This window comes from Lagenorhynchus albirostris, chromosome X (genome assembly GCF_949774975.1).
Source record: "Lagenorhynchus albirostris chromosome X, mLagAlb1.1, whole genome shotgun sequence".
NCBI classification, from domain to species: domain Eukaryota; kingdom Metazoa; phylum Chordata; class Mammalia; order Artiodactyla; family Delphinidae; genus Lagenorhynchus; species Lagenorhynchus albirostris.
In genome coordinates, this window is record NC_083116.1 from 41,379,241 (window position 1) to 41,451,329 (window position 72,089).

The window sequence follows — 72,089 nt, forward strand, 5'->3', positions numbered from 1 at the left end:
TAGGAATGCAAGAGATTTCTGAGCATTAATTTTGTATCCTGCAACTTTACCGAATTCATTAATTATCTCTAGTAGTTTTCGGATAGCATCTTTAGGATTCTCTATGTATAGTATCATGTCATCTGCAAACAGTCACAGTTTTACTTCTTCTTTTCCAATTTGGATTCCTTTTATTTCTTTTTGTTCTCTAATTGCTGTGGCTAAAACTTCCAAAACTATGTTGAATAATAGTAGTGTGATGGGGCAACCTTGTCTTGTTCCTGATCTTAGTGGAAATGGTTTCAGTTTTTCACCACTGAGGACGCATAACGTGCTTTGAGGGCACTAGGAAGGTCAGTTCTCCCTCCTTCTAGGGAAAAAAAATAGATTCCCCCTATTTGCTTGATTTATTAACAGAATTTCCAGCTGTTTTGCTACCTCTAAGCAGTTCCTTCTAAAATGTGTGTCATTTCAGAAAGAGTAGCATGTTAAGCTGTCACCAGCCAAGAAATTGTAAGCTTACTGAAGGGAAGGGGAAATGAAAAGGGAAAAGTTAGCTTCTCACCTTTGGATGCCAGCAATCAGGGCAGACCCTAGCTAGAGGGCTTGTGGACAGGAGGGCACCAGCAGAGGCTTTGGGCATGGCATGGAATGAGGATAGGGTTTCCATCATCAGTTTGCCACCTTCTCCAACAGTCTGCTACCAGGTAGAAGAGCTTTGGCCTTTTCTATTTCTCCTAAAAAGAATCTTATTCTTTCCTTCCTCATGTCAGTTGTATGCTGATGGAACAATCTGATCAGTACTTGACAAGACAATATTAGATCAAACAGTAATTAGTCTTGTTCAGATGATTAAACATGAACTAGAATTAGATGAGGACAATGAAGATGTCCTGATAGAGGACAGCAACCCAGGCCCTTCACCATCTCTGGAACCCAAATTTTCTCCAACTTCACAAGTTTGCAAGTCTGTAAATTAAACCCAACAACCTTACTGAGTAACTACTAGGTAACAAGCTATGTTCTAGGTGCTAGAAGGGAAAATCAAGCAGCAAAAGCCTAAGCTCTGCCTTCAAGTAGCTTGTGATAGAGGTGAGATATTATATATCTTTGTACCAAACATTGGAGACTTGTTTTAATGCACACGTTGAGCAAGGGTAAGATCCAGGGAGAACATCCTAGGATGCTAAGGTGATCCAAAACCATGGAGGTGCCAAGTCCCAAGATTTAAGCTGCTGGGAGGAAGTAGAGCAGGGAATGGAATCCTCATAACATGGCAGTCAGAAGCCTGAAAATGGAAACAGATTCCAGGTGAAGGGAAGCCTGAAAGATGGGGAGATAGTAGCTAGAAACCTAGAGCTGGGGAAGGAGCTGGTTCAAACAGAGAATGTCAGACATGGCGACAGGAACCTAAAAGTCAAGGCAGGTCAAACCAGGAAGTTATGCGATGGCCTGTCAGACAGGGCAAAGGCCCAGTAGCAGACAGAGGAATACCAAAGGAAGTCAAAAACTATGTCAAGGTGACTGTCAAAAGTTACACAAGGGACTAAGGAACAAAGGAACAATTTTGGTTGCTTAGCTGCTTTTCAATTTGCTTGATTTTCTATTCCCCAGAGAGCCATTAAGCAGGGCTTCTCCACATTGGCTGACCATTAGAATCAGCTTGTACGAAAGCCCAAGGTCTACCATGGACCAACTGAATCCGAATCTCTAGGATGCAGCCCAGGCAACAGTATTTTTAAAAGTTACCCAGATGATTACAATGATTAGTGAGGGTGGAACACCACTGCTTTAAAGTGCTGGACAGCTTTAAGAGATTACCATAGGGTTACGTTAGTCAGGAAGGCTTCTGAGAGGATGGGAATGTTGATCAGTATCTTAAAGGGTAAGTGTATTAGTCAGAGTTCTCCAGAAAAACAGAACCAACAGGCGGATAGATAATTTTTAAAGGAAATTTATTATAAGGAATTGGCTCATGCAGTTACTGAGGCTGAGAAGTTCCACAATATGGGGTCTAAAAGCTGGAGACACAGGAAAGCTGGTGGTATAATTCAGTTCAAGTCCAAAGGCCTGGGAACCCAGGAAGCCAGTGGTTTCAGTCCTGGTATGAGGACCAGAGAAGATGAGATGAGATATCAAGCAGTGAGGCAGGAAGCAAAAAGGGGCAAATTCCTCCTCCTACCCTTTGTTCAATTCAGGCTTTCAACAGATTGGATGAAGCCCGCCCACAGTAGGGAGGACAGTCTACTGAGTCCACCAATTCAAATACTAATCTCATCCAGGAACACCCTCAGAGACACACCCAGAATCATGTTTAATCTGGGCACCCCACAGCCAGTCAAGTTGACATGTAAAATTAACCATCACAATAAGCAATATTTAGGCTAGATGGAAGGAAGTGGGTCTTCCATAGTGGAGGAACAAGGAACGTGAAGGCAACGAAATATATGATGGAGAAGGAACTGTCTGATATGATCCAACTGCAGTGGAGGGAGAGCCACTGCAAGTCTACAGAAATAGGCCAAGGAGAAGAGAAGGAACCTGGTGGGGGACCCTGAAATTTGGATCAACCAAGTTGATCTTTTGCACCATATCAGAGGTAGTTCAAATAAGGAATCTATATTCTTGAAGGTTGTTCCCTTCTCTGTCTTTGCCCCCCCCCCCACCAACTTTCTATTAAAAGTTCCTTTTGAAAAAGTCCAAACTGGTTTCTTATTAACTAAGGTAAAAGGCATTTTCTCCCAATTGGGGAAGATAGATAAGTAATGCTGATACTCTGCTCTCATAGTGCATAGGCCATGGCCTTCCTCAGAGATCAGTAAATGATAGGTTTCTTGGTCAACACTGGCCAGATGGGCCACATCCTACATATCTGCTGAGACCTCCCTGCTCAACTGCTAGATAAACATTGATCCCAAACTGATGATTGAAGACTCGTGGCACAAAGCGCCCCCCAACTTTCTCCCAGTGTGACTCTCTGAGCAGCTGGTCTATTTCTTGGCACAGAGAAAATAAAAACCACTGGATACAAACTCCCCCAACTCCCTAGGCACCTCCCTACATACTTTTCTATATCTGTACCCATGCCTACTTTCTTGTCTCTTATGGTGAGGAAAGGTCCTCCTCCTAACTCAGGCCAAACCTCCAGCTGGGTTCTGAATCCCATCCTCTGTCTCCCTCGGAATTATGCTCCAATGATTAGCCTTTATCTCTCCCATATCTTTAACATTTGTTTGGCTCATTCCCCTCCACAAATAAAAATTGAAAACTCTCACTCATCTTAAATAAGCAAATTCCTACCTCCCTTGATACTCTAACCCTTCTTGACACTATCCATCATCTCACCTGACCATGCTTCTAAAGCAAGTAATCTACATTTGATATCTCTACATCTCACCACCAACTCTCTCTCCAACCTATAACCTGGCTTTCACTTTCACTGATCTACTGAAATTGTTCTCACTGAAGTCACCAATGTCCTCCTTGTTTCTCAAATACATGGACCCTTTTCAGTTCTTATCTTCTCCTCCCAGCAACATGTGATGCTTGACAGCTCCCTCCATCCTTATTTTTCCTCTTCCTTTGGCTTCTATGATGCCACAGTCTCCTGGTTTTCTTCCTACTTCTCTGCTCTTTTTCAGTCTTCCTACTGTATACCCCATCAGCTCTGAGTCATCAGTTTTTAATTCTTAGAGCATCCCCCTTTCGCATATATCCATTTGGCAAACTCCTTTAAATTCTAAAGGTTTATTTCAAATACTTCTTCCTGCCCTCATGGATCTTACAGTCATGTGAGGGAGATAGACATCAAACAACTAAATAGATAAACGAAATAATTTCAAAAGTGATGAGTGACATGAAGAAAATAAAATATGGTGATGAGAAAGAGTAACTGATCATATGGTAGCTAGAGTAGACCTCTCTGAAGAGGTAGAATGTGAGCTGACACCTAAATGACTTGAAGGAGCCAGACATGAAAAGATCTAAGGGAAGAACATTACAAGAGAAAACATTTCTGTTTATCAAAAATAGCCAGTGAGGGGCTTCCCTGGTGGCGCAGATGGTTGAGAGTCCGCCTGCCGATGCAGGGGATACGGGTTCGTGCCCCGGTCCGGGAAGATCCCACATGCCACGGAGAAGCTGGGCCCGTGAGCCATGGCCGCTGAGCCTGCGCGTCCGGAGCCTGTGCTCCGCAACGGGAGAGGCCACAACAGTGAGAGGCCCGCGTACCAGAGGAAAAAAAAAAGATTAAAAAAAAATAGCCAGTGAGGACAGAATAAAATAAGCAAGGTGGATAGTATTGAGCATAGGCCAAATCTTGGAGGGTCCTTTAGTAAAAGTAAAGAGTTACTTTATTTATTAGTAAGATTTTTACATTTATTTATTATAAAAACTAAAAAAATATTTATTTTTGGCAAAATATTGGAGTTTTTTTCTATATGTGGCAAAAAGCCACTAGAAGAGGGACCAAAATATGGTTTACATTTTTAAAAGATCACTCCAGAGGATGAATTGTAAGAGACAAGGGTGGAAGCAGGGAGACCAGTTAGGAAGTTATTGCAGTGGTCCTGGTGAGAGATGATGGAGGGATGGGCTAGGTTAATGGCAGTCAAGGTGGAAAAGTGATAGAAGTTATGACATATATTGAAAGTATACAAGACTGTAAGGTTTTGGAGGGTGAGAGAGAGAAATCAAAGATGATGAGTTTTCTGGCTTGAGCAACTAGGTGGATTGTGGTGCCTTTTACTAAGATGGAGACTACAGGGGAAGGAATAAATTTGTGATGAGAGAGTGGGAATCGAGGCATTTACACCTCTCTAGATACTCTAGACAAATTATTTTAGACTTTGGAATTCCAGTCTATATCACATTTTCAGCCAAGCTTCTCTTCTACATTCTGCGTCAAAACCCATTTGTCTTCAGCACACTATCTGCAGGTCTTCTAAATGCTCCAGAAATGGCTTCTTTGATGCTACTTCAGTCACCACTAAGATAAAGTGATTTTACTTCTCTCCACTACTGAATCTTGTGCCCCCTAGATGCACCTTAAAACCATGAAGGTCAGAAAAGATTCTATGGCAACAGTCTTCAAGAACCTTTTCAAACTAGATTGGTTATTCACCTGAATGCCTCTGTAATTCCCAGTCATTCATGGCACTGTTTATCCATTTTCTAGGCCCCTGCTCAACTGCCAAAATTGTTAGTCTGGTGGTCTACAAATTTCAGGTTTACAGAGTACAGGTCTGTCTGGACTCCTGGCCCCTAAGGCCAAAGAACCTATCTAATAACTTGTGAACTAGAAAGGGTATGGTGCAAAAACTTCCATCTACATCCATATCCTTTTTAATGAAGGCTTTCCACTGCAAAAGAAAAAAAAAAAAACACTGTATTTGATCCCCCTTCCAAAGCTTTCCTGGATGAAGGAGATGCTGTCCAGGCTTCAAAAGAACTTCTATCTACCTTAAAAGAGCAGCAATGCCTCCTGAGCAAGTAGCTAACAGGGAGATAACAGACACAATGATAATAACCACATGGACGAGTACAGACTATGTGCCAGATACTGTGTGATGTGCTTAAAATTCTTTATAGCCTCAGAAAACCCCTATGGGATGGGTGTTATTCTCATTTTGGCATTGAGGAAACTGAGAGGTTTTACAAAATTAAAGTGACTTAGCCAAGGTCACATAGCTAGTAGGACCAGAACCCAGATCTATTGATTCCAAAACCCATGCCTGTAACTACTATATTATGTATAAGTAGCTATTAGTGGAAATAGCTATCATTTCGTGAGCACATACTTGTGCCAGTCATCATGTTCTAAGTACTTGACATGCATTATCTCACTTAATACTCACAACAAACATATGAGATAGGGACATACCACTTTTAACCTGTTCTTCAAATAGTCCAGAACTCTTTAAGATTTGAAAAAACTTACCTAGCCTTCCAGTCATCAGACTCCCCACAAAAAGTGGCGCTTGATTAAGAACTTTCATTGACTCAATTCACCTCCCTAGGGAAAACTTTTCCTGTTGCACCTGGCCTCAGTCCAACTCCTGGCTACAAGTTACAGCCCCTGCCCTTGCCACTTCCCCAACTCCTCACTCAAATTTCTTACCTTCCAGGCTCCACAGCCCCTGCTCTATTGAGCCCACCTGCATATCTGACCAAGAATATCTGTTGGCACAGACTCACATGCCCTAGACCAAAAGGGAGCATTCTCTAGACCCTCACCCTGGAGGCTATTTAAATTTAAATTAATTAAAACTAAATAAAAATTTAAATATAGTTCCTCAGTCACACACTCTTAATTACTAATAGTCACTAAAATATGGTAACAAGGGTCTGAATTGGAAGGAGGTGAGTATAAGAGCTACTGAGAAAGGAAGAAGATTCTAGAAGACTGGACGACTGACTACTTAGGTCACAAGGGAGAAGAGGGAGAGAGAGATGAGAAGGAAAAAGAGGATGAGGAGAAAAGAAGAGGAGGAAGAAGAGAAAGGGAGGAGGGGAAGGAGAGAAAAGGGAGGAGGAGGGAGAGGAAGGGGAGGAGGAGAAGAAACAACAACCATAACCATGATGACAACAATGATGACCAACCTAAGCTCCTTAGGAAACAGCCATAGAGAGGGGTTAAGGAGAAACATTCTTGTAAATAAAAAGGAGGTGGAAGAATAAAAGAAGTAAGAAGAAAACCAGGCCAGTGTGATGCCACAGAAGTCAAGGAAGGGGACTGTTTCAAGAAAGGCAAAGAGGAGAGTGCGAACAGTGCCAAATGCTATGGAAAAATCTAGTTGGATGAGAATTGAGCGAAAGCCATTGGAATGGAAACAGGGTAATATATAGAAGAGGCATTTTAGTTGAGTACTCATCCATAATTCTTTCAATAAATGTTTGCTGATGGCCTACCAGGGACCAGGCACTGTGCGAGGTCCTAGGTAATACATTTATGAATAGAATTATATACTTATTCTCTTCATACCACTTACAGTCTGGTGGGGGAGATAGACAATAAACAAGCAAATAAATGTATAGCAAATCCAATTATTATAAAAAACAAACAGTATGCAGGGGTAGTGAATAATGGAGGGAACCCACTAAATAGTGTGCTCAAAGAAGGCCTCTCTGGGTTGTTGAGTAGCATTAAGTGAAGAAGTCAGATTAAAGAGTGAAAGAGTGAGTGTGTTGTAGGGCAACGAGGCAGACAGTATGATTGCTATGTTCAGAAGTTGGCAATGAAAAGAAGCAAAGAGATAAAATAGTATCTATGAATGATTGAGGGACTTTTATTTCACCCTAGAGAAGTATGAGTAGAAGATAATGAAGAGAGAAAGACTGATTATATTAGAGAAAGAGCAGAAATTGATGGAGTGTAGCCCCACATTTGAAAGGAAAAGGAAAATTTTAATCTCAGGTGGACGGGCTAGCCTCACTTCTTTCACTGAGATAGGAGGGGAAGTTGACAGGAAACTGAAGATACAGAGAAATTCTGAGTAGGTGGAGAAAGTACTGTATAAAAAATGATATGGAGGGCTTCCCTGGTGGCGCAGTGGTTGAGAGTCCGCCTGCTGATGCAGGGGACACAGGTTCGCACCCCAATCCGGGAAGATCCCACATGCTGCGGAGCGGCTAGGCCCATGAGCCATGGCCACTGAGCCTGCGCATCCGGAGCCTGTGCTTCGCAATGGGAGAGGCCACAACAGTGAGAGGCCCGCGTACTGCAAAAGAAAAAAAAAAAGATATGGAAATCAAGAAATATCTAGTGTTCCACAATCCATGGCCTTCATCTTCTCATGAGGTACCATGCAAGATCATCTACTGAGAGTGTATGAGAGTAGGATTGAGAGTTTGTATACAGAAAATATCTGGAACATCCATTGTGGTGAATATGATAGGATGTCAACAAAGATGAATAGAATAATCGCTGATGGAGCAGTAATGGTAGAGAGTAGGTAAGATATGAAGGTAGAAAACCAGATAGCATTATTCTGTAGGCCACCTAGTCAACAAATGTCCATGCCTTTCTTCCACAACTATTAGCGTTCAGACGCTGAGAAAGCAGGTGACAGGGATAACCCAAGGTGGAGACAGGCTTGGTGAGCATGTGGCAAAGTCAAAGAGTGTCGAATTCAAGGATATGAGGGCAACCATCAGTGTCATGGCTCGCTGTGGGGTCTCTGGGGAGCAGGAAGGTAAGGACAGGCAGGAATAACATTGTGAATTAGGAAGGGTTAAGGTATCTAGAGTTGCGATATGAGGGGAAGAAAGCAGATTCAGTGTGAATAAGGGAGCAGAGAGTTAAAGGATCACAGGTTATGGAGAGAGAGGGGTAGCTCTGAATTTGAAATCACAGAGATGAAATAATTTGAAGTTCAGAAACGTCCAAGGTGTGGCTGTGGTTGGCTGAAGTGGAGTAGAGAGGAATTGTATAGTTTGTGAGAAAAGTCAAGGTGTTGTACTGACCACCTGTCCCGATGACAGGAAATCAGATTGTTGGGAAACCTGTGAGGCAGGTTTAGAAGTCAAAGAACATATGAAAGAAAGTCAGAGATGAGTAGACACAAAACATAGAAAAAGCTTCTCATGGAGCATCTATTCCTGTAGTTCCCAAATATCACCATATCACTTATCCTTCCAAGCCCAAAGTGTATTTCTCACATAATAGATGAGGAAACTGAGGTCTAGAGAGTTTAAATAGCATTTCAAGTTCACAGAGCAAAATCTGTGTCAGAGATTGGAATCTGTCACTAAAATATGGAGCTTCATGTACTTTCCAAGTCAGTAGGTGCCTTTACCTTCCATTATACTTTTTGCCTACAAAGACCCTGGCCCCTGAGTTCTACCTATCCATTTCTGCCTCTGCTTTGCTGGAAAGGAGGTAAATATGAGTGATTACATTTCAGCATGGGTGTATGGACTATTTTCTTCTTGTTTTCAAGGACATTCTGTGGCAACTGTTCCTAGAAAGATAATAGAGGAGAGACACAACTTCTTACTTATTACTGTATTAAGCACAAATGTCATGAGAAAGAGCAAGTTTACTGGGATTTCTTAGGCTTCTTTAAAGCATTGAAAACATGCTGATACCTCCATACATTTCATATTTTATCTAGTACTTTGTATAAATACAGGTATCACCAACACAAAGGAGAGATAATATGTAATTGAAAGCAAAGGGAAGAAACTGGCAGTAATTTTAGATTTTTTTTTGATGTGGACCATTTTTAAAGTCTTTATTGAATTTGTTACAATATTGCTTCTGTCCTATGCCCTGGGCTTTTTGGCCCCGACCAGGGATCGAACCCAAACCCCCTGCATTGGAAGGCAAAGTCCCAACCACTGGACCGCCAGGGAAGTCCCAACTGACAGCAATTTTATAAGCGATAACAAGATCTGTGAAAGGAACATCCTCTACAAGTTGACACAGCCAAAGGATAACACAAGCACAGCCTCAAAACACATCATTCCATCTGTCTGGTAGCAACACTGCTGTGGAAAGAAGAGTTTCTAAATGCCACCCAAATTATCTCTGACTTATTTTTCTTGACAGACACCAAAGCTGACTATGGGACAGCCCATCCCCCCCCCCAAAAAAAGGCAGTCATTTCTGCAACAGAAATCCTGGAGGCCTCCTAAATTCCTGTTCCTTACTTGTCTGTTTGAAAATTGGCTCAAGAAGTTTAAAAGAGCTACTTAGTTCAATCAAGTTGGTTGTTTGATGTGATGATATAAGATCAAAGTTGCCCAAATACCTTTCAACTAATGACTTGGATCATGATGGTAATGATAATAATGATGCTATCACTGCTGCTGTTGCTGATGATCACTAACAGGCAGTGGGTGTGTACTATGTGCCGGGCACTGGCCTAAGCATTTTACCTAAATATATTCAACTGCCTAATTGACATCACTACTTATATGTCTCTTAGGTACCTAAAGTTTACCATGTCTAAAATAGGACTTTTAAAGACAGAAAAGATTTCATGGAGCTTATAATCTAATAGGGGGAGACAAGTTATAAATAAACAAATAAATATGTAGTATCAAGCAGTGATGACCATTACAAAGAAAATAAATGATACTGATGGATAATGAATAAGGATGAAAAAGTAGGTGTAGCCACCTTAGATAGGATGGCTAAGACCTTTGAGAAGAGATGACCTTTAAACTTGAGACTTGAATAATGAGAATGAGCCAGCCATGAGGAAACCTGAGAGAAAGTATTTCAGGCAGAGGGAATGAAATTGAACAGACCCAATTACAGGAAGGAGCTTGATGTGCTTAAGGAAAAGAAAGAGGCCAGTGTGGCTGGAGCTGAGTTAGTAATGGGGGTCAGGGGTGGAGATGTAGTACAAGGTGAGATGAGAGAGGTAGGCAGGGACTAGATTATGCAGGGTCTGATAGGCCATGGTGAGAAGTTTGGGGTTTATTCTAAGTACAATAGGAAGTTACTGGATTTTAACGGGGTTGGGGGGAGTGGGTTATGATCTGATTTCAAGCCTATCGTATAGACAGAAAGAGGGCCAGAATGGAAGTATGGATGCCAAATAGTAAGCTATTGCAGTAGTCAAGGTTGAAGATGACAATGACTTGGAAGAGGGTGTTAAAATGCTAAAAGTTGTAAGAGGTGTTCAGATTCTGGATATATTTTTGAGGTAAAAGAGACAGAACTTAGTGGTTGACCAGATGTGAGAGGTGAGAGAGAAGAAAGTGTAAAAATGTTTCCCCATTTCTGGCTTAACTAATTGAGTAAGTGGTATTGCAAGTATCAAAGATGGAAAGATTTGGGCAAAGTACAGGTTTGAAGGTGGCATAGAAGCAATCAAGAATTCCGTTTGGAGTCAGCTAAGTTTGAGAAACTAGTGAAACATCCAAGTAGAGATGTCAAGTAGGCAAGCAAAATATATGAATCAGAAACAATCATATAGAAGAAGAAAGGTATACAAATAAACTAGTGTCAATTACATTTTCCCCCCAATAATTATACAAATAATTATTGTTTGTCACCCCTGCTAAAATGTAAGCTCTATGAGGGCAGCAATATTGTCTGTCTTATTCTCCTTGCATTTCCAGTACCAAACACAATTCCTGGGAAATAGTAGATACCCAATAAATATTTGTGGAAGGAAGGAAAAGATGCAACGAATTTCGTTCTCTGATTAGGTCAGATTTTAAATGGAAAGGCATTGAATAGCCATTCTCTGCTCTTCCGCCAGAAGGAGAACTACTGACCTGGTTGGTCTGATATAAGGACATTTTGCGGGGAGGGGTGGTGTACATTTTGAAGAGGTAGAGATTTCAAAGAGGCCAAAGACTGATTAAAGTCTCTCCCTCTTCTTCCCACGCAGCAGGAATAAGGACCGCAGATAGCTTCCATATGGCTTCCATAAAGGCCACAGTTAGTTTCCATATGGGAAAAGGCCAGCTGTCTGCTTTCCTTGAACTAACCTTCCCAAATAGAGAATCGTACTTCAGTCGAGCAAATACAAGTACTTATGCTCCTTTGCTAGACTCTCCAATTTGCATGCATTATTTCGGGGATCAATAAACAATAGCACTTAGGTCAAAGTTGGTCCCCACCTGTTTTTCTTAGCCTGAGAGCTAAGAATGGTTTTTATATTTTCAAATGATTGAAAAGATAAAAAGAAGAATATTTCACAGAACATGAAAATTATATGAAATTAAAATTTCAGTGCCCATCAGTAAAATTTTATTAGAACACATCCATGCTCATTCATTTACATATTGTCTATGGCTGCTTCAGTACTACAATAGCAGAATTGCATAGTTAACAGAGACCATATGGCCTACAAAGCTGAAAATATTTACCACTTGGCCCTTTATAGAAAAAGTTTGTAGACTCCTGCATTATTTCATTTCATGCTCACCACAAAAATATATATATTACTTGGATGATATATTCATTCCCATTTTACAGAAGATAAAGCTAAGGCTTATAACAGCCAGTAAGTAGTAGAACCTGGATTCAATCTCAACACAATAACAAAAATTTAATAGTGATATTTAATAATTTCAACTACCATTAACTGAGTGCTCACCAAATGCCAGAATCAGTACATAGGAGTTTCCAAGATTTAATCCTTTAATCATGTAATCTTCACCACAATTCTATATGAAAGATACTACTATTATGATCTCCATTTCATGGATGAGGAAACTGAGACTCAGAGAGGATAAGTGACTTGGCCAAAGTCTCATTTTAAGAGAACTAGGATTCACAGCCAGCTCTTAAGAAGCTGAATGTTAGGGACCATCTAACCAGAAAACAAGAAGTTTACTGTAGGCACCTGTCAAGTCAGAGCTGATAAGGAAAGGCATTGGAGACCCTCTCTCTGTTCTTCCTCATGCTGCAGGGCTGGTGTTCAGGTTTGAGCATATTGAGTGACTATCTAAATGGAGACGTTGGAAGTTTGCATCTGGAGTTCAGGTGAGTGGCCTAAACAGAAGAGATTGAATTTGGGAGTCATAAGAGTGGATTAGCTCAGCCACAGAGAGTATGCAGAGTGAAAAGAGAAAAGGATCAAGTATGGGAACTTGAAGAAACATCAATATTAAGAGAGAGACTTAGAGAAATGAGTCGCTGGAGAGAGGTGAGGGAAGTCAAGAGAGAATGACTCACAGAAGTCAAGGAAGGATAAATTCTCCAGAAAGGAGTGATCCACAGGGACAAACACTGCAAGGGAGTTCAAGGCTATACAAGCACAGACAAATGTCCATCTAATTTAGCAACATGGAGTTCATCAGTAACCTTAGTAAAGTGCCAACACACTAAAGTGATGGGAATGAAAAGACACTGCAGTGAGTTGAGGAGGTGAAAGGGAGATGAGGAAGCAAAAGAGGAATGTAGACAATTCCTTCAAGAAACATGGCTATGTAAAGGAGAATAAGGCATTAGCCAATAGTGGACCCCAGGTCAATAATTTTTTTTTTAATGGGAGAGATGTGAACATGTTTATATGCAAGAAGGTAACAGACCATAGCAAGGAAAAGATAATTCTAAATTTCATACAATTCTAAATCAATAAATCTAAATTTGACTGAAAACTAATTCCACACCTCTCCTGTAGTATAAATTGCACAGCATTGTGACTATTACTTTCCTCGATGTGCTGAGGTCTTTCTCACTTGCAGTCACAACTATTCCAGGTGACTATGGTTTCTGGAAGCCTGATCGCCACATAAATGTAGTGTTGCCCACTTGCCTTGAGGTCAGTCTTCTGTCACCTGCAGCATCCAAAAAAAGCATGAAACCTGAGGGATTTTGGTTTCTTTTCTTTTTTCTTTTTTCAAAACCACATCTATTGCAGAAAACAGTTGCTGAAGAGTGGGTGATGATAAAAATAGCCGGAAAACTCCAATACTAAGATTATATGCATTGCAAAGTATAAAAGAAAGGTTCCCTGCTTAGTAATGACTTTAAAAATAAAGTCAGTGATATGAAAACTTAGAAGCAATAGAGAAGGAACAAGGAAAAAAGACAGAAAAAAAGACCAAAGTTACAAAGAAGAAAAGAAAAAAGGAGAAGGAAAAAGTGAGTCAAAGATGGGCAGTGTACCTATGCAGCAAGAGCAGTGCAGAGCAGGGATGGGTGCTGCATGCAGCAGTGATACTAACAGACGCTCATGTACCTGCCTCCTGTGCACATGTGCAAGAGTTTCTGTAAAGTACTGTATTTCCCAAATTGCTGGATCAAAGGGTATGCAGAAGCTTAACTTCAACTTAGTTTCAAAAGTGGTGATTCCAAAAACATATCTATAGTGACAAAATGTAGATCAGTGACTGCCAAGGACCAAGGGTTGGGAGTAGCGATCAACTGCAAAGAGGTAGTGATTACATAGCTGTATACATTTGTCAAAATTCACTAACCTATATGCTTTAAAGAGGTGCATTTTATTCTATGTATGCTATACTTCAATAAAATTGGTCTCATTTTCTACACACCCTTTTTTTTTAAGTTCTTCACTTTTCAGTTTTTTAGAAATTTTTACTGGAGTATAGTTGATTCACAATGTTGTGTTACTTTCAGGTGTACAGCAAAGTGAATCAGCCATACACACACACACACACACACACACACACACACACACACACACACACACATATATATATATATATCCATTCCCCTCACATTCCCTTCCCATAGAACTTATTATAGAATACTGAGTAGAGTTCCCTGTGCTATACAGTAGTACAGTAGGTCCTTGTTAGTTATCTATTTTATATATAGTAGTGAATATATGCTAATCCCAATCTCCTAATTTATCACTTCCCCCCATGTTTCCCCTTTGGTAACCATAATTTGATTTTGAGATCCATTTCTGTTTTGTAAATAGGTTCATTTGTACCATATTTTTATTAGATTCCACATATAAGTGATATCATATGATATTTGTCTCTCTATCTGACTAATTTCACTTAGTATGATAAATCTCTAGGCCCATCCATGTTGCTGCAAATGGCATTATTTCATTCTTTTTAATGGCTGAGTAATATTCCATTGCATATATGTACCACATTTTCTTTATCCATTCATCTGTCAATGGACATTTAGGTTGCTTCCATGTCTTTGGCTATTGTAAATAGTGCTACAATGAACATTGGGGTGCATGTCTCTTTTAGAATAATGGTTTTCACCAGATATATGCCTAGGACTGAGATTGCTAGATCATATGGTAACTCTATATTTAGTTTTTTAAGAAACCTCTAACCCAAAATCTATGGGATGCAGCAAAACCAGTTCTAAGAGGGAAGTTTATAGCAATACAATCCTACCTTCAGAAATAGGAAACATCTCGAATAAACAACCTAACTTTGCACTTAAAGCAATTAGAGAAAGAAGAACAAAAAAAACCAAAGTTAGCAGAAGGAAAGAAATCATAAAGATCAGATCAGTAATAAATGAAAAAGAAATAAAGGAAACGATAGCAAAGATCAATAAAACTAAAAGCTGGTTCTTTGAGAAGATAAACAAAATTGATAAAACATTAGCCAGACTGATCAAGAAAAAAAGGGAGAAGACCAAATCAATAGAATTAGAAATGAAAAAGGAGAAGTAACAACTGACACTACAGAAATACAAAAGATCATGAGAGATTACTACAAGCTACTCTATGCCAATAAAATGGACAACCTGGAAGAAAGGGACAAATTCTTAGAAATGCACAACCTGCCAAGACTGAATCAGGAAGAAATAGAAAATATGAACAGACCAATCACAAGCACTGAAAGTGAAACTGATTAAAAATCTTCCAACAAACAAAAGCCCAGGACCAGATGGCTTCACAGGCAAATTCTATCAAACATTTAGAGAAGAGATAAAACCTATCCTTCTCAAACTCTTCCAAAATATAGCAGAGGGAGGAACATGCCCAAACTCATTCTACGAGGCCACCATCACCTTGATACCAAAACCAGAAAAGGATGTCACAAAGAAAGAAAACTACAGGCCAATATCACTGATGAACATAGATGCAAAAATCCTCAACAAAATACTAGCAAACAGAATCCAACAGCACATTAAAACGATCATACACCATGACCAAGTGGGGTTTATTCCAGGAATGCAAGGATTCTTCAATATACACAAATCAATCAACGTGATACACCATATTAACAAATTGAAGGAGAAAAACCATATGATCATCTCAATAGATGTGGAGAAAGCTTTTGACCAAATTCAACACCCATTTATGATAAAAAAAAAACCTGCAGAAAGTAGGCATAGAGGGAACTTTCCTCAACATAATAAAGGCCATATATGACAAGCCCACAGCCAACATCATCCTCAATGGTGAAAAACTGAAAGCATTTCCACTAAGATCAGGAACAAGACAAGGTTGCCCACTCTCACCACTCTTATTCACCATAGTTTTGGAAGTTTTATCCAGAGCAATCAGAGAAGAAAAGGAAATAAAAGGAATCCAATTTGGAAAAGAAGAAGTAAAGCTGTCACTGTTTACAGATGACATGATACTATACATAGAGAATCCTAAAGATGCTACCAGAAAACTACTAGAGCTAATCAAAGAATTTGGTAAAGTAGCAGGATACAAAATGAATGCACAGAAATCTCTGGCATTCCTATACACTAATGATGAAAAATCTGAAAGTGAAATCAAGAAAACACTCCCATTGACCACTGCAACAAAAAGAATAAAATATCTAGGAATAAACCTACCTAAGGAGACAAAAGACCTGTATGCAGAAAATTATAAGACACTGATGAAAGAAATTAAAGATGATACAAATAGATGGAGAGATATACCATGTTCTTGGATTGGAAAAATCAACATTGTGAAAATGACTCTACTGCCCAAAGCAATCTACAGATTCAATGCAATCCCTATCAAACTACCAATGGCATTTTTCACAGAACTAGAACAAAAAATTTCACAATTTGTATGGAAACACAAAGGACCCCGAATAGCCAAAGCAATCTTGAGAACGAAAAATGGAGCTGGAGGAATCAGGCTCCCTGACTTCAGACTACACTACAAAGCTACAGTAATCAAGACAGTATGGTACTGGCACAAAAACAGAAATATAGATCAATGGAACAGGATAGAAAGCCCAGAGATAAACCCACGCACATATGGTCACCTTATGTTTGATAAAGGACGCAGGAATGTACAGTGGAAAAAGGACAGCCTCTTCAATAAGTGGTGCTGGGAAAACTGGACAGGTACATGTAAAAGTATGAGATTAGATCACTCCCTAACACCATACACAAAAATAAGCTCAGAATGGATTAATGACCTAAATGTAAGGCCAGAAACTATCAAACTCTTAGAGGAAAACATAGGCAGAACACTCTATGACATAAATCACAGAAAGATCCTTTTTGACCCACCTCCTAGAGACATGGAAATAAAAATAAAAATAAACAAATGGGACCTAATGAAACTTTAAAGCTTTTGCACAGCAAAGGAAACCATAAACAAGACCAAAAGACAACCCTCAGAATGGGAGAAAATATTTGCCAATGAAGCAACTGACAAAGGATTAATCTCCAAAATTTACAAGCAGCTCATGCAGCTCAATAACGAAAGAACAAACAACCCAATCCAAAAATGGGCAGAAGACCTAAATAGACATTTCTCCAAAGAAGATATACAGACTGCCAACAAACACATGAAAGAATGCTCAACATCACTAATCATTAGAGAAATGCAAATCAAAACTACAATGAGATATCATCTCACACCAGTCAGAATGGCCATCATCAAAAAATCTAGAAACAATAAATGCTGGAGAGGGTGTGGAGAAAAGGGAACACTCTTGCACTGTTGGTGGGAATGTAAATTGATACAGCCACTGTGGAGAACAGTATGGAGGTTCCTTAAAAAACTACAAATAGAACTACCATATGACCCAGCCATCCCACTACTGGGCATATACCCTGAGAAAACCATAATTCAAAAAGAGTCATGTACCAAAATGTTCATTGCAGCTCTATCTACAATAGCCAGGAGATGGAAACAATCTAAGTGTCCATCATCAAATGAATGGATAAAGAAGATGTGGCACATATATACAATGGAATATTACTCAGCCATAAAAAGAAATGAAATTGTGCTTTGTAATGAGGTGGATGGACCTAGAGTCTGTCATACAGAGTGAAGTAACTAAGAAAGAGAAAGACAAATACCGTATGCTAACACATATATATGGAATTTAAGAAAAAAATGTCATGAAGAACCTAGGAGTAAGACAGGAATAAAGACACAGACCTACTGGAGAACGGACTTGAGGATATGGGGAGGGGGAAGGGTAAGCTGTGACAAAGCGAGAGAGTGGCATGGCCATATACACACTACCAAACGTAAAATAGATAGCTAGTGGGAAGCAGCCGCACAGCACAGGGAGATCAGCTCGGTGTTTTGTGACCACCTAGAGGGGTTGGACGGGGAGGGTGGGAGGGAGGGAGACGCAAGAGGGAAGAGATATGTGAACATATGTATATGTATAACTGATTCACTTTGTTATAAAGCAGAAACTAGCACACCATTGTAAAGCAATTATACTCCAATAAAGATGTAAAAAAAAAAAAAAAGAAACCTCTATACTGTTCTCTATAATGGTTGTACCACCAACATTCCCACCAACAGTGTAGGAGGGCTCTCTTTTCTCCACACCCTCTCCTGCATTTATTTCTTTTAAACTTTTTGATGATAGCCATTCTGACCAGTGTGAGGTGATATCTCATTGTAGTTTTGATTTGCATTTCTCTGATAATTAGTGATGTTGAACATCTTTTCATGTGCTTTTTGGCTATCTGTCTGTCTTCTTTGCAGAAATGTCTATTTAGGTCTTCTGCCCGTTTTCTGATTGGGTTGTTTGTTTTTTGATATTAAGCTGCATGGGCTCACTTTTCAGTTTTTATTCCATTTTCTTTTCATTGAAGTATATTTGACATACAATATTATATTAGTTTCATGTGTACAACATAGTGATTCAGCATTTATGTACACTGCAAAATGATCACCACAATAAGTCTAATTACCATGTCACCATACAAAGTTGATACAATATTATTGACTGTATTCCCCATGTTGTACATTACATCCTTATGGATTATTTATTTTGTAACTGGAAGTTTGTACCCCTTGATCCTCTTCACCCGTTTTGCCCCACCAACCTCCCTCCTATCTGGCAACCACCAATCTGTTCTCTGTGTCTATGAGTCTAGATTTTGTTTTATTTGTTTGCTTGTTTTGTTTCTTAGATTCCACATATAAGTGAAATCATGCAGTATTTGCCTTTTTCCATCTGACTTACTTCACTTAACATAATACCCTCAAGCTCCATCCATGTTGTTGAAAATGGCAATATTTCATTCTTTTTCATGGCTGAGTAGTATTCCATTGTGTGTGTGTGTGTGTGTGTGTGTGTGTGTATACACACACACACACACACACACTCATACATACCATACCTTCTTTAACCAGTCATCCATCAATGCACACTTAAGTTGCTTTTATATTTTGGCTATTTTCAATAATGCTGCAAGGAACATAAGAGTGCATATATTTTTTCAAATTAGTGTTTTTATCTTCTTCGCCTATGCACTCTTAATTACTATATTTTTATAATGTGCCTTGTAAGGACAAGCCCCCCACTTCCAGTAATGACCTCTTGTTCTTTGGGAGTGTAATGGCTATTACTATCTCTAAGTCTTCCATATAAGTTTTAGGAGCAGCTTATAAAGTTCCATGGAAAACCCTATTGAGAATTTGAATGGAATTGTATTGAATCTATATGAATTTGGGGAAAATTCTTTAATTGCTGGAATTGAGCCTTCCTATTCATGGCATATCTCTCCATTTTTACAATGTTTCCTATAAAGTGCTTGCAATATTTAAAAAAAATATTGATTACCTTACATTTGTAGTTGCTATTGAATGTTTTCTTTTTTATTATACTTTCTAACATGTCTAATAATTTTTCCTGATGAATAGAAATGCAATTTATTTCTGTATATTGATTTTTAATCCACCACTCTTGCTAAATTCATGTTACTTTGAATAATTTATCCTTAGATACTCTAAGTTCTTTGAAGTAGAAAATAATATAATCTACAAATAATGATAGTTTATTTTTTCCTTTCCAATTATTAGATCTTCTATTTCTTTCCTTATCTTTATACAACAGCTAGCACTTCTAGCCATAACACTGAATAGAAGTAATGAGAGTCAGCCCCTTTGTCTTGTTTCTTAACTTAAAGGAGATACTTTCAAAATTCCTCCATCAGAAATGATGTTTGGTGTAGGAACTTTACAAATTCCCTATAACAGGTTAGAGTGGTTTTTTTTTTTTTTTTTTTTTTTTTTTTTTTTTTTTTTTTTGCGGTATGTGGGCCTCTCACTGTTGTGGCCTCTCCTGTTGGGGAGCACAGGCTCTGGACGTGCAGGCTCAACGGCCATGGCTCACGGGCCTAGCTGCTCCGCGGCATGTGGGATCTTCCCGGACTGGGGCATGAACCCGTGTCCCCTGCATTGGCAGGCGGACTCTCAACCACTGCACCACCAGGGAAGCCTGAGTGGTTTCTTTTTATTTCTCGTTTGCAAAGCTTTTTCTGTTTTTGTTTTTTTTTTAATCAATGGACTTTGGATTTTACCTGATGCTTTTTCACATTTACTGAGATCATCATATATTATTTTCTGTTAATGCAGTGAATTACATTAATTGATTTTCTAATGTTATATTGACCTCATATTTCTAGGATAACTCTTGCTTGGCTCTGAAATATTATCTTTCTTATACTTTGTTGGATTTAAGTTTACGATATTTTAAGAATTCTACATCTGTGCTCATGAGTGACTTTGTCCTGTAATTGTAATTTCTTTAATTAACCTTATCGAATTTTGTTATCAAGATTCTTGCCGGCTCCATAGAAAGAACTTAGGTATAGTCCTTGTTTTACCTTCTCTAGAATAATTTGTATAAAATTGAAATTACCTCTTTGTTAAGCGTTTGGCTATGCAGTAAACAATCTGAGCCTGGTGTTCTCATTATGGGGCAATTTTAAACTACTGATATTATTTCTTTAATAGTCGTAGGATTAGTTACCATTCACCATCACATTGAGGGTGTGGTCTTTGGATTCGTTGTTTTATGCATGGATTTCCTGTAACAACCATCTGTCTTGACTCTGGGTTTTACCTTCCGTTCCCCACTTCTAATGCAGCTTTTAAGAGGGCACCTCAGAGTCTCTAGAATTCAAGAGAAGCCCTAAGAGAAAAAGCTAGTTTGCAGACTAGTTTACCTCTCAGGGTTCCTCCTGTTTTCAACTACTTTTTGGCCTCTGTAGAATGCCTCGTTTTATGCCAACTCAGCAAAGTCTGCCATTTGCTGGGGGAGGTTTCTGCAGACTTTCAAGGACTAGAAACATATATTCTGTGGAATCTCAAAGTGGGGCTCTATTATAGAGAGTTTCCTAAATTTACTTGACCACAGAAACCTTTTCTCTCAGAGAAACCTGACGAATAAATGCTCCATAGATCACAACTTGGAAAACCGTGTGATCAATGATCTGCAAGTCCTCTTTGACCTCTAGCATACTATAGCTCTGTCCTTTTGTACCTTTAGAGAAAAATCACAGGTTTACATGAGAGTAAATTTATTAAGTTATTCACGTTAAGGCAGTTGGGTTAATGTTATCCAGGACAGCTCTGAAATTTTAAGCACCCAGGGCAGGAAAATCTGCCAAAACTCATACTAGAGACATTCTTGAGCCTCTGACAGTTAGAAAACACACCAGGCCAATGGAAGCAGCTGTTCTTATACAGGAGCAATTCTTAAAATCAAATGTTCAAACTTCTGGCTAAGCATGGATAACTAAACATACATGTTTATCTCCACTTTCTCCTGAAACCCCACTAAAATGACAATAAATAAATAAAAAGAGATAAACCTGTAAGTACAAAGAGAACAGAAGGGGAGAAAACAGCAAACAAGAGAAGTAAGTATCTTAGAAAAGTGGAAAGCCAAAGACTAAGTAATAGGTGACTTAGCAGATCAGGTAAATTTGGAATCTAAACCTGTAGTAAGAGTAGTCATCAAGAAGTAAGTGTATCTGGGCCTTAAAATCCTCAAGAATTAGAGATACAAGATATTACTGAAAGAAAGGGTATAGAATGAAGCTGATAACAGCCAACTACTTCCTAATCCATCCAGATCAATTGCTAGTAAGGTTAAACCAGACAGGATCTGAACCTGGGGACACCAGGAACAGCTGAAGATGCAAATAAAGAATCTTACTGAAATGAAAGGCATTAAATGAATGTCCTCATGCTGAATACTAAAACCCTCAGCTCTTTTCCCTCATGCATCTCCCACAATGGGCATGATTATATTGCTCAGGCAGGAAATTGAAGGGTACCTCTACAGGGATACTGAGCAGCCTGTGACAAAAGGTCTACAGATATTAATAGGGGATCCCCAATTAAAAAGTTGTGTCCTCACATTATTATCCAGTGTGATTTTTACTAGTTGGCAAGTCCTGCCCATAGATGCATGTACATTCATGTCCTTTGATATTTAATAATGCCTCATACGTAAACATAAAATGACAGCCAGGAATCACCAAACATTTTAAGAAAGCCACTAACAGAAAAGAGTTAAAAAAAATAGGCAATAGAAACAATGCAGGGAGTAGTACATAAAGACTATGATTTTTATCCCCAGAGAGATAAAAGGTATTGCATCCATGAAGCAAGAACAGCATGCTATAAAAAGAAACAAGAGAACAAGAATGAGCTCTTAGAAATTAAAAATATGAAATAAAATATACATGAGAAGATTTTAAAGATAAAATGGAGGAAATCTCTCAAAAAGTAGAAAAAGTGACAGAGTTGTAAAATAGGAAAAATAAAAACATTGACATTAGGGAAAACTGAATAAAGGGCATATGGAGAACTCTCTGTAAAACTAAAATTATTTCAAAGTAAAATGTATTAAAAGTACAGTTATTTTTTTAAATGCCTCAATAGCTCTCCACCATCTATAACTGTGCTGTTCAATATGGTAGCCACTAGGTCATGTGGCTATTTAGCCATTGAAATGTGGCTAGTCTAAAGCGAAATATGCTGTAATTGTAAAATACACATTGGATTTTAAACTCTTAATATGAAAAACAAGAACATAAAAGATATCACTAATTTTTATATTAATTACATGTTGAAATGATAATATTTTAGAGATACTGAGTTAAATAAAATATATTATTAAAATTGAAAAAAATTAAGAAAATTAAGTGTTCACAGAGTGAGCTCTGCTCATGTTGATCCAAAGTTGCCACTACTCATAGAAACCCACCCAAACAGAACTAGTCATCAGCAGTCAGTAAAGAGAGGTATAGCCAGTTTCCAACTAGGGGTGGGGATTGAGCCAGAGTGGAGCTATGTTGGCCTGGGCTATTAGTTGGTAGGACATATGCTATCCTTGGCTACCTTCCCTATGTGTCTCATTTTCACACTGCTTCTTCTGATGTATTTTCATCATATCAGCATAAAACCTTTACAATATGTGTTAAAATGGCCCCTCTTTTGGAGACTGTGTTCATGGGGAGCAACCTCTCCCCCATGCTCTTCTCACCTCAACTCAGCTCTACTTCTAACAGTATGAAGCCCAGTACCTTACACTGAATGTAACGGGGTTCTGCATCTCATTTTGTACATCATCGGGGAAAGGCTTCTTAATAGATTCAAATTCTGAAGATTAGTTCACTATGCTAAAAGCCCAACATCCCAACAGAAAAAAAATGGTCGAGGAATGCAACAGTTCACTGAAAAAGACATTCAAATGGCTCTTAATCATATGGAAATATGTACAACCTCACTAGTAATAAAAATAATTGCAAAATAAAACTTAAATATACTTTTTAATCTATCAGATTGGCAAAAATAAAAAATCGGATAACTTGCTATGTGGTGAGACTATAGGGAAAGGCATTCTCATACACTGCTGGTAGGAGTGTAATTGGTACACTTCTATGGAGGGCAATTTGACAACATATATAACAAATTTATTACAAATGTATTTACCCTTTGATCAGCTATTCTATTTTTAATAATTTATCCTACAGATACACTTACTAACACAAGAAAGCAAAGGATTAGAAAAAACACAATTCCATCAATAAGGATTTAGCCGGAAAAAAAGTAGGGCATACTAATTAAATACAATACTATGCAGCTATAAAGAAAGAATGGTGAAGTCCTCTCTATACTGACATCAAAATATTTCTAAGATATCTTGTTAAGTGAAAAAAGTGAAGTGCATAATGTTGTGTATACTATACTACTATTTCTGTAAAAAAAGGAGATAATCATATATTTATATTTGCTTGTGTATGTAAAGTAAACTCTAGAATGATACTTAACAAAACTAATAACAGCGTATTGTAAGATCCTTATAAAAATTCTTTCCCTTCCCCTCAGGAACTCATGCATTCCTGTCAAATCCAGTCTTTTCCTAATTATCTTCATCCATCAACCTTTTATAGAAAGTCAGTTACCCCCATCACTCTACGATCCCTCTATCCACCTGTCTTCCCCTTCATCATCCAATTCATCTCCTAAGCTTGTGCTGATAAACAATTTTCAGTCCCATTAATGTCTTCATGGGGCAGCTCCAGCTCATAAGATTTTAAGAAGCACTTTCCAAATCTTGAAGGCAATGGTAGGTGTTGGTTTGGTGGTGGTTACCTTGCAAAGCTGACTGGAAGACAAGGAGAAAGATGGAGCCAGTCCTTATGTATTTATGGCATTGCAAAGGCCTTGCACTTTGCAAAAATTTCAAGTAGTAAATGAAAGATCCAATATAGGCTAATATGACCCATTGAAATCAAGTCCTCAAATCCTCAAAGTCCTTGTCAATTATAAGTTGTGACAAGGATTTCTATGAACTTTGAAGGTCATGTGTTGAAAAAGAAGCATATATAGCATTTGGCTTTAATCTTTTTCTCCAAGTTCTACCTTTCTTCCAGTATCTAGCTCTTTTCAAAGGCCTGAACATTTCCCTGTAGACACATCTAACATTGGAGGGAAAAGGCAGTGCCTCCATCCAACCAGAAGGAGAGTTAGATGATGTGAACAACTTTGCAGGAGGTAAAGGGGAGAAAAGATGATGAAGCTTGCAGAAGTGAAGAGCAAGGCCAGAAAACCTCATTGGGGCCACTGCTTCTTTTTTTAAGATGATGGCATTTGTGGAAAATGTGAGCTGGAACCATTGAAATCCCTGGACAGCCAAAGCTCACAGGGTCCATCGTGGTAGTCTCCAAAGTGAAAGCCTCTGCCAGCCTAGGCGAAATGGATATCTAAAACGTTAGAATGTGTTCACTTCTCTCTCAGAAAAGGCTATTAAATGCTGGGTTGGTTTTTTTGTTTGTTTTCTGAAAGGGGGGGAAGAATAAAGACTATTTATGAAAAGCCTGGCATCTGAAGGAAGGAGAAAAATACCTCCTGACAAACATGAAAACATACAAGTTCACAGACTTTCAGTCATTCTCAGCACCTCCTGTACATCATAAGCCACATTTCATTTTTTTAATCTCTGGGTACAAATGGCTGTTACCATATTTCCTCAGCATGTTAACTCCCTCTCCAACCTCTGTTGTCCAGAAACACAAATATCGTATACGGTACATAAGTTCAATTGCTAGGCAACACTCTTACCTCCCCCTCTGCTACCCGCTTAGCACTTTATACCTGAGACTTTGTATTTTCACATCAAATGTGAGATGTGAACCACTCTTCTTAGCAAGGCTTTGGCTAGTGCCCATTAAAGCATGTGCTCCCCAATCCTGGTCTTGATAACATCCCACAGCATCTCCCATGTCTCAAGATGATCTTGCAAGTCTCAATAGAAAATCCACCCTAAATTTCGAAAGCCTTATAGCACCATTGAGGCAACCGGATACATGGTTACAACTTCAAATAAAATATTAGTTTGCAGAGTCAAAAAAACAGGCAGCACCACAGCTACCAAAATATTGGAAAGCACATCACTTATTCTTTCGTTAGGAATATATATATTAAGCTCCTGCTATGTAGCAAGTACACTGCCAAGTGCAGAGTACACAAAATCAAATGCAGTCCTTGCCCTCAAGGAGATTAAAGCATGGCAAGAGGAGATAAATATGTACACAGATGAATACAATAGAGAGCATTGATTGATGTCTGCACAGGGTACAGTGGAGATTGAGGAAGCAGGTGACCTTGGACTTGAGGATATGGGGAGGGGGAAGGGTAAGCTGTGACAAAGCGAGCGAGTGGCATGGACATATATACATTACCAAACGTAAAATAGATAGCTAGTGGGAAGCAGCCGCATAGCACAGGGAGATCAGCTTGGTGCTTTGTGACCACCTAGAGGGGTGGGATAGGGAGGGTGGGACGGAGGGAAACGCAAGAGGGAAGAGATGTGGGAATATATGTATATGTATAGCTGATTCACTTTGTTATAAAGCAGAAACTAACACACCATTTTAAAGCAATTATACTCCAATAAAGATATTAAAAACAAAAGAGACTCAAGATTCCACAAGCAAAAAAAAAAAAAAAAGGAATAAATAGGTATTAACCAACCAGATGGTGATGTGGTGAGGGGACATGGGTAGTGGGGTGTTGTTAAACTAGAGAGAACAGCACAAGAAAAGGCACAGAAACATGAAACAGCCTGACATGTCCCGGGAAGAGAAAGCAAGTCTATATGGCGAAGGGAGAAGGTTCAACAAGTGAGACATGAAATAGAAAGCATGGTAGACTGTTTTAGTACTGGCCCCCAATTTGTCCACAGATGTACACCCCTTTGCAACTTTGCTACCCCTACCAACAAATGGTAGACTATTTCTCCACCCTTTGAGTCTGGGCTCAGCCATATGACTTGTTTTAGGCAATGTGACAATACCAATTGTGAGATTTGAAAAGTGCTTGTGTATTGAGGCTTGCTCTCTTGTTTTTGGTGATCCTGCAACCACCACCATGTGAACAGGGAGTGGAACAGATATTCATGGATATTCTCAGTTAACCAGAAAACACAACTCAAAACCCATTTTGTTATGATTGCCAGTAATTGAAAATGGGCTCTTTATATAAGCAAACTATATTTCATATAAGTAAACTGTTTGGTAAACCCTGTTTGCTTCAGGGAAAGTCACCTCCCCATGCAAAGAAGCAGCACTGTTTTGTGGTTAGAGATGCAGTCTCCAGAATCTGACTGACCTGGCTTCCAATATTGGCTCTATCGCTTATACAGTGTGTGAATTGGGGCCAGTTATCGAATTTCACTGAGCCATGGTTTCCTCATCTGTATAATGGAGATAATAATGATACCTCTCGAGTTGTGTGAAGGCTAAATGATTTTTGTCATTATTCAGCTTTCTCCCTCTGAGACACCACAAGCAGTATTTACTGTAAGCAAGATATTCAGCTGTAACTCTTTCTGCTCAGATTTCACATTTCTCTAAATAGCCTTAATAGAGGAGACTAGTGCCCCACTAAACACACAACAAGTGTTATGAATGAATCACTGGGTAAAGACCCAGTGGCAATAGGAATTTACCAGAGAAGCTAGGTCAGGGACTAAGGGGCACTTGCACTGTTTCTTCTTCTATTTAGCCACCTGGTCTCCCTGAAGTGAGAGAAGGAAAATGACTATCCACTTCCTCCAATACATTCAACTGCTTAAAGTAATCCATTACCAAAGTGTGTCACCTCAACTGAAATATTCCCAGCAGCATTTATAAGTGTCATACTCATCGCCTTCCACTGAGACCAAATTCAATCCCTAGGTTGAAATTTGACATCAGCTTCTAGAATGTCTTTCTCTTCTCCCTACTTCCATGTCTTACCAAATCTGCTTTAGTGCCACACAGAGCACCTCCTTGATCTTCCCAAGGATTGATTTCCTTTCATAGAACTCTGAAGAACTTTCTGCTTCGAAGCAGTTCACTGGAGGAATGCCTCCAAGACATTCTAAGCAGCCAAGATTTCATCATCAAAACTGCCATATAAAATTGCAAAACTGTCATACAACATCTCAGGAATAGTACTTATTAATCAGTCAAGAAGACTGACAGATTTCTGTAATCCTATGAATATGATTAACATGTCTATAACTTCTCCTCGAAAATCCCAAAACTCCTCACTCATTTTATCCCAACAACAATGAAGAGAGGCAGCATGGATTGCACATTGCATAACTTTTATAACCTAGAGGTCAACCTTTCCATAAGCACCATGAATGAGGTGAAAGTGATTTATAAAACTTGTCTAGCTAGCAGGCTTCTTGCCTCCAGTTGCAAAGCTCCAGGACTCCACCTGCCTCCTGTTTCCCCACCAGCTGTATTATGATTCTTCATGGCCAAGGTTCTGAGCTACTGCTGTCTCTGGTGGTAACACTCAATCCACCAGTTATGCTTCGTCTTCCAAGACTGAAGTTTAATTAGTTTCAATATTCCTTCTCACTTTTACCAAACCTCAGTGGAGCCAACCCGAAGAACCTCATTAAATTAACTGGCAAAAGAGAAAGAGCTACGTTGGCTTCAGGCAAGTGCTCAAGGACAAGCATTCAACAGTGCTCCAGTTCCCCCAGACCACCTAAAAGAAGCTGACCAAGTACGCAGTTATGATTAGAAAGCCAAATAGGTAGATCTGATGGTTCCAAGAATTGGTAAGATGGCCCAATACTTGCCATTTCTAGGAGAAGCAAAGGGATGACGAATAGATGAGGATTGATTTCCTCACCAGCACACATGGGAAAACATGGTTCCAAGCCAACTCTCAGCTCAGTAATCATACCTTTTTCACTCCATTTCATGAAAATGCAGAGCTTCTTAACTTGGTGATAATACAAAGGGAAGATATATGGCAGATGCTGCATTTTTCCATGTGACAGGAGAATTAGCTACAAAGACCAGGACTTTTGCGTAAGAAAACCCTAGTATCTTTGCCCCAGTTGTCACATAAAGGCAAACTCACCTGTAGGCCCTTGTCTCCATCTTGTTGAAGTCACTATCTCATGGTCCCTTCCAGGTTATCCAATCCAGAAATCAGTATAAAAACAAGATAAAACAAAGGACACTTATTCTAGGGATTATTGGGTACCAGCCCTACATGTGTGTTGTTTCTGCTGACTCTGACTTCCTGGACCCCTGATCCTGATTGTCCACCTGAATGTTCTGTAACTACTTTTTCTCCACCTTAGCAACTGGTCACTTGGAATTTGACCTCTTTCTTGATGACCTATAAAACTACTGCGTCAATTACTGAGTTAAGTGCTTTAAAGATACCTCATTTAATTATCAGAATAATGCTCTGATTTTGATATTATTACTACTCTCATTTTTTATAGATGAAGAAAATAAGGTCCAGAATAGTTAGGCACTTGCTCAAGACCTATGATATCAGCTCATTCATTCCTGCTCTTCTAAATTCTTATTCCGTTCCCTCTTTTCAAAAAACACTTTATTGATATTTAATTCACATGCCATTCACCCAACATGTACAATTCAGTAGTTTTTACTATATGTACAAGTTATGAAACTATCACCACAATCTAAATCTAGAAAATTTTCATCACCCCCAAAAGGAAATCCTACAAATAGGAAATTACTCCCCACTCTCCCCCATGCCCTGCCCTAAACCTAGGCAACCATTTATTTATTAGAACAAATCTGAGGTAATTAGTAGTCTACTTTCTGTCTCTGTAGATTTTCATATCCTGGGTATTTCACAGAAATGGAATCATACAGTATGTGGTCTTCTATGACTGGCTCCTTTCACTCAGCATTATGTTTTCAAGGTTCATCCAAATTTGTGGAGGTCCTTACTCCACCATTTCAGAAGTCCTGTCTCTCTTTCCCTGTCCTTCTTAACCAGTCCTATCCTTGTGGACACCTATACAATGGTATTACAAAGATCAAACAAGAATACTGATGCTTAATTTGCATAGAATGAAACTTACTATAAAACCTACCTCACAGATTAATCCTGTCTCATCAGGCTATTACTATACAGAGTCTGTAATGAGCTTAATTATGTCCTCCAACATATCCAAATCAATCTGCTCTATTCTTTGAAGTAACCATTAATGTTTCCCTCACCACTGCTGACTATTTACTTCAGAATTTGGGTTTTCTCACTTTCAACTTATCTCCATAGGCTATCAGCCCAATAATCTTCATACTTCCTTAACTGAATAAGAAACTTTAATTTAAGGTCTCCAATTTTCAAACAAGATGAAGTAATATACAGGGAGATCAGCTTGGTGCTTTGTGACCACCTAGAGGGGTGGGATAGGGAGGGTGGGAGGGAGACGCAAGAGGGAGGAGATATGGGGATATATGTATATGTATAGCTGATTCACTTTGTTATAAAGCAGAAACTAACACACCATTGTAAAACAATTATACTCCAAGAAAGATGTTAAAAAAATCTTTTGCACAGCAAAGGAAACCATCAACAAAACAAAAAGGCAAAATACTGAATAGCAGAAAGGATTTGCAAATATGTCTGATAAGCAATTAATATCTAAAGTAGATAAAGAACACATACAACTCAATATCAAAAAAAGAAAATAACCCAGTTGAAAAATGAGCAGAGCACAGGGAACTATATTCAATATCCTGTGACAAGCCATAATGGAAAAGAATATGAAAAAGAATATACATATGTATAACTGAATCACTTTGCTGTACAGCAGAAATTAACACATTGTAAATCAACTATACTTCAATAAAAAAAATTTAAATGGGAAAAAAAGAGATGAAGTGATATAGTAATGCAAGTTACATTTTTTTCTTCTGAAAAATGCAAATGTTCCTACTTCAACAACTCAAACAGCAAATTGTGTGTGTTGCTGTGTGTGTGTGAGTGTGTGTCTGACGCTGAGTAGGTGTGTCTGGGAATGCTAACAACCAACTTAGAGAATCTTACCACCTAAGAGTTTTCTGGCTATATTTTGTGCTTTAAAATTAGGTCTCTGCTTGGAAGCCCAGCCCTTCCCTGACTCTTTTTAGTGGTAAGCTCTCTTCTAATTAGTGCTGCTTTCTTTCCCGGTGCTTGGAGTTGTCAAATTGTCCCATCAGGTCAGATGATGAACCAACTAATACTCAACATGAAGATGCAGGTACTACATGCAAGCTGTCTATCCTCATCTACAGGGCATTTCAAAATTGAATTCTAAAGACATACATTGTTTAAAAATTCAAATAAATGGAGAGCCATTATGATGTTCCAGGGCAGTAAGTCCAAATATTATAAAGATATCAATTCCTCTATCTGTGATCTATAAATGTACCATAATTCCAATTAAAATCACATTTATTTTACTTTGGTAAAGGTAATATGGGGTAATAAAGAGGAAAGAAGAGCTAAAATTTTAAAATAAGATTTTTGCACAGTCTTTATTAAACATATCAAAAACTAAAATAATTGTAAAGGGCACTGGTGCCAGAAAAGGTAGTTCATAGCAAGAGTAGAACAAGTCCAGAAAGAGATATGGATTTAAATGAGTTTTCAATATACAATAAAGATGCTGTGTTAGTATGAGAGATGAACAAATCAATAATTCCATAAATAATGCCAGACTAACAGGCATACTATTTGGAAAAAAAACATTTAGACCCCTTTCTCAAAATATATATCAACTAAATTCCATGCAGAGTAGAAATTTAAATATTTTTCAATAAAAGGAAAAATGTTATGGGTGTATATTTGAACACAGAGTAGGGAAATTCTTTATTCTAAGGATAAAAGTAAAAAGAAACCATAATTAAAATGTTATAGATTTGACTATATCAAAATGTATACAAAAATGCCATGAATAAAAAGAGGAAAATAATTGGGGAAAGTGTAACATAAGTGACAGATAAATGGTAATGTATTGTTAGTATATAAACACTTTTAAAAATCGATAATGAGAAAAGAGCACACCAATAAAAAATTCAGAAAGAATACACATGGAAATTCATAAAAGGATATGTATGACTTACAGACAGGAGAAAAGATGGTAAAGTTTACTAGTGCTCAATTAGAGCAAATTCTATACCAGTTTCACCTGTAAAATTTGCAAAAAATATGGAGAAACAAGCAAATGTTTTATAAACATTTATAAGTGGAAATAAAATGGAATAACATTTCTAGAGAATAATTCAGCAAGGTCCATTAAAGTTCTTTAAAATATGCAGTCCCTTTTTTCTAGCAATACCACCTCTAAGAATTCATCCAACAGAATATAATCAGTAAGGTACATAAATATTTATGTAGAGGCATGAGTATCACAGTATTCCATATAATAGTGAAAAAATGAGGAACTTTCCTGGTGACACAGTGGTTAATAATCCGCCTGCCAATGCAGGGGACATGGGTTCGAGCCCTGGTCCAGGAAGATCCCACGTGCTGCGGAGCAACTAAGCCTGTGCGCCACAACTACTGAGCCTGCGCTCTAGAGCCCGTGTGCCACAACTACTGAAGCCCGCGTACCTAGAGCCCGTGCTCCACAACAAGAGAAGCCACCACAATGAAAAGCCCGTGCACCACAACGAAGAGTAGCCCCCACTCGCCACAACTAGAGAAAGCCCACGTGCAGCAACAAAGACACAACGCAGCCAAAAATAAATAAATAAATAAGTTTATTTTTTAAAAATGAATGTCTAACAACAGAGGAGGGTAAATAACATTGTGCATGTAAGTTTAATGAAATACTTATACAGATACTAAAATTATTTGTAGAAGAATAGTTAATAACCTGGAAAATGTTCACAATAGTAGGTTAAGTGAAAAAAAAAACAGGTTACAAAACAATGTATTTAATATGATCCCAACTTTGTAAAATGCATATATATGTGGGTGTTAGTGTATGTATGAGTGTATGTGTGTGTGTGCAGAAAAGATTGGAAGAAAAGTTTCCAAATATTAATAATATATTCTCTGAATATCAGGATTATTGGTAATTTAACTTTTCTTCTTTGTGCTTTTCTGTTCTTCGTACATTTTAAAAATGAACATGTGTTACTTTGAACCAGAGAAAAACACACAATAAATGTTACTTTAAAATTGAGTTCTTTGGATTTTGGCTCTTGTTTTTTAAATTTTCATAATTAAAAAAATCTACACACGCTCATGCACACAGACAGAAGCCTCAGGGTATATATGTCAGCTTTGGAAAATATAAAGAAAAAAGTGCCATTTCAAGATAAAGTGTTGTTCAGCCCATCTCTTCCTTCCTAACCTCAAAGAAATTACATTACTCTTCCATATAGCCTTCCATTCCTCCTCATGCCACCCCACCCCATCTTCACCCCAAGAACAAATTCAAGGTGAAAGGCTGCATTCCACAGCATGGTAAGCAGGCCTTCCACAACATGGCCCCACTTCTTCCTCAGACTTTATCTCCCATCACCTCTCACCTCCCTCATAAATCCATAGTAACACTGAAATGCTGAATAGGTCATGTTTCTTCACACCTCCTTGCTTATTAGCTCACATCTGTTCTCTCTTCCAGGAATGCCCTTAGCTCACCTCTTCACTCAAACTCTTTTCTATGGTAAATTTTGAACTTGGAGATAATCTTTAAAGATGATTTATCTTTAGGAATTCTATTCTGCCTGAATTGAACATGCATCCTTCTAGACAAGTTTTGACTTTACTACTGCCAAACAACCAAGGAGTCTTATGTATTTGGGACTGTACTTTAACTCTTTACTTTGGGCATCCCTAGACATCCAGGTCTGTATTTATAAATTCTCAGGAGAGAATTTTTTCCACCCAGAGGCCAAAACAAGAAAAGTTCATATTCTTGGAATCTCACTGCTCTGATGGGTTAAAAAAAAAAATCCAACCTACGTATAGTTCTTTAAGGGTCTTGGCTTTATTCAGGGATCTCCTTTACAATTCTCACCTCATATGAACCTAAGACAAGGTCTTGCAATGGAATTACAAAGTCCTACTTCTCCTCTAGGGTCCCTACCCCAAAGCTGGTTTGGGTACCTCTACTGAGATTCAGAATTACCCAACGTACACCTCAAAAACTGTACCACACTTTTTAAAACTTTATGTACAAGTCTCCACTGTGAGACTACAAATTCTCCAAGGGCTGGGATGATGTCTTACACACACTTGTATTCCCAGAACATAGCACAATGCTCAGCATACAGCAGGTGCTCAAAAACTGTTTGTAAAATCAAGAGGAGTGTGTATCTACCAGTCATTCAGAGGGTGGTCCCTTTGAACACAACCCCACAACATCAATCTCAGAAAATTAGGTAGGCTATTGCTGCCCTGAGAATTTGCTCTAAGATAAGCAAGATCCACAAAGTTATTGTCCCGCTATATGTAGCATCAGTCAGTTCTTCTTAGAGAAGCCCAACCAGCCCGAGTTTCTGCACTTTAAGAAAAGCTGGAGAGGTACAGAAAGTTATAGAAATGGTCAAAGGAATTAAAAGAAAGTACCCCCAAAGGAAATATTAGAAAATTATAAAAGATATGGGGTCTTTTAACCTGTAATCAATTGGTCAATCTCCCTTCCTGGTAGGGAAGGAGAAAACCACAAGGGGTGAGCATAAAATGACCTTGGGCAGAACACAGATGAACATGAAGTCTTGCCATCTGAAGAGCTGCTGGAGGAAGGTTTGTCCTTCTTGAGCTCCTGCGGACCTTCAGGCTACTGTCATATCTGGCCGGAAGCTCTCGGCATATAAAAGCAAAAGTGCAGTGGGAAAGGAGAGGAATTAAGAAATGAGCTGGAATTAGGAAATAAACCTGGTAAACACTGCGATGCGTAAAATGATGTCTTATAATTATTACAACAAAGACTTGTAAAAACACTTTAACTTAACGTAAAGATTTTCTTCGTTGGAAAGAAAACAGCATGAAGTTAACACCGGGGTCTCATTAATATGCATGACAACCTGTTTCCAAGATAAACAACAGCATTCATGTAAACCATTTAATATAAAAGCCGTCACACAGAGACATAAACCATCTGATGCATGCTGAGTTTTTAATTTAAATTTAGCCCATAACCAGGCTGTTTAAACTGAGCATCAAAAAAATTAAACGTTTCAGTTTACATTAATTTTTGTTGGATCCTATGGAACTGTAAGTAACATTTAGTTGTGAAATTGGGAAATGGCCTAAGTTTAGGGGTAGGGAAAAGCTTATGTCCATAGCTACATCTGGTAATCCAACTCAGAAACATTATATATTGAACCTCAAAGGGTTAAAATATCCAACCAATCCCTTGTGAGTTGGTCACATCATGACTAATGTAAATAGTGTTGAACAGAACAAAATCTGGCTCTGATTCATCACTTAGAACATTTTCTCTTATGTAACAAACTGCCTCTAGCTGGTTAGCTCTGCATTGTGTTAGTGAGGCCAGTAATAGCAATAATAGTTCTTGTTGATTAAACAGCATGCCACTCCTCATTCTTCCCAGGTTCTGCTCTGAATCAAAGGACCTCGGTAGTCTGCCTTTGCCAGGTTCCCACGAAATCTGGTTTCCGGCTAGGTTCAGCCAATGGGAGATACTGAAGAGAGACTGTTACACAGCAGGAAGGGGGAAATCAGGGTTTCTCTCCCTCCCTCTCCACCTAGGGTGGCATCTCCTATAGCAGCTGAATCTTCCCTATAGATTCAGCTCCTGACAGACAAGCCCATTACATTTCAAGCTTACCTCAGATGAACAAGCCTCTGGGCTCTGTTAACACCACCTTCTTCCATTGTTCCTCCAAGCCCTAGCTTTCTGTTGTTAATCTAAGGATTACTTTATCATCCCGTTTGGCTTCTCAGCTCCTCCATCCCCTTTATTACCAATTCTCCACATTAAATTCCTTTTATTGTCAACCCTTGAAGTGATCTCTATTTCTAAACTTTGACTAATGCAAAACTACCATGCCTTAGGCACTATACTAAATGTTTTGCATGCATGATGTCATTGAATCCTCACAATTTTTGCTCTATATCAGGTCACTGTTATTACCCAATTTTAAATATGAGGAAACAGGCACAAAAAGGTTAAGTAATTTGCCCCAAATCACATAGCAAGTGATAGATTTGAACACAGATCTATGTGTCCCATACTAAATTTCTATGCTATGCTATAGCTATATAAAATAAATGATTGAACTAGAGTACCTCAAAGGTTCCTTGCAGTTATGACACCTGTGATACCATACTGTCATGCATTTATTCATTCAATAAATATTTATTGAGCACCTACTTTGTTTTTATTTGCCACACTGCACAGCTTGTGGGATTTTAGTTCCCTGCCCAGGGACTGAACCCAGGCTCCTGGCAGTGGAAGCACAGAGTCCTAACCACTGGACCACCAAGGGATTCCCTATTGAGCACCTACTTTATACCAGTCACTGGTTCTGGGCTCCAGGAACACATTAGTGAATAAAAGAGCCCAAAACCCCTGTATTTAATGACCTTTGATCCTACTGTATAATGACAGACAATAAACAATAAATAGTTTATTTAATATATCAGATGGTGGTAAGTACTTTGGAGAAAAAAATATGTGCAGAGGAAGGATAAAGAGTGACAAAAGGGGCAAGGGTTGAAATTTTAATTTTAATAATAAAACTGGTCATCCTATCTGCATTTCCCCTTTCATAAACACAGTAGATAAATTGCCAATAAAAGTGGAAGGTGGAAAAGCTTCTTCCTAAAGATTCAGTTAAATTCAATTAAACTCAACAAATATTTACTAGAACCTTCTACAGTAAATATTCTCTTAACTAATTCTCCATTAATGTGCTAAGGTAAGTATATATCATGTTTACTTAATATTCTTCTTTACCTGACTTCTTCAATTAACTATGTAGGTAGAATCACTTTAGATAAGAGGACTTCTATGTATGTTCAAAATATTGTGTTAGGAACTTCAGAAAATAGTCAAGTAAATAAAATTTCGAAAGAGAAAACAAACCAAAATAGATCATAGACCTAAATGTAAAATGCAAAGCCATAAAAGTCCTAGAAGATAATATAGAAGAAAAAAATATATGAGCTTGGGTATAACAATGACTTTTTAGATAAAACACCAAAGACAAGATCCAAGAAAGAAATAATTGATAAACTGGACTTCATTAAAATCAAAAACTTCTGTAAAAGACAGCATCAAGAGAATTAGAAGACAAGCCACAGACTTGGAGAAAATATTTGCAAAAGACACACTTGATACAGGACCATTATCCAAAATATATAAAAATATTCTTAAAACTCAACAATAAGAAAACAAACAACCTAATCTAAAAATGGGCCAAAAACCTTAAACAAACATCTTATCTAAGAAGATATACAGATGGCAAATAAGCATATGAAATGATGCCCCACATCGTATGTCATCATGGAAATACAAACTAAGACAACAATGAGATACCACTACACACCTGTTAGAGTGGCCAAAATCCAGAACACTGACAACACCAAATGCGGAAGAGGGTGTGGAGCAACAGGAATTCTTGTTCATTGCTTGTAGGAACGCAACATGGTACAGACACCTTGGAAGACAGTTTGGCAGTTTCTTACAAAACTAAACAAACTCTTACCAAATGATTCAGCAATCACACTCCTTGGCATTTACCCAAAGGAGCTGAAAACTTATGTCTATGGAAAAACCTGTACATGGATATTTATAGCAGTTTTATTCATAATTATCAAAGCTTGGAAGCAACCCAGATGTCCTTCAGTAGGTGAGTGAATAAATAAATTGTGGTACATCCAGACAATGGAATATTATTCAGCCCTGAAAAGAAATGAGCTATCAAGCCATAAAAAGGCATCGGGGAAACTTAAATACATATTACTAAGCGAAAGAAGCCAATGTGAAAAGGCTACATACTGTATGATTCCAACTATACGATATTTTGGTAAAGGTAAAATTCTGGAGACAATAAACAGATCAGTGATTTCTGGGGGTGAGAAAGATGAATAGACAAAGCACAGAGGATTTTTAGGGCAGTGAAAACACTGTTTATGATATTACAATAATGGATATATGTCACTATACATTTGTCCAAACCCATAGAATGTATAACACCAACAGTGAACTCTAAGGCAAACTATGGACTTTGGGTGATTATGATTTGTCAATGTAGGTTCATCCTTGGTAAAAAAAAAAAAATGTACTATTCTGGTGTGTGATAATGATAATGAGGGATATATGAGAAATCTCTGTACCTTCCTCTCAATTTTGTTGTAAACCTAAAACTGCTATAAAAATATAAAGTCCTTGGGGATATAACGTATAGCATGTAGGCTACAGTTAATAATACTGTATCACATATGAGAAAGTTGCTAAGAGAGAAAATCTTAAAACTTCTCATCACAAGAAAAAAATTCTGTGACTACGTATGGTGATGGATGTTAACTAGACTTACTGTGGTGATCATTTTCCAGCATATACATATATCAAATCATTATGTTGTATATCTGAAACTAATATAATGTTGTATGTCAATTATACCTCAATAAAATAAAAATAAAGTCTTATTTCAAAAGTGGTATTTGAGAAGAGCACTGAAAGATGAATATGATTTTGACAGGTAGAAACAAATTGTTGCGGGGAGCAAAGCATAGAAGGAGCAGAAGGGAAGTGATCTGCAAAGGTCAATGGGGCAATGGGGACAGTTTAAGCAAAAACACAAAGACTACAGGGAAGCACACAGCATACCCAAAGAACAAGTCATGCAGTTAGTCTGGAGTATATGTGAATAGCCTAAGATCAAACTGCCAAATTAGGTTGTGGTCATCATGTGGCAGACCCTGAATACCAAGGTAAGGAATCAGAACTTGATACTCCAGGCATTAGGGAGGCACTAAAGTTATTTGAGTAGAATGTTGTACTTTTAGCATAGATATAATGTAGAAGGGTGATTGCCTTGCCCTTTCACCTCCACCCTGTAAGGTTTTTACCTTGCTCCTTCATCTGCTACATATTTCTCTGTCTTCTCATTTTGTTTAACTTACTGCATTTGGGGTCTCCTTTGTGCAGGCTGCAGGTTCATGCTTCCCATTGTTTTTGGTGTTTGCCCCATGGTTGAGGTTGGTTCAGTGGCTTGTGTAGGCTTCCTGGTGGAGGGGACTGGTGTCTGTGTTCTGGTGGGTGGGGCTGGATCTTGTCTTTCTGATGGGCAGGGCCACATCCAATGGTGTGTTTTGGGGTGTCTGTGCACTTAGTATGATTTAGGCAGCCTCTCTGCTAAAGGGTGGGGTTGTGTTCCTGTCTTGCTAGTGGTTTGGCATGAGGCGTCCAGCACTGGAGCTTGCTGGCAATTGGGTGGAGCTGGGTCTTAGTGTTGAGACGGAGATCTCTAGGAGAATTCACAGCAATTGATATTACCCGGGGCCAGGAGGTCTCTGGTGGTCCAATGTAATGAAATCGGCTCTCACACCTCAGAGACTCAGGCCTAACACCTGGCTGGTACACAAAGACCCTGTCAGCCACATGGCTCAGAAGAAAAGGGAGAAAAAAAGAAAGAAAAAATAATAAAAATTAAAATAAATAAATAATAAATAAAAAAGATTTTTTAATTAACATAAAAAATAATAATTAAAAAAAGAAGAGAGCAACCAAACCAATAAACAAAACCACCAATGATAACAAGCACTAAAAACTAAACTAAGATAAACATAAAAATCAGAAACAAATCAGTCACAGACAGGAAACCCCAAGTCTACAGTTGCTCCCAAAGTCCACCACCTCAATTTTGGGACAATTTCTCATCTATTCAGATATTCCACAGATGCAGGGTACATCAAGTTGATTATGGGGATTTAATTCGCTGCTCCTGAGGTTGCACAGAGAAATTTCCCTTTCTCTTCTTTGTTTGCACAGACTCTGGGGTTCCGCTTTGATTTTGGCCCCACCTCTGCATGTAGGTCGCCCTCAGGCATCTGTTCCCGCCCAGACAGGAGGGGGTTACAGCAGCAGCTGATTAGGGGACTCTGGCTCACTCAGGCTGGGGGGTGGGAGGGGTATGGTAGTCATAACTGGAATGCGGGGTGAGCCTGCTGCAGCAGAGGTCAGCATGACGTTGCAACAGCTTGAGGCACGCTCTGTGTTCTCCCAGGGAAGTTGTCCCTGGATCACGGGACCCTGGCAGTGGCGTGCTGCACAGGCTTGCAGGGGTATGTGCGTAGTGATCTGCACTTGCACACAGGATTCTTGGTAGCAGCAGCAGCAGCCTTAGCATTTCATGCCTGTCTCTGGAGTCCAAGCTGATAGCCATGGTTCATGCCCATCTCTGGAGCTCGTTTAGGTGGTGCTCTGCCTTCTGTGGGCAGATGGGGAAGGAATCCCCTCTCCTTGCACACCCTGAAACAATGGTCTCTTGCCTCTTAGGCAGATCCAGACTTTTCCCTAGACTCCCTCGCAGCTAGCTGTGGTGCACTAGCCCCCTTCAGGCTGTCTTCATGCAGCCAACCCCAGTCCTCTTCCTGGGATCTGACCTCCAAAGCCCAAGGCTCAGCTCCCAGCTCACACCTGCCCTGGCGGGTGAACAGACAAGCCTCTCAGGCTGGTGAGTGCTGGTCGGCACCGATTCTCGGTGCAGGAATCTCTCCGCTTTGTCCTCTACACCCCTGTTGCTGCGCTCTCCTCTGTGGCTCTGAAGCTTCCCCCCCTGCCCACCCCCCATCTCCACATTAGGAAGTGAAGGGGCTTCCTAATGTGTGGAAACTTTTCCTCCTTCACAGATCCCTCCCAGAGGTGCAGGTCCCATCCCTATTCTTTTATCTCTGTTTTTTCTTTTTTCTTTTGCTCTACCCTTGTATGTGGGGATATTCTTGCCTTTTTGGAAGTCTGAGGTCTTCTGCCAGCGTTCAGTAGATGTTCTGTAGGAGCTGTTCCACATGTAGATGTATTTCTGATGTATTTGTGGAGAGGAAGGTGATCTCCACATCTTACTCCTCCTCCATCTTAAAGGTACTCCCTGAGCTTAATTCTTTATCTCTATGATCACCTGTGTTCCTTACCTTGAACTAGTTACTTAAGGGTACTCTATACACATAATTCTTAAACAGTATAGTGTAACAGTTAGGGGAGTGATTTGTGGGCTGAATTAAAATCACCAGTCTCTACTGTGTAACCTAGATCAAGAAATATAAGCACTCTGAACCTATTTCCTCATCTGTAAAATAATATCAGTAATAGTACCCAATATCATATAGTTCTTGTGGATATTACATTAGAAAGTGCTTAAAACAGAGTGAATTCTAATAAACAGCTATTGTTGTTGTTGTTACAGTTTGTATACAGATAGATTTTAGTGGATTTTTCAGAAATAACACCATTTCTAACATCGTGTCTTTGAGAAAATGTTTTCAGAATTTCAGCAGAGAGCAGAGGACATCTTAAAAAGAACTTCTCATTCATTCACCTCTCATTCATTCATTTATTCAAAGTTGAAGGCTTTATAAAAATCTACTTATATCCTGAAATTCTTCAGGCACAACAAAGAATATATTTTGCTTCTGTGTCTTTGGCAAGCTCACCATATCTGTGATTCATTAGTGTCACCGGAGTGACTGAAATATTTTGGTTTCTATCTCAGTTGAAAGAAATCTTGTCACCCTTCCAGTGTAAAACATTAAATGCATTCCGATATTTTCCTTATTTTAAAAATCCTGTTCTGGGGGCAGAGTCAAGACGGTGTACTAGGAGGACACAGAATTCACCTCTCCTCACAACTAGGGCACCTACCAGGCACTGGTGGGGGAACACAGACACCTAAGGGGACAGCAGGAACCCCCAGTGATTGGGTAGGATGTGAGGCTTGGGGGGAGTGAAGGGGGAGGAGAAGTGGAGGCGGGACAGGACTGGCACCCCTGAGGGGCAGCTAGGGCAGGGGAATGGATCCCACGCTCAATGGGGGGGAATTGGGGAACCACTGGGAGGGCAGGGGATCAAAACGGAGTGTGGCAGGTTTACCCTGCCCACTTGGGGCCCCAGGAACCTGCTGAGATCCCGGGCCTGATCCTCTGCCCACTGAGGACCCTCCAGCCATGTGGGTCCTGAGGAAGTGGGAGGGAGGGAAGGGGGAGAAAAAGTAAAGGCCGGACCTCAAGGACTGGCATCCCTGAGGGGTGGCTGGGGGAGGGGAGGAGTTCCTACACCCAGCAGGACCCACCCACAGGGGTCCAGTGGGCAACGGGGGAGACCCTGAGGGACACAGTGGGGGAGGAGCACAAAGGAACAGGAGGGAACACAGCCAGTGTCTTTCCTGTCCATTTAGGCACTGGGGAGCCTCTTGGGCTCCCGGGCCTAATCCTCTGCCCTCGGAGGCTCCCTCCTGCTGTGTGGAGCCCAAGCCCCTCCCCTACACCCCCACCCAGGCCCCTACCTCTACACTCGGAGGCACCCTCTGAGACACCCTCCAACCACACAGGGCATAAACCCCACCTACACACCTTCACTCAGGGCCCTACCTCCAAACTCTGTAACTTCACACTCCAGAGGCCTTCCTTTCCATGTGCTGCCTCTCCCCTGCAGGTCCTAAGCCTAGGCCCTGACCCACGCTCAAACGTCACCCCCCACCCACCTAGGTCCTGCCCCAAACTAAACCCTGCACCTGCCTAAGTTCCACCCCTGCCTAAACTCCACCCCCATAGCTAAGGCTTTTTTTTTTTCTTTTTTCCTCTTTTAGTTTTGGGTTCTGTTTTACCTTGTTGATTCATCACTGTTGATAGTTTTATATTTTTATTTTTATTAATCTTTTATTTTTCTAAATTTATTTTATTCTTTATACTTTGTTATTGTTCTCTCCTTTTGGCTTGTTCTCCCCACCTTTCTATTTTTCCTTTTTCTCTTGTGGTTTTATTTTACCTTGTTGCGGTTGTTTCAATCATAGTTTTATTTTCCCTAATATATTTTTTATCTTTCTAATTTTATTTATTTTATTTATTTATTTTTTTACCACACCACAAAGCTTGCGAGTTCTTGGTTCCCAAGCTGGAGGTCAGACCTGAGCTCCTGTGGTGGGAGCACCGAGTGCAAACCACTGGACTAACAGAGAACCTCAGACACTGGGGAATATTAACTGCAGTAAGGCCTGCAGAGGTCCTCATCTCAGCACCAAGACCAAGCTCTATCCAACTGCCTGCAAACTCCAGTGCTGGACGTCTCAGGCCAAACAACCAGTAAGACAGGAATACAGCACCACCCATCAAAAAAAAAAAAAAGAAATGACAAAAACTATGTTACAGACGAGGTAGCAAGGTTAAAATCTACAAGGCCAAATAAATGAAGGCAAAATAGGCAACCTATCTGAAAAAGAAATCAGAGTAATGATAGTAAGGTGATCCAAATTAACAAAAGAGAATGGAAAAAATACAAGAAACATTTAATAAGGATCTAGAACCAAAGAGCAAACAAACAATGATGAACAACACAATTACTGAAATTAAAACTACTCTAGAAGGAATAAATAGCAGAATAACCGAGGCAGAAGAACGGATGAGTGAGCCAGAAGATTAAATGGTGGAAATAACTGTCAGGGAGCAGAATAAAGAAAAAAGAATGAAAAGAACTGAGGAGAGTCTCAGAGATAACAGGGACAACATTAAATGCACCAACGTTGAAATTACATGGATCCCAGATGAAGAAGAGAAAAATAAAGGGTCTGAGAAAATATTTGAAGACATTATAGTTGACAACTTCCCTAACATGGGAAAGGAGTCAGTCAAGTCCAGGAAGCACAGAGAATACCATACAAGATAAACCCAAAGAGAAACATGTGGAGACACATATTAATCAAACTATCAAAAATTAAATACAAAGAAAAACTATTAAAAGCAGAAAGGGAAAAGCAACAAATGACATACAAGGGAATCCCCATAAGGGTAACAGCTGATCATTCAGGAGAAAATCTGCAAGCCAGTGGCAGAACATATTTAAAGTGATGAAAGGGAGAAACCTACAACCAAGATTACTCTACCCAGCAAGGATTTCATTCAGACTTGATGGAGAAATTTAAAACTTTACAGATAAGCAAAAGTTAAGAGAATTCAGCACAACCAAACCAGCTATACAACAAATGCTAAAGGAACTTCTCTAGGCAGGAAACATAAGAGAAGGAAAAGACCTAAAAAAACAAACGCAAAACAATTAAGAAAATGGCAATAGGAACATACATATCGATAATTACCTTAAATATAAATGGATTAAATGCTCCAACCAAAAGACACTAACTGGCTGAATGGATAAGAGAATAAGACCTGTACATATGCTTTCTACAAGAGATCCACTTCAAACCTAGGGACACATACAGACTGAAAGGAAGGGGATGGAAAAAGATACTCCATGAAAATGGAAATGAAAAGAAAGCTGGAGTAGCAATTCTCATATCGGACAAAATAGACTTTACAATAAAGACGATTACAAAGACAAAGAAGGACACTACATAATGATCAAGGGACCAATCCATGAAGAAGACATAACAATTGTAAATATTTATGCACCCAACATAGGAGCATCTCAATACATAAGGCAAATACTAACAGCCATCAAAGGGGAAATCGACAGTAACACATTCATAGTAGGGGACTTTAACACCCCACTTTCACCAATGAACCGATCAACCAAAATGAAAATAAATAAGGAAACACAGGCTTTAAATGACACATTAAAAAAGATGGATTTAATTGATATTTATAGGACATTCTATACAAAAACAACAGAATACACTTTATTCCCAAGTGCTCATGGAACATTCTCTAGGATAGACCATATCTTGGGTCACAGATCAAGCCTTCATAAATTTAAGAAAATTTAAATTGTACCAAGTAACTTTTCTGGTGACAACACTGTGAGACTAGATATCACTTATAGGGAAAAAAACTTTAAAAAATACAAACACATGGAGGCTAAACAATACGCTACTAAATAACCAAGGATCACAGAAGAAATCAAAGAGAAAATCAAAAAGTACCTAGAAACAAATAACAATGAAAATACAATGTCCCAAAACCTATGGGATGCAGCAAAAGCAGCTCTAAAGGGGAAGTTTATAGCAATACAATCCTACCTCAAGAAACAAAAAACAGCTCAAAGAAAAAACCTAACCTTACACCTAAAGCAATTAGAGAAAGAAGAACAAAAAAAAACCCCAACGTTAGCAGAAGGAAAGAAATCATTAAGATCAGATCAGAAATAAATGAAAAAGGAATGAAGGAAATAATACCAAAGATCAAGAAAACTAAAAGCTGGTTCTTTGAGAAGATAAAACTGATAAGTCATTAGCCAGACTCATCAAGAAAAAAGGGAGAAGACTCAAATCAACAGAATTAGAAATGAAAAAGGAGAAGTAACAACCGACACTGCAGAAATACAAAGGATCATGAGAGATTACTACAAGCAACTATATGCCAATAAAATGGACAACCTAGAAGAAATGGACAAATTCTTAGAAAAGCACAACCTTCCAAGACTAAACCAGGAAGAGAGAGAAGATATAAATAGACCAATCACAAGCACTGAAATTGAAACTGTGATTAAAAATCTTCAAACAAACAAAAGCCCAGGACCAGATGGCCTCACAGGCGAATTCTATCAAACATTTAGAGAAGAGCTAACACCTATCCTTCTCAAACTCTTCCAACATATAGCAGAGGGAGGAAAACTCCCAAACTCATTTTACGAGGCTACCATCACCCTGATACCAAAACCAGACAAAGATGTCACATAAAAAGAAAACTACAGGCCAATATCTCTGAGGAACATCGATGCAAAAAATCCTCAAAAAAATACTAGCAAACAGAATCCAACAGCACATTAAAAGGATCACACACCATGATCAAATGGGGTTTACCCCAAGAATGCAAGGATTATTCAGTATACGCAAATCAATCAATGTGACACACCATATTAACAAACTGAAGGATAAAAACCATATGATCATCTCAATAGATGCAGAAAAAGCTTTCACAAATTTCAACAACCATTTATGATAAAAACCCTCCAGAAAGTAGGCATAGAGGGAACCTACGCAAACATGGGAAAGGCCATATATGACAAACCCACAGCCTACATCATTCTCAAAGGTGAAAAACTGAAACCATTTCCTCTAAGATCAGATAAAATACAAGGTTGCCCACTCTCACCACTGTTATTCAACATAGTTTTGAAAGTTTTAGCCACAGCAATCAGAGAAGAAAAAGAAATAAAAGGAATCCAAATTGGAAAAGAAGTAAAACTGTCATTGTTTGCAAACAATATGATACTATACATAGAGAATCCTAAAGATGCTACTAGAGCTAATCAATGCATTTGGTACAGTGGCAGGATACAAAATTAATGCACAGAAATCTCTTGCATTCCTATACACTAATGATGAAATATCTGAAATAAAAATTAATGAAACAATCCCATTTACCATTGCAACAAAAAGAATAAAATATCTAGGAATAAACCTACCTAAGGGGACAAAATACCTGCATGCAGAAAGCTATTAGTCACTAATGAAAGAAATTAAAGATAATACAAACAGATGGAGAGATATACCATGTTCTAGGATTGGAAAAATCAACATTGTGAAAATGACTATACTACCCAGAGCAATCTACAGATCTAATGCAATCCTTATCATACTACCAATGGCATTTTTCACAGAACTAGAACAAAAAATTTCACAATTTGTATTGTGAAACACAAAGGACCCTGAACAGCCAAAGCAACCTTGAGAAAGAAAAACAGAGCTGGAGGAATCAGGCTCCCGGACTTCAGACTATATTACAAAGCTACAGTAATCAAGACAGTATAGTACTAGCACAAAAACAGAAATATAGAACAATGGAACAGGATAGAAAACTCAGAGATAAACCCACGCACATATGGTCACCTTATCTTTAATAAAGGAGGCAAGAATATACAATGGAGGAAAGACAGCCTCTTCCATAAGTGGTGCTGGGAAAACTGGGCAGCTACATGTAAAACAATGAAATTCAAACACTTTCTAACAAAATACAGAAAAATAAACTCAAAATGGATTAAAAACCTAAATATCAGACCAGACACTATAAAACTCTTAGAGGAAAACATAGGCAGAACACTCTATGACATAAATCACAGCAAGATCCTTTTTGACCCACCTCCTAGAGAAATGGAAATAAAAACAAAAGTAAACAAATGGGACCTAATGAAACTTTAAAGCTTTTGCACAGAAAAGGAAACCATAAACAAGATGAACAGACAACACTCAGGATGGGAGAAAATATTTGCAAATGAAGCAACTGACTAAGGATTAATCTCCAAAATATACAAGCAGTTCATGCAGCTCAGTATAGAAAATCTAACAACCCAATCCAAAAATGGGCAGAAGACCTAAATCGACATTTCTCCAAAGAAGATATACAGACTGCCAACAAACACATGAAAGAATGCTCAACATCATTAATCATTAGAGAAATGCAAATCAAAACTACAGTGAGGTATCACCTCACACCAGTCAGAATGGCCATCATCAAAAAATCTACAAACAATAAATGCTAGAGAGGGTGTGGAGAAAAGGGAACCCTTTTGCACTGTTGGTGGGAATGTAAACTGATACAGCTACTATGGAGAACAGTATGGACGTTCCTTTAAAACTAAAATCAGAACTACCATATGACCCAGCAATCCCACTACTGGGCATATACCCTGAGAAAACCATAATTCAAAAAGAGTCATGTACCACAATGTTCGCTGCAGCTCTATTTACAATAGCCAGGACATGGAAGCACTCTTAAGTGTCCATCGACAGATGAATGGATAAAGAAGATGTGGCACATACATACAATGGAATATTACTCACCAATAAAAATAAATGAAATTGATTTATTTGTAGTGAGGTGGATGGACCCAGAGTCTGTCATACAGAGTGAATTAAGTCAGAAAGAGAAAAACAAATACCATATGCTAACACATATGTATGGAATCTAAAAAAAATAAAATGGTCATGAAGAACCTAGGGGCAGGATGGGAATAAAGACGCAGATCTACTAGAGAATGGACTTGAGGACACGGGGAGGGGGAAGGGTGAGCTAGGACAAAGTGAGAAAGTGGCATGGACCTACAAACACTACCAAATGTAAAACCAATAGCTAGTGGGAAGCAGCCACATAGCACAGGGAGATCAGCTCAGTACTTTTTGACCACCTAGAGGGGTGGGATAGGGAGGGTGGAAGGGAGGGAGATGCAAGAGGGAAGAGATATATGTATATGTATAGCTGATTCACTTTGTTATAAAGCAAAAACTAACACATCATTGCAAAGCAATTATGCTCCAATAAAGATGTTTTATATATATATATATAAAGCATATAAGCAGTGAGTGGACTGTGCCCAACAATTCATCCTGGTTCTGTTGCTTCCAAGTGATGGTCATCAATCATTCCTAAACAAATATTTAGAAGGTTGTTTACCACTTAATATGGATTCATAGTTACCCAGATCTTTATTACCTATATTTTGTATATATACTCTAGCCATTTGTTGAGCTACTCAACAGGAGAGAATGGTTTTAGGGCAAACATCAGGGATGGAAAAATGAGGCCAAAAAGTATAGTGGTATGGAGGAATTAAGCAGAGGTTCTGGGCACAAGTCATCAATTCCCAGCTCCTTTACATCAAAGCATTGATAACTTTATTTATATGAATCATGAACATTTTGAAGACATTTCTATTTAGAGAAACATTTTCTTTGATTGTATAGTATGTGAGAGATTTTTAGGATGGTCTCAGAAAGTGAACTCAATAGCACCTTTGTGTAAAAATAATATGATGGTTTGGGCTTCAGTTATGATATCATTTATCTATATCTACACCCTCAAATCAATTTGAAGGAAACACATAGGATCCAGAACTGGGTGTGTTAAAAGTATTTGTCTTTAATCGTTTTTCCCAAACCTGGTTTGATGTAGATCAGTCATAAGTCATAAGTCATATTATGTAGTACATACTCCCACACTTTTAAATGGAGGCTACTAAATATAATTTAGTCTTTTCTAGATGTTCCAATGTCTTTAAAATTAATGGGAACGATTGCATTATGCTATACAAGCTATAATACAAAATTATAATGCAGTATAATATTAATAGTCCCAATGCTAAGTGACTGCAGACTATGGTACTTTTTGAGATTTTTATGACTTATTTCATTGTTTCCTTCTTCACTTATACAAGTATAAGCTATCATTCCTTATTATTGCCAGTTTCTCTTTAAGCAGATCTTTCTTCTAATTTGATTCAAGTATGTATTCATTCAAAAACGTTTACTGAGTGTCAATCATGTGTCAGACACATGTTGGGCACTGGAGATGTGACAATAAGAGATACAGTCCCTAACATCTAGGAGCTCACAGTGCAATGGTAGGACAGATAAGTGAAGAGGGAATTATAATACCATGTGATATATGCTAAAATAAATGTAATCACAATGTACTATAGGGACATATAATAGAGGTTATCTAATCTAGATGGGGTGGGGGACAAGTCAGAGATGTCTGTGTAGTCTTCTTGGAAGAAGTTATCACTGAGCTGAATTTTGAAGGTTAAGCAGGAGTTACCCAAAATGTAGGGGGTAAAGGGTGATTTAAGAAGATGGTTCAGCAGCATATGCTCATATGGTAATCCAGGCAAGAAGTAATGTGGTCTTGAATGGTAGTAGCAGCTCAGATGGAGAGTAGGAGAAAGATTAGAGAGACATTTGGGAGGTTTATTATTCTACACAACTTAGTCATTCACTGAATGTTGGGGTGAGGGAGGGGCAGAGTCTAGGAATAAGCTTGGGTCATAGGGTGAATAAAGGAATCATTAAGCTGCATAAAAAACAGAAGGAACAAGTGTGAAGAGGAAGTTAGATTTAGCTTTGAACATGTTAGGTTGGGTGGATATTTTCAGCAGGGAATTTTATACATATTGGATTGTGTACTTGAGACAGGGAGAGAGAGAGAGAGAGATGCCAAGTTTTTACTCTGCTGTGGGTGAAAGAAACAGAGAACCAAGTTCATTTAATCTGTGCATAAAACAAAAAATAGCTCTGACAGAGGACCTAAGGAATTTCTGTATGAACAAGAGTTTTATGGCAATGACTTTTTGGCAATGGCTTTCGTGTGTCTAATTGGCATCTTAAACTTAACATGTACAAAGCAGGACTCTTGATTTCCACTGGCACCCCAACATAGTCACTCTATCACAGAGTCCCATCTTATTTTCTTTATAGCATTTGCCTCTTTATGAAAATCGTTTTGCATGTTGCTTTATTGATTATTTATTGCTTGTTTCACATCTCCCTCAACACACATACTAGAACATAAGAGGGCAGGGATATTATCTGTTTTGCTCATATTTGTATTCATATCTCTTACAATAGTTCTTAGCATCTAATAATTGTTCAATAAGTATTTGTTAAAAGTTGAATAAATGAAAATATTTTTATTATTCAGAGGCCTTTTTGTTTCTCACTGCCTGGTTCTGGATTGCATTGTGTTATTCTCTGTGTGTATGTCATGAGATTACAGTCATGACCCTGATATTCTTATGTGGTTTATAAACTGGCTCTGAATATATATATATATATATATATATATACACACACATACATATTTACCCAGAAAATTACATTTTTACAGAATGGACAGACATAAAATGCACTCTGTAAAAATACATTTTCCAGGAATTAGTAATTTGCCCTATGAACATACTGAGAATTCTAATCTATTGATATTTAAATAATGATGGAAGAATAAAGTTTCTGACTTTGTATACTTTTTATGATACACTGAAGCACAATAAAAGACAAGTTCTAAAAATATCACTTAAGTCTTCAACACTTATGTTTTGAAAATTTTACTCCTGCCCAAAGAAGAGTCCATCAAAATGGAATTTCCCTTGAGTTTTCAGATAAGTGGGATATAACTTGCATTTACAGGCACCCTCTTGTCTGCGAGCTCATCCTCTGGCTACTACCCTGTGGATAGGCACACTGACAGTAATCACAGGACTTTTCCAGCTCTCACCTCAAAGAAAGAGTCAATGGATCAAATGTCATCCCTGCAAAGGAGGGGTTTTAACCAAACTGCCCAAAACCATTTGCATTTACCTGCTGTCCCTGAGTGACTTCCCCCTGGGTGACTTCCCCAGATACACAGGACTCCTGGAGATTGCTATTAGTTGCTGCCACAGACCTGGGAATGAAGGTGGACTATGTTTTTCAATCACAGTTAGGCTCAGTCATGAGACTGCACATCTTCGGAGGGATTCAAGTCCCTATACCAACACACCCCTTGCTGTTTGTATACCTAGTTATGTCAGAGCAGGCAGGGGATGGGGAACTATTCTGAGAGGTACTAATGAATTAAGGAGGTTAATTCCCATCTGAGTGACATAAGGATACTCTATTCAGAGATTTCCCTATTCACAAATATCCTCACGGAGCAGTTGTTACACAATCCTATAAAAATCATCTGGCTAATCAATAGAAGAATTTCAATAATGAAATTTTTACTCAGGGATTAGAATATCAGTTGTTACTCTAACCAAGGCTTTGTCTTCTCATATCAGGGCCAGAGAGACTTGCACTTAACATACATGAAGTTGAGTGTGTGTACATGGGTGGATAATGTGGGGTTCATGAACCCTTATCTGATCAAATTGCTTTCATAGTGTATTTACCTCACTGGGTAAAAGCTTTTCCTGCAAGAAATACATCCTGAAAGAATTCTACTCCCCATATAAAGAGTGACAGATCCACAGTCAGAAATGCTCTCAAGTGAGATAAAACTGTACATACTGCTCTGTTTGCTACAGATTCAATCGGCAGGAAAAGAGGTAATGTAAATACTACTCTGCTGAAGCTCCTTATAGAAGACAGCAGGAAAACGTGGACTTGAAAGCTTCATGTCAGCTGGTGGAAACATACTGAATCCAAGGCTAACTCCATATCAAGAAATTTTTGCTTTACTGGGAAATTAGCTCTGCTTAACCCACTAACATTAACTTCTATTTTATAGTTTATAGACATTATAGTGTTTCATTTTACTTTGTTGGGCATAGAGGAAAGAGGTCCAGTATTATCCATCACGAAATGTTGACAACTCTATCTTCATCACATATGCTGAATCTGACCACTTCTCACAAGCTGCACTGCATCCATCTTGGTCTAAGCCACTCTCATCTCTAGCGTGGATTACTTTCATAGCCTCTTTACTGATGTTTCTGATGCTGGCCTTGCCCTCCCACCTCATTCTACTCCCAACACTATAACCGGAGTGATCTGGCAAAATAAAAGTCAGATCAAATTTTTCGTTTACTCAAACACCCCACCCCAAGTTGACCACTGTCTCAATCGAAGCAAAAGCCAAATTCTAGTAGAAAGTAGCAAGGCTGGAATTTTAGCCTATTCTCCCTTCAGAGTTCACACCCTTAGCCACAGCTTCCCCAAAGCTTTGAACTTTGAAGCTGGCCTCCAATTAGTTCCTACATTTACTTGTTTACTGTTCCCACAATAGACCTATATCATCCTGTTGTTCTCTGGTATTCCAGACCCATGCTTTGCCCTTCCCCCTAGGCTTGCCTTTTCCTGCCTGTGCCACACATGGGGAGCCTTTCCCTACAAATCCCCCACCTTCTATCCTCAAGCATCACGTACTCATCTGGCATTTATTCATCCATTCGAGATGTATATGTGGACCAACTACTACAATGCCAAGCACAGGAAATACAGACATGAACTCTGCCCTCAGTCTAAGAGCTCACAGTTCAGCGAAACAGAAATGAGTATTTGCCTGCTAACAGAAAGGTGTCAGTAGAGAGAAATCTCAGAGACCAGAGCCGTGATCTCTCTGAGGTGACAGCTAGCTAATGTGCTAAACATTTGCCCTCCCAGATTAAAAATGTGCATTTTGAATGGAAAACTTCCAGAGGAAATGATTGAACCTTGGCCCAGAAGAGTGATGCTAATGGCAGCGACTCCAGGTTCCGTAGCAAGCTGATAGGTTTGATATATTAAGACAGGGGTTCTTGAAGAAGACTCTCAATTAACTTCAGGTAGGTCATTGCTCATTCTGACTACACAAAGGGCATAATCTCCTTAAAGAATGGTCATTATAAAGTCAACATTTTTCAGGGGCTAGTAAACAGGGCCAGTATCTGGCTTCAAGGCTACCCATTTTGTACCCATGTACACTTGTTTCAGGGCTGATTCTAATCCACGTAACAATAAACCAAAATATAGCATGTTGTATCACTATGGAGATTACAAGACAGAAGTTCTGGGAGAAAACATATGCATCCAGTTTGACCAAAATCAGAATATTCTGACGTAAATGATAATGGAGGTGCAGGGTAGTTATGAAACTACACTGAAATGGTACAGTATTAATATGGTATTTACAAAAATGTAGTACTGAATACATATGTTTTCCTTTTTATTTTCTGGATATTTAAATAAATACATTCTAAAAAGTACTTATCCCACTGCTAGGTAACCACCCAAGAGAAATGAAAACTTATGCTCACCCAAAAACCTATAGACAAATGCTTAAAGCTATACTGCTTATTCATAATAGTCAAAAGGTAGAAACAATATAAATGCCTTTCAATGGGTTAATGGTTAAACAAACTATGGTGCATGATACCATGGAACACTACTTAACTATAAAAAGGAAGGAACTATCAATACACATAACTTGGATGAATCTTAAATGCATTTTGCTAAGTTAAAGAAGCCAAATTCAAAATGCTATACATCATATGATTCCATTTATATGACACTCTGGAAAAGAGAAAATCCTATGGACGAAAAATAGGTCAATGGTCGCCAAGGGTCAGGGGTGTGGCAAAGGTCTGACCTCAATGGAGCATCATGAGGGACTTTTTGGAGTGATGAAACTGTCCTGTGTATGGTATCGGTGGTTACACTACTATATGCATTTGTCAAAACCCCATAGAACAGAACTATACATCCTTCAGTGAATTTTTTTTTTGGCTATATTGGGTCTTTGTTGCTGCGAGTGGGCTTTCTCTAGTTGCGGCGAGCAGGGTCTACTCTTCGTTGCAGTGTGCATGCTTCTCATTGTGGTGGCTTCTCTTGTTGCAGAGCACGGGCTCTAGGTGCGTGGGCATCAGTAGCTGTGGCACTCGGGCTCTAGAGCACAGGCTCAGTAGTTGTGGCTCACAGGCTTAGTTGCTCTGCCGGCATATGGGATCTTCCCGGACCAGGGCTCGAACCCATGTCCCCTGCATTGGCAGGCAGATTCTTAACCACTGCGCCACCAGGGAAGTCCCCAGTGAATTTTAATGTATGCAAATTTTAGAAAATTCAACCAGAATGTTGGGGGAAGGGGTATAGGACTGCAGACTGTGATAAATGAATCTAACTATATTACAAACGAGTTACATGATAAAGGGGATGGGGAAGAAAGGAGCTGACCTAAATAATTTTGGAAAACAGGGTGTTGACTGGTTACTATAAGGCTAAAGACAACAACAAAAACTGGTGTACAAACACTGCACTCTAGTTCATAAATTCGTTTCTCACAGGGGTATTAAGAATTCTGAAACTACTTTATAAATACACTAGGGTTGAAAAATTAAATAAATGTATTGTAGATAATGAGAACCCAGTTTCTCAGGGTCAGAGAAAAAAAGGTACAAATAAGGAAAGGGAGAAGACTAAAATGAACCCTACATGCTGGGTTGGAGTCATAGGTATCAATGTAGACTCGTGGTTTTTTTATTAACATACTCCAGATAGAGAAATAGACAAAAATGTGTATACGTATAAGTTAGCACATATATATACCTATACCCACTGAAAGGAGCCAGAAGCAGTGATATCCCAATAGCAAGCACACTTAAGGCACAGATCATGGTTTTGAAATGCCATTCCTCATTGAACAAAAGGCTGGCTGAACCCAGGGCTGGAGTAGGGAATAGAGAAGATGAACCTGGTGCATCTTGTAGTGATGAAAATAAGAATATGATTTTTTAGAAAAAGGTAAAGGGCACGTTGAGCACAGAAGCCAACCTGAAAGAGATTCCAATGGCCAAAGCTGAAATAATTTGAGCAACAAACTAAATAAAGATAATATTATAAGAATATTCCCCAAAGAATAAAATAAATATCCATTAGTGTGTGCTGATATAAATAAAGTAGAGACAACTCTTACTAACAGAAGAATTACAATTTTCCAATTAATAAATGTACAAGGAGTGAGGGAAATAGAAAATCACCATTAGTACATCACAGTAATAACTGCTGCAGGCAAGATCAACTGATGAATGTTAATATTAGTGGGCAAATCATAAGCATAAATAAAATATTTGCATACTTTCTAATATCCCTCCCAAATATTCTTAAATACAAAGGGGAAAATAGTAAGTTTACTGTGGAGAACCCCGACAGACACCACCTTAACCAAGATTATCACCCGTAATGTATAGCAACATCCTGTCCCCCTGATTGACTGCACAAAGAAGGGCACCTCACTGTGTTAGCATTTCCAATAACATGTATCCTCAATCTAATCTTGAGAAAACATTGGAAAAGCCCCAGTGGAGCAATATTCTACAAAATAACTAGCCAGTACTCTTCAAAAGTCTCAAAGTCATGAAAGATAAGGAAAGACTGAAGAACTGTCACAGATCGGAGGAGATTAAGAAGACATGACAGCTAACTGCAATGTGAGGTCCTGAACTGGATTCTGGACCAAAAAAGGGACATTAGTAGAAAACCTTGTAAAATCTTAATAAATTCTATAGGTTAGTTAATAGTACTTTACCATGGTTATTTTCTTAGTTTTTATAATGGTACCATGGTTATATATCAATAATATGCAAACATAAAGGGAAGCTGGGTGATAGGTATGTGGAAATACTCTGGACTATTTTTACCGTTAGTGTAAACTTACCTAAAAATAAAAAAGTTTCGAAAAATGAATTACTACTTTTGTTTTCTTGGAAAAGGTAAGTCTAGTAATGGAAAGTACAAGATGTACACTCCTATTGGCTAAGAGAATAGTTACCCCTCATAACAGTCATTGAAAAGCAACATCATAACTTAGAGTGAAGAAAAAGAAAAAGGCATACATGTCAACTCTTTCTCTGGGCAATACCTATCAAAGTTACTTGTGTCAATTTTTGTCACTGTTTTTAAGTAGTTTTCTTACCACGTAAGTGGATATACATGGGAGATCACTATCATTTCCTAGGTGATTACTGGGATGCTGAAAGCAATGTACGTACCTGTAGATTCATATATGAAGAAAAGTAGGATTCCCTATATTTATTTCTTCCCCTGGAACGTTAGTGTGGTTGTCAGCCACCATGGGAACTAATCTGAAGACGTAGAACGAGCAATCAAGAGGCCAGAACTACTACTTTGGCTTGCTCAAAGCAGAAGACGTGTAATTACTCTCCATGTACCTTTAAATTGTTCTTACCAGGCCTCTGGATGCACGCGAGTGAAAATTAGGATGATGAGGTAAATACAGGAGGCTACATGGCAGCCTAGAGCATCCCTAGACTAGATGCATTTAAATGTAGATGAAGAACTTCATGAACATGGCACCAAATGGTATCCAATAACTTGGGTCCCCATAGAACTATCAGAACCATGATAAATAATAGTAGCTAACATTTACTAAATGCTTGGTATGTTGCCTGAATTAACACTGTTAATCCTCACACTGCTGTATAGAAGAGGTGCTTGTACTATTTTCGTCATTAACAGATGAGGAAATTACTCTCCACTGAGGTTAAATAAGTAGCCCCAGTCCCAGAGTCAATAAGTGGTAAGGCAGACTTTAGACCTAGACAGTCAAGGTCCAGTACCCATAGTCTCAATTACAATGGTATGGTGCCTCCCCATGAAGGCTAGTGTCAGAGAACTCTCATTCTGAAATAACCTAAGGATTGGGAACCATACTGAGGAATGCGGAGTTCTACAATACTGATCTGCTATTTTGAGCCTTGAGTATTGCCATGACTATGCCTTCTGTTTAGGCATATTACATATCCAGTTTGAAAATTTACAAAAATATCACTTGTCTGGCAGTTGACGACATGTTCCCAGTACAGTCCCATTTTCTAAGCATGAGACAGAGGCAGGGGCTGTCCATTCAGCTCACTCACACACTTGAGTTTAAAAAAACGATCCCTGTGTAATTGTGAGGACAGTTGGCTGAGAAGCCACCTAAGCAAACCCAGGGAATTCTCAGAAAGCAAATCTAACCCCTGGATTTAGCTGTCATGAATATGGGTGTTTCTAAGGCTCTACTAAGAAACTGTTCAGTGATTTGCTTATATTAAATATTTCTTCTGGAATGATTTAGAAGGTCTTAGAAAACTGTACTCGGACACCACAAGTCTGTTAAACCAGAAAGTTTGAATTGAATTTCAATCCTTAATCAAGAACACTTAACTTAGATTATTTACCCTACAAAGAGTCCACTCTTAACACTTGAGATGATCTTACTGCAGTCTCCACAATTTTGAGGTAGCATAACCTTCAATTTTAGAAAGTAGCTACTCTACACTTGCATGAATATATAAAAGGTTTAATTATCAACTTTGCTGATGAACCAAAGCAGGAAAAGATTAATTCACTGGAAGGCGGAATTCCAATTCAAGATATTTTCAATAGGTTAAAGCCAACAAAAATTGAATTATACAAATACAAGATGGGGGAAGCCTGATTTGACAGCCACAGTTCATGTGCAAAGCACTTGGGGACTTTAGCTGACCACAAATGCACTTGAGTCAATAGTGTGCCGTGGCCTCTAAAATGACTAACTTTAGAGATTGTAATCTGCATTAACAAAAACTGGGTCTAGTCACGCTTTCTGTACACTCAGCTGATCAGTCCACATCTGGAACACTCTTGTCCAGTTCTTGGCACCACATTTTAAAAGGCAGTGGCAGCTTCAAAATTTCTATATAGAAAGGGCTTATGATACTGAAGTATTTAAGAATAAGATGTCATAATGTCTGTAATTTACTTGAAGATATTTCAGTAAAAGAATAAAAGAGATGAAACGAGGATGGCAAAATGTTAACAACTGTTAAATCTAGGTGATGGGGTATATGGGAGCTCATTATGTGAATCTACTTTTATGTATGATTGAAATTTTGATACTAAATGGTAAGGGGCTTTAGTGTAGCAATGTGGTTGGAAGGTGCTTGGGGTGGCTAGGGTATTTGTCTTTAAACTGCATTTACACATCAAGCACACATTTTTATTTAGATCGTGTATTTATTTGACATGGCTTTGGTGGGGACCAACGGAGACTTGGAGGGCATAACTTAAAATCCCCCAAAGTACTATCATTGTGGAAAAGCCCTAATAAATCTCTTACTCCAGGCTTGAAAAGGACCACAGAAAATGTTAAGGGAGGCCAGGGAGTATCAAGTGCCCCTGGTGTAAGCTCCTCTCCTCCAGTTCACCAATACAAAGTGGCCAAGAGAGCAGCCCCAGAAGGAGTCTCTAATTAGCACTGATCAGCCACCACCTCCTAAGAGCTCAGCAGGACTAATCCCGACACATCTTCCATCTCCGTTTACATCAGTCACCTCCACAAGTCCCAGCCTCCCAGCATGCATCCTTATCTGGATTCCGAACCCCTTTAGGCTCCATATATTCCCTAATCTTACACAATACCCTGCTTATCAATGAACCCCCAAGCCCTCCTGCCATGGCCTCTGAAACTCAAATCCCATCATCAGCAAATTCCTCTATATTTTCAACATTTAATCCAATTTCTTGTTCTAAAGGAAGTATAGCTCTTCCCTGAGGTCTCTTCTTCCATTCAGCCCTCTCAGATGGTGGATGTTTTGTTTCCCGTACCCTTCGTATCACTCACTGAACCTGGAGGTAGAGGAGTATTTTCCTTCCTCCTCTTTGCCACTTCCAGGCCATTTCTCCTCTTTCCTCAAAAACCCCATCCCAATTTAAGTGTACACCATCGACTATGCCAACTCTCCTTATGGCTGCCCTCAATCAACCTCTTAGTCACTCTCTTTCATTCATTCATTGGAAATGTTAGCACCTGGCTCACAGTTTTCTTCTCCCACCACTTCTCCTGTGATTTCAATATCCACTGGACAATATAGCCAATCCCTGGATCCCACCATCCCTTGAAGTCACTTCAAACAATCTTTTATTTCCCATCATCCCAGCACAGCCAAACACTCTAATGGTCATACTCTAGATGTTGTCATGACCAATAATAATTGCATCACCTCCATAATTTCAACTTCAAGCCTCCCTCTCTGCCACATAACCTTCTACCTTCAACCCATGGATCCTTCTACCCTCACTGTCCATCTGTCCTTTCATATCTTTCCACACTACCCAGCTAAATCCCAGGTTCCATCATTATATCCACTGCCTTATATAAATCTGCAAGTAGGGGAGGTGTCCTTGTACTCCCTCCATTGGACTTAGTCCTGATTAAGAACGACTCCACTTACACAGCAGAATGGTCCCACTTTAAATTTAATTTGACCAGAAATCTTAAGTGAGCCTTCAGCAATGCCTGACAATTCTAGATGTTCCTAGTCAGTTCACTTTCCTTCTCTCTAAGGCAACTATTTCATGCCTTTCTTCCCCTGTGAAACCTCAAAAACTCCCCTTCAGAATTCTCAGCTGATGATTTCAATTCTTATTTCATGGAGAAAATAGAAACAATCAGAAGAGAACTGCCTCATCTTCAACCAAACATCTATCAACTTACCTGCATCACTATCCATATACCCTGTTACTAAGGAGGAACTGCACATTCCTGTAAGGCCAGTCCTTCCAATTGTGCACAGAACCTCTTCCACTGTCAGTTATTCAAGCATTTTGCTCCAGCAGTTAAGGCCCCTCTCTCTCTCTGATGTCACCAATTTCTCTTTCCATCAGTATGCTGAGGGACCATTCCCATCAGCATATAAACGTGCTACAAAATCTCCCCCCTTAAACAAACAAAAAGACCCTTGACCATATATCCACCTGCAGTTATGTCACAATTTCTTTTCTCCTCTTTATAGCAAAATTCCTCAAAATAGTTGTCTATAGTGCTGTCTTCATTTCCTCAACTCTCCTTCTCTCTTCAACCCACTCAAAACAGGCTTGTGTCTCATTGCTATTGACAGCACTCTTACCAAGGTTACCAACAACCTTCATTTTGCCAAGGCCAAAGCAAGCTCTTATTCCTCATCTTATTAAACTTCTCAGCATCATTTGACTCAGTTGATTACTCCATTCTTTTTGAAACATATCTTGGCTTCTGTGAGGACACAGTCTCCTGTTTTATTCTCCTATGTCTCAGCCACTTTTTCTCAGACACCCTTGCTGGTTCTTCCCCATCTTCCCAACCTCCAACCATTGGAGTGCTCCAGGGCTCAATTACTGAATGTTATCTCTTGTCTATCTACAGACTGAGGACTCCCAAATGGCAATCTCAAGCCCTGACTCTTCCCTGAGCTCCAGATTATATTATTCACTCCATATTTCCATATGGATATCTAATAGATAGCTCAAATTTAACATATATCCTAAACAGAGCTCTTGATCCTGTCTCTCCACCTTGTTCCTCACCCAGTCTTCCCCATTTAGTAAATGGTACCACCTCCCATCCAGTTGTTCAGGCCAAAACCCTAGGGTAACATCCCTGATTCCTCCTTGTCCCTCACTTAATTCATTAATCCATCAGTAAACCCTGCTGGCTCTGCCTTCTACCCTAACTTAACTTCTCACTACCTCCAGGGCACCATCACCTCTTATCTGGATTATTTCAAGAACTGCTTAACTGTTCTCTCTGCTTCTATTCTTTTCCCCTAGTCTATTCTCCAGACAATGGCAAGACTGATATTTTTAAAACATAATTCATAGCACTCCTTTTTTTTTAGTATTTATACCTCTGATCACCATTTATATTTTATTTTTTGCAATTTTCAAATTCAGCAAAATAAACATTTATTTAGTAATATTTATATAATTAATTAATTTTATCAATTACCCAAATATATCTTTTTTAACATCTTTATTGGAGTATAATTGCTTTACAATGGTGTGTTAGTTTCTGCTTTATAACAAAGTGAATCAGCTATACGTATACATATATCCCAATATGCCCTCCCTCTTGCACCTCCCTCCCATCCTCCCTATCCCACCCTTCTAGGTGGTCACAAAGCACCAAGCTGATCTCCCTGCATAGCACTCCATTTTCCTACCTAAAATCTTCCAGTAGATTGCAATCACGATTAGAATAACATTCAAATTTTGCACCGACTTTTTCCTCAGCCTAACTTGCCCTCCTACTTTATTCAGGTCTCTACTCAAATGCTTCCTCAGAGAGGCATTTATGTGACCACCCTAGGTAAAAGAGAACTCCCGCATCACTTGCTGTTTCCTACCTTGCTTTGTTTTCCATTGTAGGGCCTATCACATCTGTTATATATTTGCTTACTTACTTTTGATCTGTCTCCTACACTTAGAATATAAACCTCAGGAAAGGAAAGGGATTGTCTATTTTTTCACTACTGGTACATAGCATTTAGGTGCTCAATAAATATTTGTTTAATGAACTACTGCATCCAGAGACAAAATGATCAGGATAATCTGACAACCATAACATAGCTTATAAGAAAGAAGAACTAAAGGTGCCACAACTGCTTTAATCTAAAACTCAAGTGCTTTGCCTTATTCTGTACAGAAGAATAAGCACTAGAGCTATGGGATAGAAATCACAGAGAGGCAGGAGGAGGAATATTTCTAAAAGCCAGAGCCTGAATAAGCTGCCTCATGAAGCAGTGAGATACTAGGTATTTATTTCAGTGATGGGAGGACAGACATTCATTGAGAGCCTGACATATACCAGGTTTTGTACAAGGCCCTTAATATAAGTTAGGTGCATTGCCTTATTTTGTTTAATCTCCACAACTATATAAGGTTGATTTAATTATTATCATCCCCATTTTATAGATGAGGAAATTAATCTCATGTGTCCAACGTGGAACCTTTTCACTATAACACACTGCCTCCAAATTTTTCAGTTGAGCAACTCCTATCTAACAGGAAGACTGTAGAGCAACAATTTGCAAAGTGTGGTCCAGAGACCCCTGTGAACCCCTGAAACGCTTTCAGATGTTTAGTGAAGTCAAAACCATTTTTGTAATAATTCTAAGCAATTATTTTTTCACTCTCATTCTCTTATAAATGTACAGTGGAATTTTCCAGGAGCTATATGATATGTGATGAAACATTGCTTTGACAAGTAACTAAATACATGCTGCATACTCTTTTGGGTTTTTTTAAATTTTTCTCAGTTTAAATTTTTCATATGGTAAGTATTGATAGATATAAAACACAGAAACAAAAGCACATTTGGGTCCTCAATAATTTTTAAGAATGTAAAGTAGCCCTAAGATCAAAAAGTTTGAGAACTGCTGAGGAGGAAGGGAGGGTCTAAAATGCAAAGGCCTCTCGAAGTCCCTTCTAACTCAAAGAATCAAGGATTTCAATGGAATTGTCTGGAAAACAGAGTTAACCCCAAAACCTGTTTTGGTTCAACTCCCAGGTGTAGAAATTCTTTGTTAAATGTCTGTGTCCTCTTAACTGCCTTGGTCACTATAATGAAATTTTTCTTTGGACACCCAGTATCCTGCATGGCCTCAGAGTCACTAGACTCTATCGTTAGGGGTGAAGAAGGTACAATAATAAAGTGTGTGCTCAGTCCCAAAATCCTGTTACTTTGGGTCTAGGAATTTCTTTTCATTTGGTGTTTTGTTGTGGATGTTTGTTTAATTTATAAAAATTCAATTAAATTTAAAATCATTGATGTGGGTTTGTTTGCTTTTTTTGTTTGTTTTTGTGGGGTCTTTTCTTGGATCACAGTTTTCTTCTAATAGCCAAGTAATGAGGGAAGGAGAGTGGGCATAAAAGAGAACTTTCCTTAACTACACACCTACTGTATGTCAGGTAAAATGTAATACACTTTAGCCGTCATTTGCTAAGTACCTAGTATACCAGTCACTTCACTCAGTTCTTGATATGCATTATCTCCAATTCTCACAAAGATCCTAGAAAAAAGGTACTACCAAGTCTATCACAGATTGTCTGGGAAAAAAATGACTGCAGTAATCAATAAGCTTCCCTACATCCACGTCCTTTGTTAGTCCCTTCCCACACCTACTCTGGGATTGGTCACATGACTTACTTTGACCAATGGGACAATCGCAAATATAAGCAAGCCAAGGCACTTCCCTGGTGGTGCAGTGATTAATAATCTGCCTGCCAATGCAGGAGCAACGGGTTCGAGCCCTGGTCCAGGAAGATCCCACATGCCACGGAGCAACTAAGCCCATGAGCCACAACTACTGAGCCTGCGCTGTAGAGCCCGCAAGCCACAACTACTGAGTCTACATGCCACAACTGCTGAAGCCTGAGCGCCTAGAGCCCATGCTCCACAACAAGAGAAGCCATCACAATGAGAAGCCTGTACACTGCAACAAACGGTAGCCTCTGCTCTCTGCAACTAGAAAAAGCCCGCATGCAGCAAGGAAGACCCAACACAGTCAAAAATTAATTAATTAATTAATTAATTTTTTTAAAAACCAGTAAGCAAGCCAAGACTTGAAAAGTGTTTGCACATTGGGTCTTGCTCTCTTGATGTTCTCAGCAACCTCATTCATTAGGTGAATGAGATAGGCCAGCACACCTGGTGATGAACGACACACAGCCCAGTTATTTCCATCACTTCTGTTGACAACCAGCCAACTACCAGACATACAAGTGAGGCCAGTTGACATAAATGGATGAGTGAACCCAGATGACAAACATGAAGCAGAGACAGTCCCAGCTGAGTGCAGTCCAAACTACCCACCCACAGAGTCATAGAAAATAAATGGTTGTTGTTTTAAACCACTATCTTTTGGGATCTTGAGATTTGGAAACTGTACCAGCTTACCCAAGTGGGCCCTTGGGTAAGTGCAACCCCAAGAGACCTTATAAGAGGGAGCTTAGGGATATCTGAGACAGAAAAAGAGGAGGCAGTGTGATCACAGAGGCAGGGATTGGAGTGATATGGCCACAAGCCAGGGAATGCCAGTAGCCACCAGAAGCTGGAAGAAGCAAGAAGAGATTGTCTGGTACAGCCTCTTGGAAGCAGCACAACCCTGCAGACACCTTGATTGTGGCCCAGTGAAACTGATTTCAGATTTCTTGCCTCTATAACTCAGAGAAAATAAATTTCTGTCGTGTTAAACCAAAAGAAAAAAAAGAAGATAAAACGCTACCTTTTTAGGTGGTATATTATGCAGCAAATGCTGTCTCTCCCTTTCAACTCATCTAGTACACCACCATCGGGCTAATCTTCTGACTTCCAAGTCAGAAGCCTCACAGTCTTCCAAGTCTTATTTTATTTTATTTTATTACTATTTTTGAAGTATGACTGATTTACAATATTATATTAGTTTCAGGTATACAGCATAGTGATTCAGTATTTTTGCAGATTATACTCCATTATAAGTTATTACCAGATAATGGCTATAATTTCCTGTGCTATACAATGTATCCTTGTTGCTTATCTATTTTATACATATTAGTTTCTATCTCTTAATCTCCTACATCTAATTTGCCCCTCCCCCCCCCTTTAGTAACCATTAGCTTGTTTTCCTTGTCTGTGTTTCTGTTTTGCGTACACATTTGTTTGTATTGTTTTTTAGATTCCGCATATTAGTGATATCATACAGTATCTGTCTTTCTCTCTGTGTGATGTATTTCACCAAGCATAATATTCTCTAGGTCCATCCACGTGGCTGCAAATGGCAGAATTTCAACAAGGCTTCTTTTAGTTCAAAGTTCAGTACTCCTTTCAACATGTCACCTAATTAATCCAAAAACCTTCCATAAAGCCTGTTCCACTGGGCCAACAGACCTTAGCAATCATTGGTCCTCCAACATTTTCTCTGTCTCTCCTAAGGCTGACTCTACCTCCTGGCTGGTAGTCCTGTAAATGTAATTCCAAAGAACACCTGCATCAGAAATACCTAGGGTGTGTGATATACATGCATATTCACCTCGGACCTAGTGAATTGAAAGCTTCTGACAGTGGGGCCTAAGAATCTGCACTTCAGAAAGCTTCCCAAGGAATTTAAATGTATGCTAAAGTTGGGGAACCACTTCTTACTCTCCTGCTGTAAAAAGAATCCCTCATCATCCCCTCTGTATGTTCCCTATTGCTGTGTAACAAATTACCCCAAAACTTAGTGGCTGAAAACAAGACATTATCTCACTGTTTCCGTGGGTCAGAAATCCAAGCATGGCTTAGGTGGGTCCTTTGGCTCAAGATCTCTTAAAAGGCTGCAGCCAAGGTGTTGGTTAGGGCTGTAATCATCTCAAAGCTCAACTAGGGAAAGATCTGCTTCCAAGTTCACTCACCTGGTTGTTGGCAGGATTTGGTACCTCATAGGCTTTTACTGAAGGCCTCAGTTCCTCACTGGTAACTACCCTCATTTTCTTGACATCTGGACTTCTCCTAGGTCAGCAACTTGTTACCTCAGAGCAAGCAAATAGAGCCAGAGAGAAAGAGCCAGCAAGATGGAAGTCACAATCTGCTGTAACCTAATCATAGAAGTGGCATCCTATCACTTTTCCTGTGTTATATTTGTTAGAAAGAAGTTACTAGGTCTAGCCCCCATAAAAAAGGAGAGGATTTCACAAGCATGGGAATACCAGGAGGTGGAGATCCTTGGAAGCCATTTCAGAAGCTACCTGCCCCACCCTCTTCAACATCATCTTTTAGCTCATGTTCTTGCCTATTTACCCAGCCACCATGGAAAAACTAGATGCAATAGTAGTGTGGTTTACGAGAAGAAAATACATAAAGATATGATTACCCTAGTTGGACTCTTTACCTTACAAAAGTCTCAGACTTTAGTGAAGGAGAAAGCAGTTGATCAAGGCCCAAAGTGGACACTTGGGACCTTTTGACAAACACATATTCATCAGTTGGACCAGCTTTCAACACTGGCTGCAGATTAGAATGCCTGGGGAGCTTTTATTAAAAAATACTGATACCCAGGGTCCCACTACAGACCATTTAAATCAGAATTTCGGAGTCTGTAACTCTAGAATCAGCACTATTACAAGATCTCTAAGTGATTCTAATATACAGCCAGGATTGGAAACCCCTGGGCCATCCTCACTTGCTTTTTTCAGAAATGTTATATGGAACCAGCTTCTGCTTAGGATAGATTGGAAGCCCCTTCCAACTGATTTGGAAATGCCCTATGAAGAAGAAAAATTGGGTGCCAGCTTGGAAAAACAGGAAAAGAAGTCTCTTAGTGGAAATTGACAGATGTGTCCTGAGAGACGGCATCAGGCTTTAGACACACCTAGGCCAGAACAAGAACACACAAAAGTCAATATGTATTTAGTCAGTGCCTGCTATAAACCCATTACAGGGAGGGAAAAAAAAAAGATACATTCCCTAGCTCAGAGGTTGGGAACTGGCAGCCCACGGATCAGATGCGGCTCACAGATGTGTTGTACAGGTGTGCCCACGTGTGTGTGGCATGATATATGTGTTTTTGTTCACTGCCATCAAACTTTACATAAATGGATATTTATTTCTACATACAACTTATCCACATTTGGAAAAAAGATGAGAATTTAACATGCATCCTTGGTATATTAAACTCTGAATGCCTACATTTTCTTCCAACAGTCTTACAGCATTGCTGAGGAATTAAACTCTAAAATATAAATAAACCATCATTTAAACTGATTTACTATCAGTGAAAACAGGGAGGGAGTCAATTTCTTATTAAAAACACTAGAATTAACATAGAGAGTGGGGAGTCCTTACATTGAACAATAGTATCTAGAATTAGCAGTGTTCATAAGAAGCACTAAATATTTTGTAAGTCTGTGAATTAAATATCCTTATCTATAATTTAATTTTTCCTATCAACAGATCTTTTTGTAATCTAGAATAGTGCTTTTTAAAAATTGGAATTTCTTGCCAATATTTAAAATAAGGAAATTTCATGTAAAGGTCCAGATCTGGGGCTTCTCTTTTTAAAACTGGCAGCTCTGAGGACACTGTGCTTACATTCCCACATGTAACAATTAGCAAAGAGTAAATAGTGGCTCCCACTACCTCCCCATTTCTCTCCCCAAATGGACATACCTCACTCTTTGACATCCTCTGCCTTGGCCCAGCAGGCATCTGGAAGGCAGTATAGGAGAGTGCTTAAGAATGTAGATTCTGGAGTCAGATTGCTTTGGTCCAAAGGCTGCTTCTGTCTATCATCGTTTAATCGTGTGACTTGGTAAGTTATTTAACATCTCTGTGCCCCAGTTTCTTTTTCTGAAAATCATGGATAATAATAAAACCTACTTTATAGAATTTTAAGAGGATTAGTGAGTTAATACATATGAAAAGTTTAGCACGTGTTTGGCCAAAAGGTAAACAAGCACTCAGTAATTGTTAGCTATTGTTATTTGAGTTGAGTGCGGTATAACACAGCAGTTGAGAGCCTGTGCACTGGACTCAGGGCCAAAATCCCAGCTCTAGAGCATACTAGTCATGTGGCCTTGAGCAAGTTACTATTCTTTAGTTTCCTCATCTGTAACTTGGGGATAACAAAAGTACCTACTTTGTAGGGTTGATGTGAGAGGACTAAACATGATAGTGTTTGTAGAGTACCTGGCACAGAGTAAACACTCAATAAATGTTACCTATTATTATTCCAATACATCAGGAAGATGAGATTAGCACACAAGATACTGGCAAGGAAGATCAAATCAAGAGTCAAGTTGGGTGGTTTGTAGACTAAAAAGATTGAGGAGCAGGAGATGACAAGAAAGTCTTAAAGCATTTTTGAAGACCAAAGTAAACATTAGGGATTTACTTCAGAGGCTGACTCTCCAGAGGCTAAGAGCCAAGGGAATTTACTTACTTAATCTGCCACATACCCAAGCACTTTGGAAACCCACTCCCTAAGCCCAAATCCCTTGCAGGGCTACCTACTATCTTTGTAACCCATCAGTGTGACCAACATGATACATTAATTGTGTCCTTAGACATCCAAGATAATTAAAGTACTAAAAATACGGGTTCCATATATATGAATGTTCCTGAAACTGACAGATGTGACAAGTAATGGAAGCAGAAATAACAGAGTACAGGAGCAGCACTGCTATTCCTACCTCTCCTTGCCTGGCCTCTGACAATGTAATCAAAACACATGCAGAAGAGTTGCGTTTCCATTGGATTGGTGACATTCATGCATTAATGGAAATCAAACTTTAACGACGACAAGATTTAGAAAGAAGAGAAAAAAGCAGGAGTCTGTCTCCTGCTTCCCCAAAACTGGGGTCCTGGGAATCTCACGCAGGAATCACTGATAATTAGTGATGAGAGTGTTGGTCTACAATTCACCGAGGAAGACTGAGAAAAAGTGTGAAAGAGCCCAAGGCAGGTAAAACACATCTTAATTACTGATACACTGTCACCTCACAAGGCTGTTGCACATCATCTCAAGGATTATCTACAGGAAAATTTTAATCTCAGGGAGACTTACCCCCACACCTCTGAGCTCCCTACGCCCACGGATATGTGCTCATGAAATACATATTTATTTTAATATTAGTCTAGGGGAAAAAACCACAATTTTTTTAAAAGCCTGCAAAACAAAAACTAATACAGTACCTAAAACCATTGCAGTTGAAAAAAAATTCTGCCAGTTTTGTTGATATTTGCTGTAGAAGTGGTCCATGCATTGTATTACTGAATCTGCTAATGCCGTGGGAATTAGTCACAACAAAATTTTAATTCCAGGCTGTTCTGACTTTGTTTCCAAGAATGCCCCAAGGCATCTCTTCCCTAATACTCAGCTGGGTGCTCAACTCAGCAAGTGGTAATGTTAACACTGAAAGAAGTAAACCAGAACTTGCAAAGTAGATCTGCCAAAAACATCAAATGATTCATTCTGAGGTCAAGGGCTAATGATGTATGGATTAGCATGACTAATGGGAAGCTGGCTGTAACTCTCATTATTAAGTGCTACCCCACTCAGGAAAGGTCAACAGTGGAAATCAGGTAGGAAGGTCAATGTTGAGATAGCAGTGGATGATACTGAGGAGAAATAACTGATGTTGGCATCTGTTCTCCCCTCCTCAGTGTCCAGAAATGAGAAGCCAGCACTGTATTTCTAAATTGCTACTTCTCAAAACTTTAATGTGCCTCACCGGGGATTTTATTAAAATTCTGATTCCTATTGGGTAGGTCTGTAGTGAAGCCTGAGGTTCTGCATTTCTAACAAGCTCACAGATGATGCTAACACTGCTGGTCCCTGCACCCACACTTTGAGTAGCAAAAGTCTAAAACAGATCAGCAATCTACAGCCTCTTCTCTTGGCTTGTAGACCAACCTCCATTTCGCTGTGTGCTCACATGACCTCTTTGTGCACGTGCACGGAAGGTGAGTGGGGGGGCGGGGAAGAAAAGAGGAAGGGGGCAGAGAGAGAGAGAATACACACACACACACACACACACACACACACACACACACACACACACACACGAGCGCTCAAGGTGTCTCTTATAAGAACACTAATCCCAACCAATCAGGGTCCCACCCTTATGACCTCATTTAACCTTAATTAGTTTCTCATAGGCTCTGTCTCTAAATACAGCAACACTGGGGATTAGGGCTTCAACATATGAATTACCCTTAGCGATGTGGACAAAAACTTATATCTGCCAAACCCAGTTATATCCCTAATCTTATGACAGAAGATGACTAACTTCTGATCTGATTTGATGTGACAACATAAAGAGGTAAGCTTATCTTAAGCTATCTCCTCCTCTAATCTACCACTCACCCCCAACCCAATATCAGAATTATTCCTTTAAGTGAAGGTTACCTTGCTCAAAGGTTCAGGCCAAGCTATAAATCCATTACATAGCATAGTTGCATTTTAACCTAAGGGCAGAGAAACCTCCCTAGGTCTGGAGGGCACAGCCCAATCTGTCCTTGACAAATACAGGATTGTAGCTAACAGCATTAACTCTCAGCCATATTGCCACTTACTCTTTGACCCTGAAGAAGTCATTTAACCACCCCATGCTTCAGTTTTCTCATTCATATAATTGGGTTAAACATAGTAACCTACTTCTTAAGGTTGCTGTGGAGATTAACCTAATTAAAAGTACCAAGCACTTAGAACAGAGTCTGGTACACAGTAAGTACTCAATGGGCATTAGTTACTATTTTATCTTAAAGAGTTAAGAGAATTTTTCATTTTGCTCCAGAATATATTCAAATTAGTTGTCACCAAGAAAAAGTGACAGTCCAGGAGGGGGCTACACATACCCCCTGCCACACTGTCATGTATATCCAGGCTTTGCTAAGTCCAGTTTGAAAAGCATGAAGCCAAGGACAACCTTGGGAAATAGAGGTAAAGACACTGAAGAGCAGAAACTCAGGCAAAGGATGGAAATCTGAAAAAAAAAATCTGGCTCTTAGAGTGTTATCCAGAAACGACCAGTCTAGATGAAACAATGGGGGCACAGTGGAGGCAGCATAAGGACTCTGAGTGCCTGGGAAGAGAGGAGTGCTTGGAGGGTGCAAAAGACCTTTCTTGTGAGTCTCAATATCTGGGTTTCTCTAAGGCCGAAAGATCTTTCAGCAGCCCCAACCCAAACCTGCTCTGCTCCAAACAGGGCCATGAGCTTTGCCTAAAATATCCAGAATACTGGAGAGTTTGCAACAAAAAGGCCATTTTCTCTTCCCAGAACAAAGTGGTGCGATGCAGCAATAGCAGCCAAGACACTGTCGTCTTTCATTCAGCAACAACAAAGGAAATTATCCTTAGGAGACACAAGCCCATGTACAAAAGACGAATGGGCAAAATATTTGCCAGGCTGTAGGTCCTTTACTCAGTATGCAAATAAGTTGAATCGAAGGCAGGAAATAATCAAAAACAGCTGTTATGTTTTCTTTCTCCTGTGTTGACCTAGAAGAAACGATTTTTCAAGTGGTTAAAAGAAAAATGACTCTACAGCTATATTGCTCCTGCTGCACAAGCAGCCTCCACACTTAGATTTCTTATTGTTCCACCATCCTGAATACGTGTAATTATTTTAGGTCTGGTATTATCTGTTCCACACAAACAGCAGAGTATCTTTCTGAAATTGTGTCCTGTACCACAAGGACCTACCAAAAACAAACTCCACAGAATAACAGGAAGTGAAAAAATGCTTCCATGTTTGGTGCAAAATTGTCCGTGGAGGGGGGGGAACCTATGTCCCCAGCTTCTCTCTGTCCCCACTATGCACATGGGCACACAAACATGCCTACACACACACACACACACACACACACACACACACATACACACTCCTCAAGATCCACATACTTCCCTCAGGACTTGAGAAAGGAACATAATTACAGATCCTCAAAGTCCTTCCACTGCATCATGATTGGGCTGTATTGTAGGGATGCAGTCTCCGCCCACACACAGCCTGGAAAGCGACCGGCTCTCCTTAGAACTGCCTCAAGAACCATATGTGCATCGGTTGCAAAGCCAACTATGATTTCCTCCTGGGCACATGGTTCAATATATGTTTTTGCACAGGCAATCATGGACGTGAAAGTCATTTTCCAAGAACTCAGATCCTCAGATATACATATTTATACACATAGCCCTGCTACGGAGCTTTCTATTGAGAGGGAGACATCTTGTGGATTATCTCAGAACTGAGCCCTTCTGGAAGGTAAGCCGGGAACAGGAACAGCACCACTGATAACAGCAGTCGCACTATTCTAAGCACTTCCTATACGCCAGGCTCGGTTCTAGGAACTTTACATTGATTGCCTCACTTAATCCTCGGAGTAAACATGGGAAATAGGGACTATTTTCATCATTATGCAACTAGAGAAACTGAGGCTTAGAGAGATTAAATAACTTACCTCACATCTGGTAAGTGGAGGAGGCAGGATTCAAATTCAGGCTTTATTGGCTGGAAAGATATCTTGCTTTCCTTATGTTGTAAAACCACCACTATACTTAGCAGAAGTATGAGAAATGACAGTGCAAGGTTAATTGGTTAAGAATGCGGGCTCTGGCACCACACTGCTTGAGTCTGATTCCAACTCTGCTGGATGTCCTTGATAGGAAACTATCCAGATGATGCTGGTGGCACTTTCCCTCCCCCTTTTGGTAGTTTGACCAGGAGTCAGCTCAGCTGCACTGAACATGACTGCAGAGAGATAAGGCTTTTGGCTAATGTCGCCATTCTGAGAAGACAAGTCTGTTCCTATGGCCTTCAGTATGCAGACCCTAGTGCTCCAGGTGCCTTTTCCCTGGTGTGGTCCCATACCTGGGAGATTCTTTGATATATTTCTTGTCACTTAAAAAACTAGGTGTCCCCTAGCTCCTCTTAGGCTAATCTATAAATGTAATGTGAGTTAGGGATAAGGCTCACTTTCACACTTGGTGTGCTCTCTGTCCCAAGTCTAGTGTGATGGCCCAGACACAGCCCAACCCTGCTGGGACCTTGGCTACACAGAACATCTATGCCTATAGAACATCTATGGCTGGCCAGTGTC